This window comes from Nicotiana sylvestris, chromosome 12, assembly GCF_000393655.2.
Source record: "Nicotiana sylvestris chromosome 12, ASM39365v2, whole genome shotgun sequence".
Classification (NCBI taxonomy): domain Eukaryota; kingdom Viridiplantae; phylum Streptophyta; class Magnoliopsida; order Solanales; family Solanaceae; genus Nicotiana; species Nicotiana sylvestris.
The window spans coordinates 166,610,620-166,682,708 of NC_091068.1; the positions used below are offsets into that span (position 1 = coordinate 166,610,620).

General features: G+C 40.0%; 1 pseudogene; it reads right to left on the reverse strand.

Annotated features, from left to right (window-relative positions):
* Positions 1-24,352: 24,352 nt before the first annotated feature.
* LOC104240778 (replication factor C subunit 3-like) lies at positions 24,353-50,083 on the reverse strand (annotated as a pseudogene).
* Positions 50,084-72,089: the final 22,006 nt, after the last annotated feature.

The following is a 72,089-nucleotide window of genomic DNA, read 5'->3' on the forward strand; positions in this document are numbered from 1 at the left end:
GAGGCTCAACACAGGGGTTGAGTCTGTCTAGGACAGGTGTACCAAAACGACAAAAGACCATCCTGATGCATCCAACTTGCTACCTGTGCATTTGTTTACTTCGGACTTGCATGCTGACCGGCTTTTGAATACTTTGAGGAAAGAGATATAGAGGTAGTTAATCACCTGTTTTGAAAAAAAATCAATGTCCAAATAGCGTCGAAATTCTGTCGAATTTTTGAGAAAATGAAAAAAAAGGTTTTGTTTATGAAAAATGGTTTTATTTGCCATTGAAAAGAGTCTTGTTTTCAAAAGAAGTTTGTTTTATCTACCCGAACTACGCCGGTTTGATTCTCACAGGGTGCGGGATACGTAGGCAACCCTCATCGGGTCCAACCTCCCCTTTACAAAAATGTCAAAATTTTAATTTTCGTCATAAATAAGTCGGGTGACGCCATTTTTGTCAAAATAGCCGAATGTTCCCAAAAGAGACGCCGGAAGGCTGACTTTGCATAAACGGCCACTTGTAGTCATTTTTTGGATTTTTGACCGGTTGACTCACCCAGCATCAAAATTTTCGTTCCCGAAGTGCTGAAAGGTCGTGTTCGGAACCAGATCTTTCTTTTAATCTGTGAAAAATTAAAAATAGCCAATTGGTTGAGTCAAATAAATTTTATTTTTTGCTTAATCACCTTAATAAATGTGCAGGATGAGCACGATGCAAAATGAACCTTTTTCAATAATGACTAAAATCCCTTTCAAGTTGCGGCTATGGTGGGATGATTTAGGTGGTGAAGGGCAAGATGAGGTCAAGAAATATCTAAAAGGTCTTACGAGTTTATTGGAAATCCAGCCTCGGGGGGATATTATAAGAGCTTTGGTCACCTGCTGGGACCCGACACATAATGTCTTCCACTTCTCCGATTTTGAACTCACCCCGACTTTGGAGGAAAAATCGGGTACATCGGAAATGCTGAAGTTCCGTTGAGGCAAAAATACCTGGTTGCTCCAAGAGCTGTCACTGTGCATCGGTTTTTAGATTCGTTAGAGATACCCAGGACGGTCCATAACCCAAATTGGCCGCAGGTTTTTGTAAACCGCGCTTCATATACGACAGATACGGTCATGTCGGAGGATTCAACAACCCGGGTAACAAGTTATGCAGCAAAAGTAACCGTCAGAAATGGGACGAGCATAGACGAGTGGCTTTTGTGATAACCTTTTTGGGCCTTTTGGTATTTCCAAGGAAAGACAGAAACATTGATCTGAAAATAGTCGGGGTCGTCAATACCTTGCTCACTCAAGATGAAAGCATTCTTGCGCCTATGATAGTATCTGATATCTTCCGAACTCTCACAGCCTACAAAGCCAGAGGGAACTTTTTCGAGGGGTGTAACTTGTTGCTACAAATATGGATGACTGAGCATCTTTGCCACCGTTCCCAGCTCTTGAGTTATGGTTCCTCGAAGAAAACTTGTATAGAAGAGTTCTACATAAGAATCAAGGGGGTTAGTCTACCCAAGGGAGTTACGGCGTAGACATCATTCTTTCGGACCCTCACCGCCAGCCAAATACAGTGGACACTAGGATGGTTGCCCGTTGACGAGGTCATCCATATGTCGGCAGCTAGGACCCACTTTCTATTGATGGGGCTCAAGAGCATTCAGCCTTACGCGCCATATCAGGTTTTGAGACAACTCGGGAGATGCCAAACAGTGCCACAGGAGGAGGATCTTAGTGCTCAAGTAATTGAGATTAGACCTGACGGACAGTTCCCTGAAGCAAGAGTCCGTTAGATCTGGAGTGAATGCTAATATTTAAAAGCAGATACTTGCGTGCAGGATCAGGCCAAAGGCGAAGTGGCACCAGGATACCTTGCTTGGTACATGAGAGAACTTGAGCACGAAAGGCCGGCTAAAAGACCCCATCTCCAGGAATTCGTCAAGGCGTCGCAAGAACAGTGGGATTGGTTGGCTAAAGAGCACGAGTACAGGGTTACAATAGGAAAGTTGGAGAAGCAAGTTATAGATTTGAAATTTGAGAAAGATTTGCATATCGCTGCAGATGAGGGAGAAAAGAGAAAACTAGCTCAGGAAAACGAGGTCCTCGAAGCTCAAATCCAGGAAATGAAAATAGCTACCAGAAACCCGAAGAGAAGTCGGGCTGATGAAAGGCTCATAAACGGTCTAAACAAGAAAGTCCTCGAGTAGCAAGAAGACCTGGAAAAATCTAAAGCTGGTCTAGCAAGAATCCAGGTGAAATGGATAAAGAAGGCAGAAGAGCGAGCACGGTCTATGCAAAAAATGAAGAGGGACTACGAAAGGAACATCGCTATATTGAGAGAAACAATATCCACTCTCAAAGAGCGGATCTTCAGACAAGCCCAAGATGCCAGAGCAGATAGGAAGCGCTACTATGATATAATGGCCCGAATGGAGAAACAGATGAATGAGTTTCAGGATCAACTCCTTTACAACGCTCAAATGTTGGGGACGTGGAATCAACAAATAGAGTGATTGCTTATGGGAAGGGACAGAATCAAGGGAAGAATCGACGATATCGGGCACTACATCACCATAAAGTGCCTAGCTTGTGAGGATATGTCCAGTACCACCTTTTTTGCTTCAATAATGAATTATGTCCACCAGATCATGGAAGATTTGAAAGATCTGCAAAGGGGCCTTGCACCAAAGCCCGCGAAGAGGCCGAACGATGCCCCGCGGGCGCCAAAATTCAAAACTCTGAAACATTCATAGGTTGAGTCTGTATTTTCCTTGTCTTCAGAGTCTGTTGTCCGTCGGAGTTTGTATTTCCCTTTTTGGCATAAAGTCTGTAGTCTGTATCAAGTCTGTCAATTTTCTTTCAAAAATGTTTTGCCTTGTAATAAAACGTTTTGCTAGTAAAGGTTGAAAAATCCAAAAATGGTGTCTTTATTTTCCGCACTTGTGGCAGAACTACGCGCGGTCTGATTCATGCGGGGACATGATACGTAGGCAATCCACATAAGATTTGACCACCACTAAAAAGAAAAAGGAAAAAGGCAAAAGGAATAAAAGAAAGGAAAAGAAAGAAATAAAAAGAGAGATAAAGAAAGTTTCAGAAACACTTAAACGAGGCACAAACAAAGTAAGCCGAAATGACGCATGCGGTCGAAGCAAAGACATGTTAGAAATGGTTAAACTGCCTAGGAACATTGCATCCCCCAACGTGAAATTGCAATATGTGTTAAACTCTAATGCTAACAAGTTTGTTGTCCTTCTTCCAGAGATTTCGAACCAGTTAGTTTGTTAGAACGTTCTGGCAGATTACCATTACCAAACAAGATCCAAAGGGCCCATACTAAAAAGCATGACTAGTTCAGACCAAAGTGTCGAGGATGAAAGGACGGAGAATCAAATGCTGAAGGAGGAAATGGATAAGATGAGACAGGAGATGAAAGAAATGCAGTTGGCCTTAGCTAGGGTACAAAAAGTGTCTGACCCTCCCGTTACTCCCACTCTCCCACCAGGACACACGCCGGAATACCCTCCCCCGGCCCTTCGACAAGCTTCCCCAGTCACCAATACTATCAGGGAAGAAATGCCTATGATCCCCAAGCTTCACAACCCAATCAGAACCCTCCTCCACCAAATGTTCCTATTTTTGTGGCACCCCCACCAGCCACGCTGCAAAGATCATCCAACGAGCTGTTGTTTCAGGCTCACGATAACCAATATTACCCCCCAAAACCAACCTTCAAAGCACCCTAGCCTCATACTTATAATACTCACTTCGAGATCCCGGTAGAGACTGAAAAGCCGGCTAAGAGCCCAGAGCAAGACGAAGTGCTTCGAAAGTTTAAAAGCCTGGAGCAGTCCTTCAGGAATATCCATGGGTTAGGCAACCAAGTCAGTGTGGCCTACAAAGATCTGTGCCTATTCCCCGACATTCAATTGCCGGTAAGGTTCAATATGCCAAAGTTTGATCTATACGAGGGGCACGATGATCCAATGGCATATCTGCGAGATTTTTGCAGTAAGATGAGCGGGGCCGGGGGAAAAGACGAGTTGTTGATAGCTCATTTTGGTCAAAGTCTAAGCGGGTCTGCACTGGAATGGTACACAAGACAGGATCCTCGCAGGTGGTACACCTGAGACGATCTGGCACAAGACTTTGCAGGCCACTTCCAGTACAACCTTGAGATCGTCCCTGACTGTCTCACATTGCTAAAACTTGAGAAGAAGCCCGGGGAAAGCTTCCGAGAATTTGGGTTCCGCTGGAGAGAGCAGGCAGCAAGAGTTGATCCTCCGATGAGAGAGGGGGAAATGGTGGACTACTTTCTGCAGACTCTAGAGCCAACTTACTTCGGTCACATGGTGACGTCAGTTGGCAAATCTTTCAACGAAGTAGTAAAAATGGGTGGTATGATTGAAAAGGGACTTAAGTCCAACAAAATCCTAAGTTATTCGGCGATTATAGCAACCACTCAGGCCATCCAGAGCGGCACGGGAGGTGCGCTCGGAAAGAAGAAAAGGGAAGATGTCGCAACAGTCGAGGCAGGTACTTGATCCGGATTCAGAGGTCCCCCCTCACTACCAACCTAGACCCCATCACTCAAATTACCCACACATTCCACACGGCCCTCCACAGCCCTACTACCCACCACAAGAGCCATATTTCTCTGTCCATCATGCCCAAACTTACACCCAGCCTCCGGCTCGCCCGTAATGGCATGCGCTGGCTCCCCAGAATACATATCCACCTCCACAAAATACATATCCACTACCAAGGGCCTACAGGAATCCTTCGGGACCAGGTTTCCGTGGGAATCAGACTTTCAGGAATGAAAGGGTGCAGAGGCAGAGAACATTCACTCTGCTGGGAGAAACCTATACTACTCTATTCCACAAATTGAGGCAGTTAGGCCTATTGAGTCTTGTGGAGCCCAAATTGCCAAATCCCCTTCCCAAAAATCTGGACCACTCGGTAAGCTGTGAATATTGTTCGGGGGCTCCCGGGCATGACACTGAGAAGTGTTGGAAGTTGAAGACTGCCGTACAAGATCTTATTGACACAAATAGGATCGAGGTCCAGGAGCCAGAGGCACCTAACATCAATCAGAACCCGTTGCCGGCACACCATGAAGCCCACATGATCGAACTAGTGCACGAAGGAGGGAAGCTAAAAAAGCCCTCACAAACGGTAATGATGATCCGTGCCAGTCTGAAAGAAAAGTCGATCAGTGGAAAAGCGGTAGTACAGTCGGAAAGAGTAGAAGGCAAGCCAGTGGTGGTGATGGGGAAGAGTTCGTCTGATGTTGCCAAGAATCTAGAGCCGGTCAAAGTAATGGTGCAAGGGAAATCAAGCAAGCCAGTAGCCGTGAAGGGGGCATGCATAAGACTAGTTGTTATCAGGCCAGTAATGCAGTTGCCGATAATCAGCAAGAAAGCTGTGCCATGGAGCTACAATCAAGTAATGGTAATGCATAAGGGAAAGGAAGTTGTGGAGAAAATATGTAAGGCACAGGGGTTAACTCGTTCGGGAAGGTGTTTTGCTCCCACAGAGTTAAGAAGGGCCAATCCAGTAGTGACAAAGAATCCAGTTACCGAGGAAGAGGCGGAAGAATTTTTAAAGAAAATGAAGGCGCAAGATTACTCCATTGTGGAGCAGTTGAGAAAGACCCCGACAGAGATCTCATTGTTATCGTTGTTGATCCATTCAGACGAGCACCACCGGGTATTGATGAAAATTCTGAACGAAGCCCATATTCCGGATAAGATGTCTGTGAACCATCTGGAGAAAATAGCAAACAAGATTTTCGAGGTCAACAGGGTCACTTTTTCAGACGACGAGTTGCCCGTGGAGGGTACAGAACATAATAGAGCCCTTTATTTGACCGTGAAGTGCGAAGACTCGGTAGTCACTCGAGTACTGATTGATAATGGGTCCAGTGCCAATATCTGTCCTTTGACCATATTGAACACACTGAAGGTCGATGGTGACAGGATTCACAAGAACATCATCTATGTTCGAGGGTTTGATGGTGGTGGTACAAACACAGTGGGTGACATCATACTTTAATTAACAATTGGTCCAGTCGAGTTCACCATGGAGTTTCAACTGTTAGACGTGGCAGTGTCATATAATCTTCTGTTGGGGCGACCCTGGATCCACGCTGCCAAAGCAGTGCCTTCTACATTACATCAGATGGTCAAATTCGAGTAGGATAGGCAAGAGATCGTAGTACATAGGGAAGACAATGCAAGCGCCGTAAGTGATGCCATCGTACACTTCATAGAGATTGATGATGATAAGGGACCGCAGGTTTACCAGGTTTTCGATACGGTTTTAGTGGACAAAGTTCCCGAAGGTGAAAGTATCCCACTTCCCAAAATAGCAGCTGCAACTGTCATGGTAGCCTCAGAGATATTGAAGAACGGGTTTGTGCCAGGCAAAGGTTTAGGGGTTGATCTTCAGGGTATTGTTCAGCCGGTTTCTTTGCCCAAAAATCTGGATACCTTTGGGTTGGGGTTCAAGCCTACAACGACGGATGTGAGACGGGCCTGCAAGTTGAAGAAAAGAGTCTGGGTCTTTCCCAAGCCAATCTCGCGCCTATCCAGATCATTTGTCAGAGCAGGTATCAGAAAGTTGTCGGTCCCGAAAGTTCTCGGACCACTAATTGGGCCAGATGGAGATTTGAATGAGGGCTTTGAAAGGCTGTTCGCCGATGTCAACATGATAGAAGCTGGAGAAGGGTCCAGTAGGTTAGATGTACAGTTTGTGGGGCCTAGGGCAAATATCAACAATTGGATGGCTACTCCCCTTCCTACCCGGAGGGAGTCTTGGTAGTGGGCTCTGATTTTTCTTTCTTGTCTTTTTGGATTATTCCAGAGTTGTAATCCAGTTTTGTTTTGTATTCGGCAAAGTGTGAAACTCTGTTATCCTGTATTTTAATAAAGTGAAAGCTTTTCTCTTCTTATTTTGTTTTAATTTTGTTTTCTTCTTTTCTCTTTCTGAACAGTTCTCTTTATATTGGTTCTAATGACATGGCATGCACAACGGATCTTCAACCTAGTCTAAAAAATCAATCTGATTCCGAACTAATTGTACAAGAGGTCGACTATGATGATGAATCGGAATACAATGAGGATGAAGCCTTCGAAGAGATAAACAGAGAGTTAAGCCAGTTTGAAGAGAAATCCAAGCCCAACTTAAATGACACAGAAGCCATCAATTTAGGGGATGCAGATGATATCAGGGAAACTAAAATAAGCATCCACATTGCACCGAATATCAGGGAAGAACTAATCAAAGCACTTATTGAGTTCAAAGACGTTTTTGTATGGTCGTATGATGACATGCCGGGGTTAAGCACGGATTTAGTGGTTCATAAATTGCCCATTAACCCGGCATGCCCTCCCGTCATGCAGAAATTGAGGAAGTTCAAACCAGACATGAGTGTGAAGATTAAAGAGGAAGTAACCAAGCAGCTGCAAGCAAAGGTTATTCGGGTCACTCGATATCCTGATTGGTTGGCTAATGTGGTGCCAGTGCCGAAGAAAGATGGGAAGATCAGGGTGTGTGTCGATTACCGCAATCTGAACAGGGAAAGCCCAAATGATAACTTTCCATTACCCAACATCCATATCTTGATCGATAATTATGCCGGACGTGAGATCGGGTCTTTTGTGGATTGCTATGCTGGGTATCATCAGATTCTGATGGATGAAGAAAATGCGGAAAAGACGGCTTTCATTACGCCGTGTGGGACTTATTGCTACCGGGTAATTCTATTTGGTTTGAAGAATGTTGGGGCAACGTACATGAGAGCAATGACTATTGTGTTTCATAACATGATACACAAAGAGATTGAGGTATACGTGGACGATGTGATCATAAAATCCAAGCATCAGGAAGACCACGTAGCAGACCTAAGGAAGTTTTTCCAAAGACTTCGAAGGTAAGATATTAAGCTCAACCCGACCAAATGTGCATTTGGTGTTCCATATGGAAAGCTGTTGGGATTCATCGTCAGTCGGCGAGGCATTGAGTTGGACCCGTCAAAGACCAAATCCATCCAAGATTTGCCACCGCCGAAGAACAAGACAGAAGTAATGAGTCTGTTGGGAAGGTTGAATTATATCAGCAGGTTTATTGCTCAACTCACAGCAACTTGTGAACCCATTTTTCGGCTACTGAAGAAAGATGTTGCGGTAGAATGGACGGCAGAATGTCAGGAAGCATTTGACCAAATCAAAGGATATTTATCAAATCCACCTATGTTGGTTCCACCTGAGCCGAGAAGACCGTTAATTCTTTATCTAATGGTCCTGGAGAATTCGTTTGGCTGCGTACTAGGGCAACACGACATTACAGGAAGGAAGGAGCAAGCCATCTATTATCTCAGCAAGAAGTTTACAGGTTATAAGGTTAAGTACACTCAACTCGAGAAGACATGTTGTGCCCTAACTTGGGTGGCCCAGAAATTGAAGCATTATCTGTCATCATATACTACTTATCTCATTTCACGCTTGGATCCACTGAAGTATATTTTCCAGAAGCCTATGCCCACAGGGAGATTGGCGAAATGGCAGATATTACTCACAGAATTCGACATCGTCTATGTGACAAGGATGGCCATGAAAGGCCAAGCATTGGCTGATCACTTGGCTGAGAATCCTGTTGATGAAGAATACGAGCCCTTGAGGACGTATTTTCCTGATGAAGAAGTGATGCATATGGATGATTTGGAAATGACCAAGGAACTAGGATGGAAGCTTTTTTTCGATGGAGCCGCAAATGCGAAGGGAGTTGGAATAGGAGCGGTACTTATTTCTGAAACATGACATGATTATCCTGTTACGGCTCAGCTGCGTTTCTATTGTACCAACAACATGGCTGGGTATGAGGCATGCATTTTGGGTCTATGGCTAGCTGCAGACATGAATGTCCAGGACGTCTTGGTCTTGGGAGACTCGGACCTCCTGGTGCATCAGATTCAGGGTGAATGGGAAACAAGGGATTTGAAGCTCATGCCATATCGACAATATTTGCACGATCTGAGCAAGCGATTTCGATCAGTGGAGTTCAGACACATCCCAAGAGTTCATAATGAGATTGCCGATGCTTTGGCCACTTTAGCGTCACTGTTGCACCACCCAGACAAAATTCATGTTGACCCGTTGCATATTCAGGTTCGTGATCAACATGCTTATTGCAACATGTTAGAGGAAGAACTGGATGGCGAACCATGGTTCTATGATGTCAAGGAATACCTCAGGATGGGGATATACCCGGGGCAGGCCACCGGAGATCAAAAGAGAGCCATTCGGCGACTGGCAAATGGATTTTTCCTTGGTGGTGGAGTGTTGTACAAAAGAACACCAGATTTGGGATTGCTGAGATGTATAGATGCTAGTCAAGCCACGATAGTTATGACAGAGGTACATGCTGGAGTTTGTGGGCCACATATGAGCGAATATGTATTGGCGAAGAAGATTCTTCGAGCAGGGTACTATTGGCTCACTATGAAGCGTGATTGTATCAGTTTCGTGCGGAAATGCCATCAGTGTCAGATACACGGAGATCAGATTCATTCTCCGCCGACAGAGTTACATACAATGTCAGCACCATGGCCATTTGTTGCATGGGGCATGGATGTCATTGGACCTATTGAGTCGGCAGCTATCAATGGTCATAGATTCATTCTGGTGACCATCGATTATTTCACCAAGTGGGTTGAAGCTAAAACTTTCAAGTCGGTAACCAAGAAGGCAGTGGTAGATTTTGTTCATTCCCATATCATCTGTAGATTTGAGATCCCAAAAGTGATCATCACGGACAATGGTGCTAATCTTAACAGCGGTTTGATGAAAGAAGTATGTCAACAGTTCAAGATTATACACCGTAATTCCACACCATATCATCCCAAGGCAAATGGAGCGGTCGAGGTGGCCAACAAGAACATAAAGAAGATACTGAGGAAGATGGTAGAAGGGTCCAGACAATGGTATGAGAAGTTACCATTGGCATTGTTGGGTTATCGCACTACTGTTCGTACTTCAGTAGGTGCAACTCCTTATTTGTTGGTATACGGAACTGAAGTAGTGATACCGGCAGAAGTTGAAATTCCATCCCTTCGGATTGTCGCTGAGGATAAGATTGATGATGACGAGTGGATCAAAACCCGTTTGGAGCAGTTGAACTTGATTGATGAAAAGAGATTGGCAGTTGTGTGTTATGGCCAGTTATATCAAAAGAAAATGGCAAGAGCATACAACAAAAAGGTGCGTCCCTGGAAGTTTGAAGTGGGCCAGCAAGTGCTGAAATGCATCCTCCCACATCAGGCTGAGGCAGAGGGCAAGGTCGCCCCGAATTGGCAAGGGTCATTCATTGTAACCAGAGTGTTGTCCAATGGCGCTTTATGTTTAACAGATATCGAAGGGAAATGCGTCGACATGACTATCAATTCTGACGCAGTTAAGAGATATTATGTATGATTTCTTTTAATTGTAATTGTTATTTGTTTGAATTTGGCATGGTATCGGAGAATGAAATGACGGAGGCAATTTGTTCTTCCATCCAAACACTTCAACCTTTGCTTCCCCTTTGAGCCTTATTTATTCTTTCATACCCCCTTTTGGAATCAGTAATGAAAATGAAAGAAAAAGAGAAGAGAAAAATAATGATAATAAAGACAAAAGAAAAGTCACAAGAAAAACAAAGGAATTGGGAACTACGTTTGACCTGATTCCTCAAAAAGGATACGTAGGCGCCTCACGGCTCGGTCATAGTGTAACAAAAATAAAAATCCCCAAGCAAGAAACTGGGGCAGAAGTTGTGTTTGTAATTTTGGGAAGGAAGTTTGATTCCAAGAGTTGTAATGTTTTACCCATCAAAATTATTTTGAACCTTTTGATACCCCTTTTCTTTTAGCCATACACAAAAACCCATATTGATGTCAAAAAAAGACCTCCCGATCAGTATCCGAGAAGTGCCAAGTCATGCAAATGGAAGTCCGGAATAACACTCTGATCCCCAGCAGAGAAAAGGATTATAAGTTGGAAATGAATTGATAGTCGAAAGAATCCCCAGCAGAGAGAGTCATATCGGTAACACTCCAATCCCTAGCTAAAAAAATAAAATAAAATGAGAGAGTCTTATCGGTGAAAACCTCCACAGGCACCATAAGGCGACGGAAGTTGAGAGAAATAAAACGAGAGAGTCTTATCGGTGAAAACCTTCACAGGCACCATAAGGCGACGGGAGTTGAGGGAAATGAGAGAGTCTTGTTAGTGAAAACCCCTCGAAGGGCACTATGAGGAGACAAGGGGTCAAAAGAGGCAAACAAGATAAGATTGACGGAAAGGATCCGTCGATGCATCAAGCAGTGCAAAGATGTTGAGTCGACAAAAGAATTGGGCGCTTACATATCCCCAACAAAGTAAGGCCATCAGAAAGATTGATTGATATAAATAGACTGGGTTGGTTAATCCAAAATGCACGACGTGATCATTGGGATCGGTTGTACCATTCAGATAAGTTCTTTTCCTTTTCTTTTCTTTCTCCCCAACATTTTTCAGAAAACTATTCTTCTCTTATTTTCTTGAATTCATCATTTTTTATTTTTAAAGACTTTATCTCCCCAGCAGTTTGTTTTTGAAAAGGATTTTTAGAGCTTATTACCAGTTGCCAAGATGGTGCGAAAACACAATGTGGATAGGACGGGCCAAAGATAATGCAATGGAACGAGAAAGACGTTCGTTGCAAGACCAAATAATGGATTGGTCTAGGATTTCGGGAAGAGTATGGAGAAAAGTGGGAAGCAACAATTGGTGAATAAAGAATCGTCAAGAAACAAGAGCATCCCTGACAGATTATCGACCAAGTTCCAAGAGGGTCGGACAACACGGAGCAGGGAAAGAAGAGGGGGAAAACCATCCCCAGCAGGAATATGATCACCAGCAGGAATATCATCCCCAACAAATAATCTCATCCCCAGCAAGCTTTGGGACAGGAAATGTTATAGATGATGAAAAGACATCATGATACAAGAAAGATTGTCAAACTGGGGCAGAAAATTTTCTTTCATTTTGAAAATTTTCTGGAAGTTCGGTACCCACTTGGGGAAGAAGCAAGATAACACAAGTTTGGGGAAAAATGGTATCCCCAACAGTTTTCGAAAGAAGGCCAAACAAGTTTTAAAGGAAGCAATTTCGGAAGGAAGATAACACAAGTCTTAAGAGAAGTAGTTCCAGTGGAAGAAAAGCACCAGCTTTAAGAGAAGTAGTCTTTGAAGGAGGAAAATAACATATTTTTGAATAAAACACCGGTGTTATCCCCAGCAGTTTTCAGAGGAATGAAACACCAGCTTTGAGGGAAGCAGTTCTGAAAGAAGATAATTTCAAGTTAGAAGGAAAATGGTTCAGGAGGCAGGAAGGAACAACAACAATAAAACGCATTTCTTAGAAGTCATTGAAGGCAGGAGCCCGCCTGGAGAATGGAGGTGCTATATTTTTAAGAAGTAGGTGAAGTCAGGAGCCCGCCTGGAGAATGGAGGTATTATGTTTTGGGAAGTAGTGAAGTCAGGAGCCCGTCTGGAGAATGGAGGTATTACATTTTGAGTTGTAGCTGAAGTCAGGAGCTCGCTTGGAAAATGGAGGTTGTTGTCATTTCAAGTTGAAGTCAAGATCCCTCCTGGAGAATGGAGGTTGTTGTCATTTCAAGTGGAGTTGAAGTTAGGAACCCGCCTGGAGAATGGAGGTATTATATTTTGAGTTGTAGTCGAAGTCAGGAGTCCGCCTGGAGAATGGAGGTGTTATATTTTTGAGTTGTAATCGAAGTCAGGAGCCAGCCTGAAAAATGGAGGTGTTGTATTTTTTAAGTTGTAGTCGAAGTCAGGAGCCCGCCTGGAGAATAGAGGTGTTATATTTTTAAGAAGTTGTTGAAGTCAGGAGCCCGCTTGGAGAATGGAGGTGTTATGTTTTTAAGAAATTGTTGAGGTCAGGAACCCGCTTGGAGAATGGAGGTGTTATATTTTTGAATTGTAGTCGAAGTCAGGAGCCCACCTGAAAAATGGAGGTGTTATATTTTTTGAGTTGTAGTCGAAGTCAGGAGCCCGCCTGGAGAATAGAGGTGTTATATTTTTAGGAAGTTGTTGAAGTCAGGAGCCCGCCTGGAGAATGAAGGTGTTATATTTTTAAGAAGTTGTTGAAGTCAGGAGCCCGCCTGGAGAATGGAGGTGTTATGTTTTTAAGAAATTGTTGAGGTCAGGAGCCCGCCCGGAGAATGAAAGTGTTATATTCTGGAGAAATAGTTGCTGTTGAAGTCAGAAGCCCGCCTGGAGAATGGAGGCTGCATTATCTTTAAATTGTTGTTGAAGTCAGGAGCCCGCCTGGAGAATGGAGGCCGTATTATCTTTTAAAGTCAAGTTGGAGTCAGGAGCCCGCCTATAGAACAGAGGAGTACATTTCAAAACGAAGTCAGGAGCCCGCCTGTAGAACAGAGGAATAAATTTCAAGTTTGAAGTCAGGAGCCCGCCTGTAGCACAGAGGACTACACTCAATTTCAAGTCAAGAGTCAGTAAAGCGTAGGGTTACAACAAAATATCCCTAGCATAAATTCCGCTGCAGAAATTAGAAAGAAGGCTACAAGAGCAAGTTTGAAGATAGATAAGATGTTGTAATCCCTAATTTAGTCTAGTTTCTTGTCTTCTTTTAGCACGGTGTAATAAGGAGGTCGAAAAGCAGTAGTAACAGCAGTAGTAACAGTAAAATTACAGCTTCATGGTAGTCCCAGCTACCGAAACTTCCCGAACTACATTGACCTGATTCCCCTTTAGCCAGGGATATGTAGGAAACCTTTGAAGCAGAGGTTCGGTCAAATCTTTCAAAAATGTTTCACACGGAGTAGCCGAACGGGCAAAAAAATCGCTCGTATATGCTCGCTTTATCTTTGCACGAAAACTCTTCGTGTTTCCGGACAAAGAGGGGCAGCTGTGAGCACGTGATTTTTGCCCTACGAGAACTACTCCCAAAAATTCAAAATAAAATAGTTTTGTGTTGTTTGTGATTTATTTGTATTTTTGTCTGTGCGAGTTTATTTCTACTTTAATTAAGAAAGATACAAAAATAGGCGTTGCATGTGCATTTAGGATTTAATTTTACAATCAAGAATTAATGAAAATCACAAAAATGTGTATTTTTTGCATTTTTAGCATTTAATGTCCGATTATGTGATTGTGTTTTAATTAGTGTTTGATTTATATTTTACTTATTATTAAGAGTCGATTAGTATTTTTTTTAGCTAATTTTGGTTTTTGATTTAATCTAGGATTTTGTTTGTAAAATAGGAATTAAAAAGGAAAATAAAATAAAAGGAAGAAATGAAGAATAAAGAATAAATTCGGAACTGGGCCGACTTTTTAAAATCAAAATCAGGCCCAAACAGATGCCCAGACCGGTCCAAATCTCACAAACGTTCGAACGACGTTGTTTCAACGGCAATCAATCACAGCTGTTGATCCTGCATGATCCAACGGCTCAAAAGCCGTCTCCCTTACCCATTCCCTGGCCCGACCCGTTACCCGGTTCAAACCGACCCCTACTTAAACCAAACGACGATGTATTGGTTAATCTCCTTGATCCTAGCCGTTGATCTTAATTGATCTAACGACCGAGATTAAATTCCCCATATGGTATATATTCCTAAATTCTACCCCGCCCCCTAAACCAAACCCCCCCTCGCCCCATCGTCTCTCTCAGACCTCTCAGAGACGACCCCTCGAATTCCTAGAGCCACCACCCCGCCCCTTCACGGTAAACCCGGCGGCGCCGGCTCCGATGGCCATGAAAATAACACCCCTTGACCACCTGACCCTCCCCTCCACAAATCCACAATCGGCTTGCTTCAAATCATCCTCGAGTTTCTCGAATCTTCAATCGAAGAATCAGCCTAAAACCCCACCTCCTCCGATGACTACCAAATTCACACCCCTAAACCTTCTAACCACCCTCAACACAAATTCCTACCCCTTTAACCTCGAATCATCCCGGTTCGTTTCGAATCTTCAGTCGAAGATTCGAGCAAAACCCTAAAACTACCCAACCAGCCCCAAGTTCACACCCTAGCTCCACCTGACCTCTTTCGTTCCCAAACAACCCCTACCGTGGCTCGAATCTTACTAGAACTGGTCGGATTTTAAATCAATTGAAGACCCCTAGGAGGATCAAACCTGGAGTCGGTCCGAGTGAAGGGGAAATTTGAGGTTCCTAATCGACTTCAATCGAGTGTTTTCAGTCGAGAACACTAAATGGACCTCAAAAATTCGAGTCGAAGTGAAAGAGGAACTGTTTGGAGTTTCAGCCTGTAATTTTGAGGTATTTGTCTTCTTTTTCTTTTCCATTTTTGTTGTTTATCTGTTTGAGCCTCGTTGTATTTCATCATCCTTTTAATTTATTTCTCTCCTCTTTCGGACCTTTTTTTTCGGTCCAGTTTTCTTCTGATTGATTAACATACGTTATAAATAGTTTCGTCGATTAATCCGTTCATGTTTGTAGTTTAGTAGTTCTCGTCAATTTGTTTTGTTGTTGACTCGTTAATTTCAGTCACTTATTGAAGTTAGTCAGTTTGTCGATTTGTTTTTAAACATTTTCGATTTTCGCAATCGTTAAAATTAAGTTTGTCTGGTCGCTAAAATTAATGATTAGTTCATCACAATGTTTGAATCGCTTAGTCGTTCGTCACATTGTTTTGAATTGCTTGGTCATTTGAAATGTTTTGAATTGCTTGGTCAGTTGAACTGCTTCGTCACAACTGTTGTTTTGGTTGTCACCTGAACCTACTGTGTCATGCCCTGTAAGGGTGTTCTGAGTCATTAAAAGCCTTGGCCTTTATTTTGTTGCTATTTGATTTATTCAAGCCTAAGCAATTGATGAATCGAATCCTACTGTTTAGGGTCTAAAATGAATCTGACATTGGTTTGAATTCAGTGTTGGTATGACAATGTCAACTAGATAGTAGTGAGTCATAAGGTTGCATTCAGAACTTAGGAGAATTGGTTATAGCTGCAACTTCAGGGACTCTAGGAGGGTATTTTGGGATTTAAAAGGTTTGAGAATGGCCTAAATTTAGTGGTCTGACAGTAGGGTACTAAAGTACCAATAAACTAATGAATTGTTTAGTAATAGTGGGGAACAAGGCTTAATGACATGTGAAGTTGATTAAATAAGTTAAGTCACCCATAACCTTGGATTAAAAAAAAAGAGAAAAACATGTAGTAGTGGCTGTCAGGGAATATCATGGGCAGAAACACTCTCTTAATGAGCTGAATGCTCCTAAGAGCTAAAGGGTTAAAAAAGTTTGGATATAAAGGAGAGGAGCTGGACACAGTTAAAAAGGAGAACCTTCTGGAAATCTTAAGGGTGTTGAACATTCTGAAAAACTGGAAGAGAGTTTTAAGAGTTAGTCTAGTTCAACTAGTGCTATCCCATTGAAACTGAAAAGAGCTTCAGCTTTAACTGTGGAGTTGTATTTTCGAGTTTTTCTTGATTACTGAATTCTAGGGATGTTTCTGCTTGTGTTTTGATTGATATTTGGTTGCTATCAAGCTGTTTTGGGGTCAGTTACTGGGTGTTTGTGTTGCTGTTGGTATTGCTGGGAATTTTAACTGGTTTCCTGAGTCGCTGCTGGTTATCTTTTATTGCATTGCTGTTGCAACTGATGTTTGCTACTGCTGCTGCTGACCTTTCTCTCTTCTTCTTCCATTGTATTCCTTCCAGGTACACATTTGTACACTCTTGGCTTGAAGCGAAATGAAGTGTTGACTAGGCTTTGTTCCTGTTGAATTCCTCCTGTTTAGATTTGTGCTCGAATAGAGTTTTCCTTTCTTTGTCTAAATATGTAGTTGACTGATTAATGAGTCATAGGGTTGCATATGTATAATGTTTAGTTTTCTGTAATAAGACTGGTTCGTGTAAATGTACCTAACTGGACTGTATCTAGACCATGTGAGCTACCGTTTTTCCAAGTTTTTTTGATTCAAATGAATTGAAGGTATCATCATATAGGTTCAAAGCTAACGAAATGGTTACTTGAATAATGTTAGCCTAACGTCAATTTTCAAATACTGAGGTATTTTCGACAGTTGTAAAAAGAGTTCGAAAATGGCTTGGTATTACATTTGGTTCTTCTAATAACCCATTCATCTAATAATGTTAGTTTAAATTAATCAAATAATAGTTAGTTTGTTTTGATATTACTGTGTGTTAATCTCGTGTTCAATTCATAATCTCAACTTTAGTATTATTAACTAATAGAACAAGGAACGATACAATCTCCCTTTGAGCAAGCTCGGTTGCAATTTTCCGTTTGCATTTGTCTTAATCTAATAACTAATAAGAGGCACGAGCTTATAAACATGTACCTAATTAGGACTTCTTCTCTTTTATTTTAGAGACGAACTTAATAGAAAAATGTAGTCACTTTAGGATTGTCCTTTTAAAATAAATGAGATGAGCCTCGCCTAGTAAAATGCATAGATTGCGGGGCCCTCACAAATGTGTGTACTAATTACTTAGAACTCGGGATCGGTCGCTTAGCGAACTTCACTGTCTTTTCCCAAAATAACCACGCGTTAATCTCTTTAGGCGCGTACTTTAAATAACATTACCTTCTCAAATTCGGGTGCACATTTATGTGACCGAAATCCAAATCCCAATGGAGTCGAAATGTGTCGACAACCACGGGTACATTGATGTGACATGGTTCGAGATACGTCTTCACAACGTTGCAATTCTCTGTTAAAATAATAATGATAATAATAAAAGCAGTAAAGAGTTAAAACTTGCATATAAGCTCATAATTGTTAAAGTCAGATAAATAAGCCGAATGTGACAGTTGAACGACCGTTCTAGAACCACGGAACTCGGGAATGCCTAACACCTTCTCCCGGGTTAACAAAATTCCTTGTCCGGATTACTGGTTCGCGGACTGTAATACAGAGTTAATCTTTTCCTCGATTCGGGATTCAACCGGTGACTTGGGACACCATAAATCTCCCAAGTGGTGACTCTGAATTAAATAATAAATCCTGTTTCGATTGTCCTTTAATTGGAAAAACTCCCTTGACGCCCCTTTGCGGGGTGTAGGTAAAAAGGAGGTGTGATAATACATTACCTCGTCCTATCGGGAGGAGTCCGACGATGTCCATTCCACACTTGATGAAAGGCCATGGCGAAGTGATTGAATGAAGGTGTTCGACCACTTGGTGAATCATGGGGGCGTATCTTTGGCATTGCTCGCACCTTTTGATGAAATCAGCGACTTCCTTTTTCATCGTGGGCCAATAGTAGCCCGCCCGTATGAGGCATTTGATGAGGGCTCAGTTACCGATGTGAGCTCCGTAGTGGCCCTTGTGTACTTCCTCGAGGATGCGCCGTGCTTGATTTGGTCCTAAGCACTTTTCTAAGGGGCCGCCAAATGTTCTTTTGTACAAGTCGATATTGACGATGTTGTACCTAACCGCTTGCATTCGAAACTTCTTGGCTTCTTTTTTATCGGGCGGGAGCACTCTGTCCTGCAGGTATGAGATAATACGATTGTGCCAGTCCCAAGTCAAGTTTATAAAACGTACCTCGATTTGGTCTAGCGATGAATGAAGGAGAGTGACTACGTTTCCCTCTCCAGTTATGCTTTTGGTGGTCGCTGCCAATTTGGCGAGGCCATCTGCTTCGATGTTCTGCGCTCGAGGTATTTGATTAAGCTGGTATTCGTCGAACTCGGGTAATAGTTTACAAATATCGGTCTGATATTTCTGTAACAATTGCTCCTTAATTTGGAAAGTCCCTGTGACCTGATTGACGACGAGTTGCGAATCGCATCGAAGGATGACTCGCCGTGCTCTGTATTTGAATGCTAGTTTCAACCCTGCAATCACGGCCTCATACTCGACCTCATTGTTAGTCATATCAGGGCATCGTATGGATTGGCAAACCACTTCGCCTATTGGGACCTCAAGCACGAGTCCCAGTCCAGATCCAGATGCGTTAGAAGCGCCATCTGTGTACAGGACCCACAGGTCGCGTACTTCGGTGGAAGTAATGGTTGTTTCCTTATCGACTTCGAACATTATCTTCGCACTAAAGTCGACGACGAAGTCGGCAAGAACTTGCGACTTTATCACTGTTCGCGTCTGATAGGTTATATTGTACTCGCAGCTCTATGGCCCACTTGGCCAATCTACCCGACAATTCGGGTTTGTGTAAGATACTCCTTAGAGGAACGGTCATGACCACCGAGATGGGGTGGCAGTAGAAATAAGGTTTAAGCTTTCCTGAAGCTACGACCAGGGCCAGAGCTAACTTCTCGAGGTGGAGGTACCTCGTTTCAGCGTCGAACAAAGTTTTGCTAATGTAATAGATTGGAAATTGCGTACCTTTATTTTCTCGTACCAGAACTGCACTTACTGTGACATCGGACACGACCAGGTAGACAAGAAGGCGTTCTCTAGGTTTTGCCTTAGCGTGCAACAATGGCGAAGACAGATAGGCCTTTAGTTCTTTCAAGGTGTTGATACATTCAACGTTCCATTGGAGTCCATTGTCCTTTTTGAGTGCGCCAAAAAATTTGTGGCACCTATCGGAGGACCGCGATATGAATCTTGACAAGGCAGTTATTCGGCCGGTCAGTTTTTGCACTTGTTTTTTGCTGGTTAGATTTTCTAGGATTCCTTCTATGGCCTTGATTTGGTCGGGTTTGACCTCGATGCCTCGTTGTGATACCAAGAAGCCGAGGAACTTCCTAGACGTCATGCCAAAAGCACACTTCTCGGGGTTTAATTTCATGCCGTACTTTCTAAGTATGTTGAAGGCCTCCCTCAAGTGGTCGATATGGTCTTCCTTTCTTTTTTACTTGACTAACATGTCGTTAATATATAATTCCATGGTTTTGCCGAGCTGTTCTTTGAATATTTTGGTCACCAGCCTGGTATGTTGCCCCCGCATTTTTTAACCCGAACGGCGTTACTCTGTAGTAGTACGTCCTTTGGTGGGTGTGAAGGTGGTTTTTTTCCTGGTCCTCCTCTATAAGGATTTGGTTGTAGCCTGAGTAGGCATCCAGGAAACTCAGAAGTTCGTGTCTGGTTGTGGCATCGATGAGTTGGTCGATATGAGGTAGCGGGAATGAGTCTTTTGGACAGGCTTTGTTCAGGTCTGTGAAGTCCACGCACATTCTCCATTTACCGTTCTTCTTTTTCACCATGACCACGTTGGCGACCCACTCAGGGTACTTCGATTCTCTGATAGAACCGTTTACTAGTAATTTCTTGACCTCTTCTCGAACTGCGTCATTTATTGCTGAGTTAAACTTTCGTCAGATCTGTCTTACTCGGGGGAGGGGGTAAAATGGGTCGACGTTCAACTTGTGAGTTGCTATTTCCTTTAGGATACCTGGCATGTCTGCATGGGAAAAAGTGAACAGGTCCACGTTATTCTTTAAGAATTGATGAAATTTACCTAGATTTTGAAGTTTATGGCCCATGAAAGCTTTCTTGCTAGGGTTGTCGTTGTCTAGTTGGACGGGGTCGAGGTCCTCTACGGTTGATCCCGTGGCTTCTATGATTTCGGGATAGCGGATAACATCTTTCATTTCCTCGCCATCCAACCCTGTCTTCGTTAATTGCTATGCTTCCTCGGCTTTTCCTTTCAATTGTTGGGTGTGTGTGCAATTCTGGCGATGTAATAACATTGTCGGGCTATGCATTGCTCTCCTCGAATGCTGAATACTCCCCAGGGAGTGGGAAATTTAATGACTTGGTACAGACTGGAGGGGACGACTTTCATGGCGTGTATCCATAGTCGGCCTACGATGGTGTTGTACGTCGTATCCTGGTCCATGATGTGGAACATGGTCTCCAAAGTGACACTGCCGACCAGGACGGGCATCATGATTTCTCTAGATGTTCGCTCAACTGCATTGTTAAAACCTATTAGCGTGATGCAACATGGCACTATCTTGTCCTCGAGCTTCATTTGGCTAAGAACTCAAGGATGGATGATGCACGCGCCGCTTCTATAATCGACTATGATACGTCTTACATCAGTATCAAAAACACGTAAAGTAATGACAAGGGTATCATAGTAAGGGAAAACCAAACTGTGGGTATCCGATTTATCGAAGATGATACTTTCTTCGAGTTCGCCATACCGTTCGTGGGTGATCGACTGCTTGAGCTTGTGAGTGGTGGTGAATTTCACGCAGTTGATAGATGCATCGTCGCCTCCCCCGATGATCATTTTAATGGTTCAAACTAGGGAAGGTGGTTTGGGCGGCCCCTGATGTTGTTCCCGCACTCGTGCGAAGTTGGCCCTTCCTCGATCGTTCATCAACTCTTGGTGAAGCATGTTCACGAACTCTTATCTAAGGGCGATACAGTCCTCGGTCTTGTGACCTCGTTCCTGATGGAATTCACAAAAGTGTGTTTGATTTTCTGGTGCTCGGGTTGGGCTTTATTTTCTGTGGCCATTTTACCTTTGGGTCGAGTTCTCAAATGCACAGACTATTTTTGAGGGGGAAACACAAAAATTGTGAGATGATAACAAGGGGGCATACCTCTTTCATTTCGGTGGGTTCCTGTTCGCGGTCTGGATGAACCTTCGTCGTGATGTGAAGGTGGCATGAGGGATCCTCTAACGTAAGGCTGATGTCTTTCTCGATTAGGTCGTGACCTTGGTAGATCTCTTATATTGTCGTTTCTTCGGTCTTTCCTAGACTCCATTAAGACCGAGGTCAGGCATTGAATAGGCCCGTTGAGATCATCCTTGTCGGCTCTTACCTCGACACAATAGGCATTATGTATCTTATCCCAAGTGGTTGGAGGGTATTTCATGAGTCGGCTCAGCAATTCTTTGGTCGCCCTCGACCTATTTCTGCTTAGCCCATTCTGAAATGCGGCCACCGCCATCCCTTCAGATACATTCGAAAGGGTCATTCTTACATGGTTGAATCGGGCGAGGAAGTCCCTGAGTCCTTGGCCAAGAGATTGCTTGATGGCGAATATGTTGTTCACCCTTGCGTCCGCTTTCTTGGCCCCGACATGGGCGGTGACGAACTTGTCATCCATTTCTTCGAACGTTTCTATTGAGCGCGCAGGTAACTGCGAGTACCAAGTTAAGGCCCCGTCGGTTAGGGTCTCTCCAAACTTCTTCAGCAATATGGATGGTACTTGTTCTTTTGCAAGGTCGTTGCCTTTCACTGTAGTGACATAGTGGGTCATATGATCCTCCAGATCCATCGTGCCATCATATACTTTCAAATATGGCGGCATTTTGAAAGTTTTTGGAATAGCATGTGGCGCGGCCTAGTTGCTATATGGTTGTTCCACGAACCGGCCGGCGTCCCATTTCGGTAGGAGTTTTTGGGGCGCCTGGTATCTTATCTACCCTTTCTTGTTTCTCCCTCATTTGGTCGCGGGGCGCCTTGTTCTCGTTCTCCATCTCTTCCATTTTCTAAAAATAGCAGTGAGGGCATTGTTACCTCCATCATTAACAGGGTGAGTAGTACTTGTCATGAGAGGTTGGGTGTGCTGCTCATTGGTTGTTGTGGCGATGTCGACTCGCACATTCCCTCTGCTCGCCCTCCAGGGGGTTTATCTAGCATACTGTTCAGTGTATTCGTTAGCCATGCTTCTAGTAGCTTCTTTACTACTGGTGATGCTTCTTCCACAGTGGACATAGAGGCTAATTTTCCATGAGAAGCGGCAACGCTGCCATGGGGGTGGGGGTGGGGCTGAATCGCTTCGCCTGGGTGAGGCACTTGGTGTCATGTTCTCCTCGTCCTCTCAGTGAGCTTCGTTGATAGTGTTTAGGAGATTAGTGGTGAGATCGGTTATCGCCTTTCTCTTTTCTTCCCCATTGCCTGCCATGTCAGATCTGTGCAAACAACGAGAAACAGGATTGTGCAGAGTTTTTTGTGTGTTTTTTTTAGATCCAGAAAAAACTAAAACTTTTAACTAGAAAATCCCCACAGACGGCGCCAAATTATTTGACCAAAAAGTCTTAAACCTTTTTGTTAAACTAATTAAGTGAATGATGATGGGTAAATGCTAGTTAGATATAATAAGTTCTAGATTCGAGATTAGAATTCAAGTGAGGTCGTTTATCAAATGGTTATACCCGTATATTCAATCATTAAATACACACTTTTAGGGAGTAAATGAAGAGTGAATAATGAGCAATGAATGTGAAAAATGGCAATAAATGTAAATAGGAAGAACATTTCATCCAAATATCAAATGATGTGAAAGATTCTTCCTTCTGACAACAAGATATGGCAGTGAACAAGAATATAAGTAATGCTTTCTTGGATCATGTGAGTGAAAAGGAAGAATAATTGATGAAATCAATCACTATGGAAAGGTAAACTTTGTATATTCTCTCAATGGTCAACTTCTTACAATAGTGTTCTCAGATTCAATCTCACGTATCCCTTTTCTTCTCTCCCTTTCTATTTATATGGGATGTTCTTTCAAAACCCTAAAAAGTACAACAAAGGGAATATCCAGGAGAATATTCCTGTCACTAGTCCCAAGACTACACTAACCGTTATTCCTATCTTTTGCTATTCGGCCTCGACCTCTACGACTCGCTCTGTGACTGCTCGTTATTAGGCTTTGGTCGACCTCGTCTCATCTGCCCAACTTGGGACACAGTCTTTCACTTTACATTCTTTCCATGCCCAACTTCCTCAGCAAGATTTTGACTCATACACTAAAATAGTTTATTCGAGAAATTTCTCCATATGATTCAAATTGCAATAGAGGTTTGGTTTTCTTATTCGCGATTTACATATCTGGCTTTTACTGGATAAAGCAGTTGTTACTAGCATGAATAGCGTATTGAGGATATGTTTCCATTTCACCATGATGTTAGACCTTTTTCTGAGAAATATGCGACCAAATAATGACGTTTATCGAGTAAGCCACGAAGTTTAATCTTTTTGGTGCTCATTTCCTCTTTCAGATTTTACCTCTTAAATTGTCATCTGGTCATGAAGCAAGTAAGGAGATTGGATATGAATCGAACACGAGAACTGAGTTAGATGGGCTTCAGCTTGTAGAATTAGTATTGTATTTAAAAAGGAAGGTGGAATAGGGAGGAAAAAGATTAATGAAATTAAGCAAAAGGAATGCAGACGCAATGAATAATTGAGCATGTAAAAATGGCTTAAAAGAGTTTTTTTCTTCTTTTCCCTGGGATGCATAAGGAGGTAGAAGTATTTGACACTACTTGAGGAGCAAAATATGGAAGGACCAAGGCCGAACAAGCTTCAGGCCAACCTTCACTATATATGCTAGCACGACCATTTTCTGTTGTACCCGACCAAGACATGATGGACACCCTTTTGCCTTACACTTCCAACTTCAAAGGTAGAAGCTGTGAAGCCCTCTTCTGATAGAATATCAAGGTAAAGAGAAATAAGATACTTGATCAAATTGGCATATGATTCAGGTACAATAATACCTAATCACGACTACACGCTCCAAGAAAATTAAAACACAAAGGAGATTGGTACAATGGAACAAAAAAAGTTCTTCCTCCTGCCGAATAGTTCCATAGTACTTCACACCTATTCTAGCCAAATGTTGAAATGAGAAAACTCTTGTAGATGCTCATGAATTTGGCCACAAATGCTGCAAAACAAATCAAAGATGAAGGTACCAAAATGAGCTCGTAATATGTCTTGATCTATATTTCAGATGTCAAACTACAGCTCAAGGTTCACTGAAAGAACATCTATACATAACACTCTCAATCCTAACATTGAAAAAGCTATTTAACTCGCACCAAGAATTCGTGGTTACCCACAGTATGTATGCAATGTAGCATAACTATAAACATCAATGACGCTTATCGAATTAGGTATGTTTGTCTCCGCCAAACAACAGAGAGTATACAGTCATAGACCTGAAGATAAATGCTGATGAATAGAGTTAAGCAATCCTCTTGCTTCCATTGATTATTTTCCCGATTGTAATGAAAGCACTACCATCGTTTATTGATAGTATTTTGCAGTATCACCTGGGGTGGGATCATCCCGTCACCATGGGTGGGAAGATGATAGAATCTAATTGATTTTGATGGCTCTTAATTGGGTTGTTTAATGGTGTAAAGTAAATATATTTCCAATTCATATTGAGCCCCTTCCCTCATCAGTAGTCAATTTGCGTTAAATCTAAGTTTCTCAGCTCCAAATAATGCTGCTCGGTGGGCCGGGCCTGAACCGGACCGGACCGGGCCCGCGGTCCTAACGGGCCTGGTGGGCCGGTCATGGGTGGGCCGGTCTTGGTGGGCCTCTGAGCCCGTCACGGGCTGGTCTCCATGGTTGAGCCCACGAGCCCGGGACCGTTTGGCCCGGGACCGGCAGGCGGGCCTGGCGGGCCCAACGGCTATTTTTCAAAAAAAAAAAAAAAAAAAAAATCAAACGGCCATATTTAAAATCTAGCCGTTTGGGCTGAAAATATGACCGTTTTTAAGTTAAAAAAATGGCCATTTGGCCCCAAACTTTATTTTAACCCCAAACTTTATATAATTACACTTTTCCCCATTTCTCAACTATAAATACCCCCTCATTCTTTCATTTTTATTCACCAATTCATCAATATCTCTCAATATCTCTCAATCTCTCTCAATCTCTCTACTACAATTACTTAATTTATTGTTGAAATTTCGTGAAAAATTGTGAAGTTGTTGAATTGAAGTTTTCAAGTGTTCAACGATTTTCAATTTTCAAGAAGTTGTTCGGCAATCCGGTAAACTCGTTTCAACTCTTACGTTTTTAGAATATATTTTTGTGTGGTTTAGTTTGCATAATTATAATTAATATGGCATTTACTTTGAAAAAAATGTTTGGTAAAGGAAAAGATAAAACCGGTGAAAGTAGTGGCCAACCAACTACCCTTCCCCCGGCTCCCCGACCTAGAAAAGATAAGCAAGTTGAAAGTAGTCGCCAACCTAGACGTCCTCCTCCTTCCGTAATTCTTGATAGTGATCACCCTTGTTTTCAATTTACCGATAGTGAATTTTATCATAATGTTGCACCAGGTGATAGATTAGATGATGAAATTATGAATGCTCTTTATCCTAATGAAACCATCTTAGAAAATAATGAGGAAAATGAGGATGATGATGAAACTCAAGCACCGGATTTAGATGATACACCTACTAGTCCTCTTAATAACCCAAGTGATGCACCGGTCGACCCACCTGTAGAAACTCCTACTTTTAATAGAGAACCTGCTAAACGCTTAGAAACATCATTAGTTTGGAATTTTTTTACTCAAGTAAGAGAAAAAAATAAGGCTAAGTGTAAAACTTGTGGGAAATTAATGTCGCATAAATATGTAGGAGACCGTAGCGGCACAGGTAGTTTGACTAGGCACATAAAAACACACCCTAGAGATAAGGCTAGATTTTTTCAAATGAAAGCGCATCTAGAGGGGACAAGTGTAGATTCTGCGATTAACCCTAGTACAGGTTCAAATCTAGTTCAACCAGGAATTAACACTGTCACTGGAGGTATTTTATATTACGATCCAAATAGAGATCGTGAAGAATTAGCAAAGATGATTACTGTTATGTGCTTACCTTATACTTTTGCTTCTAATCCTAATTGGGTTCATTATATTAGAAGAGTGTTTAATCCTACTTATAAAGGTTGGCCTCGCGCAACAGTTAAGAGTGATATTTATAAATTCAAACATGAATATGAACAATATTTGCGTTATTTATTTACTCATATACCTAATCGGATTTCTATTACTACTGATATTGGTAGAAGTGGTAATGATTGTGATTACCTAACTGTTACAAGTCATTGGATAGATGAAGAATGGATAATGCAAAAACGCATAATTGCATATAGAATAATTAATTCGCGTCACACAGGTAAATTTATAGCTAACACTGTTGCAGATATTTGTAGATATTTTTGCTTTAGCGATAAAATAATGGCAATTTCAATGGATAATGCTTCTAGTAACACCAGTGCTATAGGCATGCTTACAACAACACTAAATCCTGCATTTACTAATATTTTCCATGTTAGATGTATTTGTCATATTTATCATTTAATTGTCGGTGATGGTATGCGAATATTAAACATAGAAATTGAAAAGGTTAGAATGGCTCTTAATTGGCTTTTTTATTCAAACCGTAGAAGTAGACTTAGAGAGTATTTTAAAAAATGTGATGAATATGGCCTTAGAGAAAGAAAGGTTCCTAAACCTTGCCCGACTAGATGGAATTGTATGTACGAAAGTTTAGTAGTAGCATATGAATATAGAAACCCAATTAATGCAACGTTTAATTCTCGGGTAGGTGGTGAAGATGATGATGAAATGCTTACCACTCAAGATTGGACTAATGTTAAAATTCTTTTAGATTTTTTAGAACATTTTCAAATTGCAACAAATGCATTTTCTGGGCAATATTATCCTACTATTTCAAACTGTTTAGTTTATATTGCAGCACTATCTGATTTGTTTGTTGAATTTAGTGAGGGTGGGGATATTTATGAACTTGCTATAAATGAAATGAAACAAAAGTTTAAAAAATATTTTTTTCCTATCCCTCCTATTTATGGTCTTGCTGCAATGCTAAATCCTACAATGAAATTGGGAGGTCCTCATTTTTGGTATTCAAATATTTATAAGGCTTTAGATCTTTCAAATGAGGAAATTGCGACACTTGCAGATGCAAAAGCTTCAATTAAGATTAACGCTCAAACAGTTTATAATGCTTATCAACTTGCCTTAGAGCATGCTAGGCCAACTATTCCAACCCCTACTTCGTCTAGCTCACAATCCTCTAAAAGAGTTGCGGGCTTAAAAGCTCTTAAATCTTGGACGGAGTTCAGGGGGTCTCAAGGTGAAAATTATGATGAAACTTCACATCTAAATGAGCTTCAAGTTTATTTGTCTCAGGGACTTGAAAAGGAGAATCCAGACGGCTCTTTTGATCTTTTGGAATGGTGGAAGGCAAGGGAAAAACATTTTCCTGTTCTTGCAAGGATGGCTCGGGATATTTTATCAATTCAAGCTTCAACTGTTGCATCAGAGAGCGCTTTCAGTCAAGCAAGACTGCAAATAGGTGATCATAGAGCGTCTATGAGGGATAGCTTGGAAAAATCAGTATTGTTTAGAGATTGGATCCGCTCGGAAAGAAGAAACTTTGGAATTGCAGAAGCACAACCGGCGATAGATGAAGCTTATGAAGAAATGATAGCGGAACTTACGGAGGATTCGGCTTCGCCCGGAAGTGGTGATGAACAAGCTTCTTTTCCACCACCACCAACGCAACCTCCTCCGAACCTTGAAGGATTTATGAGATTTGTTAGAGATAATACATAGAATAATATGTAACTTGTATTTTGGCACATCTTCCTTAGTTTTTTTCCTTCTAATGGTGGTATTAGTACCTTGTTGTGCTCATTCCATTGGGGGAAGGATGACTAAGAAAGATATGTCATTTTTTGGTAATAAAATTTATTGCTTCTACCCATGAGCTTCTTTTCGCAATATTTCTTTGTCTATACTTAGAATTATTTATATGCTACAATATATACATAATATACAATATATATACTACAAGAAAATATATTTATAAGCTACAATATATACATAAGATACAATATATATACTACAAGAAAATATATAAGAGAATATATATACATAAGATACAATATAATATACTACAAGAAAATATATTATGCTACAATATATACATAATATACAATATATATACTACAAGAAAATATATTTATAAGCTACAATATATACATAAGATACAATATATATACTACAAGAAAATATATAAGAGAATATATATACATAAGATACAATATAATATACTACAAGCAAATATATAAGAGAATATATATACATAAGATACAATATAATATACTACAAGCAAATATATTATGCTACAATATATACATAATATACAATATATATACTACAAGAAAATATATTTATAAGCTACAATATATACATAAGATACAATATATATACTACAAGAAAATATATAAGAGAATATATATACATAAGATACAATATAATATACTACAAGAAAATATATTATGCTACAATATATACATAAGATACAATATATATACTACAAGAAAATATATTATGCGAATATATATACATAAGATACAATATATATACTACAAGAAAATATATAAGAGAATATATATACATAAGATACAATATAATATACTACAAGAAAATATATTATGCTACAATATATACATAATATACAATATATATACTACAAGAAAATATATTATTATGCGAATATATATACATAAGATACAATACATATACTAAAAGAAAATATATAAGAGAATATATATACATAAGATACAATATAATATACTTCAAGAAGTGATATTTATGCATGACAATTTAGTGTTTTACTATTGTTTTGTTATTTTCTTTTTCGTCAAGCACTTTAATAATTAGATATACATATATACTACATATTAATATAGCCATGATACTACAAGAAATTGTCTTAAAAAAAAAAAGCCCGCTAGGCCCGCGAAGCCCACGAGCCCGGCCCGTTAAGCACAGGACCATGTGGGCTTAGGCCCGTCACGGGCCGGTTCCACCCATTAGGCCCACGAAGACCGGGACCGCCAGGCCCGGGACCGCCAGAGCCCGGGACCACGAAGCCCGGGACCGCGAGGCCCGGCCCGTTAGGCCCACTAAGGCCCGGGCCCGGGACAAAATACAGCATTAGCTCCAAGTTACCAATATCAAACTAAAAGTAGGAAGACTAATTAGGAAAACAAAAAAAGCTAATGTTCTTATTTCCTACTGTTCAAAAACTTATTTCCTACGAAACAGGCACCCCATAACAATTGAAGTATTACTCCTTAGCTTCAATCATTCTACTCAAGTTGTCCATCAACACTCTTCACACACTATCATGCACTCATAGTCACTTATAAATAATGAAGGAAAAATGACGCTCTCAAAATAATAGCCTATATATATAATTGGATGATTATGGAAAATAAAGTTTTAGCTTGAGGCGTGTCAAGGACACTGTCCTTAAGGATATTTCGCCCACATCGTAATGAATAAAATTAGGCGTATCCCCTAGTTCAATAAGCTCTTCTAGTATAACTAAGAGCAGAAACAACAAAGATTAATCAAAGACAACCCAACATAATAAAAAGAAATTGAGAAGAAAAGTATTTTCTTTTTTCACTCTTTCACACACTTTTTTATAATGAACACGATATACATATATATAGTCCAAAAAAATTGACATCAGATTGTTACCATTGTAAAGGCCAAAAACGTTAAACAATTAAAGGCCATTTAAGGCTTTGAAAGAAAACGTTAGCCATTAAGGCTATTCAAGAATAATTTTAATTTTCAGTTACAAAATCATTATTATATTTAAAAATACATTCAAATTTATTAGTATAATAAATACCCACCATTAACATAATATTAAAAGAATGAATCTAAACATCAATTTGAATATTTCTTTTTGAGTTATTAAAATTATTTTTCTAAAAATACATACACATTTTTGCATGTTATATACAAAAAATTATTTTATACACTTTTGCGGCTATCAGATGTAAATAGTTTCGATCGCGGGCTAAAGTGATCTTTGCCCAATAATAATGAATTATGTCTATATCCTAACCCTTTGTCGATATGCTCGCTATGATGCTGGACAGGGATTTAAGTATATTAGACACACAGTTGATGGAATTATGTATTCAACTATATGGACAATGTTGTCGAGTCAATCCAACAAGCAGACAGCCAAAAAATTCCTTCCTACTACCATAGCTTCTAGTATTGTCTGTTATTGACAAATCCCAGGTATCCATGTCTTGTTGTATTAATAAGGCATTTCTGAGCAAACAATAAACAAAAATCTTGAGAATATAATATTTGAGGAGAAGAGATAAAGCACTCGGGCAGCAAGGTGGTAATCGGCCGGAACGTCAGAATGCTGAAATGTTACTTCTAACAATATAATGGGTGAGCCAATCAAGTACTAAACTTTTTGACGTCTTTTCTACAACAAAAGAACAGGTTGGTACACGGGAAATCCATGTACAGTGAAAATTAAAGGCAGCTCAGGTAATTTATGTTACATTCTGAGTAGTGATTAGATGTCCCTGACATTAGCTTATCAGGAAGCTTGCATCTCATAAAGAAACCTGAAAGTAAGTGTGCATCTCATAGAAGTGCTTATTCTCTCAATTTAACTCGGGTTTATTTCATTTCTACGAGTCCTTCATGTATCCTTTTCTCAGGTCAATGTATATTCTATTTCAGAGGTCCGACGTTAAGCTATATCTAGCCCTATTATTTATTTATTCATCTAATATATTTTTTGTAACTGCTAAATCCCTCAGGGTCTGTGGCACACAGTTTGATACTCTGTGGATAATGGGCACCCCCTCTACCCCACTCCACTTAATACCCAGGCTTTGACTATGGCAAGGTTCGAAACTGTGACGTGCTTAACTCAAACATCATGCTGCTTTCTTACAAATAGAAAGCCCCAGGCAGCTATATCTAGCCATATCTAATTAATTAATTTTTCCACATCATATCAACCTTTTTTCTTAAAATTGATTTCTAGTGCGTAACATTCAGCTGTGACCTATGAGATACACCTAAAACACCTGGCATTCATGTATATGAGGACCTCATTTATCCTATATAGTTTGATTCGAGATGAAAACTAGAGAGATTTAATAGACTGAGGAATTCTAATAGACTATCTACATCATAATACTTGAAAAAGATTCAGCAATTTTAAACTTCCAATATAGTTCAATTCAAGATGAAAACTAGAGAGAAATGCTGGCATATTGGGATGGTTCAATAGAAGAGAATAGGATGGAAGCAAAAGCCTCTCATAATGTCCCTTTTTCCTATTTGGCAAGCAAAACAGAAAGTGAAGGAAAGTTTTCCTTATCTAGAGGTGACAAGTTTACACTGCTCTGAATGGAAAGTGCTTTAGATTTTCTGTTTTTTCTATAGGTAACAAGTTTCCACCTCAACACAGCCAGTCCAAGCCATTTTCACATTATGCTCAAAGTACTTTTGATTGAAAGGTTATACAATACCTTCAAGATGAAATATAGCCTTCTGTCCCAGGCGCATCCTATGCTCCTGAAAGACAGTGAGAAATTTTCTAAATTATGGAATATTTTAATTTTCTTTTTATTAATCTGCATAATTCATCCACGCACAGGAAAAATTCCAGAAGAATCTATAAAGCAGAAGAGCAATCCCACACACACACAACAACAGAAGGAAACACAGCTGACTCTGTAGCTACTATCGCTTAAAGAAACAATTAATCCTTTCTAGTTACGTATTGCTTCAATATTTGCGCTTACCTGGATATTAAGTAATTTTCTTCTGCATATCATAGTAGTGATGTTGGTCTTCTTTTAGATAAAAACCAACTCAAATCAAACCACAAACACCCTTACCTTCCAGCATGTTTAACCAATTCTAAGAGGGTGTTTGGATTGGCTTATTTTAAGTGCTTATTGAATTTTAAGCACATCTTTAGTTTTTGTGGTGTTTGGCAATGATAAAAAGTGCTTAAAAGCACTTACTTTTAGGCCTGAAAAGTACAAAAATAAGTCAAAAGCAAAAACTTGGGTGTTACTAATTTATGACTTTTGGCTTTTAACTTATAAACTATTTTTTAAAAGCCAATCCAAACCCCCTCTAAGTTCACACGTGGACCTGAATCCAACTTACAAGTTTGAGAATAACTTACTAAAGGTTGATTCTAGTACTACACGAATGAATTTGGTCATCCAATCCAAACCCGTAAGGCAATGGTTGGGGTAGTCAAGACATCTATAAGTTCCTTTGATTCCCTTAAATATCCAACGTGCTACATTATGTAGCTCAACAACTTACGTAATAAGCAGCCCAGTGGGACACCTCATGCTTCAACTCTGAATCCAATTTCTTCAATAGTTCGAAAAGCAGCCTCTGCAGTCAAAGGCAGAATCAATAAAAAAAACAAAGGATTTCTAACACCTTATAAGAGAGGAAGGTGAAGCACCTTGGGAAAGACCTTACCTTCAAAATAATTTCAGGTGGAATACAATTTGTTAGTAGCTCATATAACTTTCCCCTAACCTCAAACAACCTGAAACAAATGCATTGCAGTTTAGATAAAGAGGCAAATGTATTACAGTTTTGAGGTGCTGTCATTAGTACAAAAAGGAGACAAGTTATGTTGTCCATGCTCTAGACGTTCAGCCCTAGTGTACCGGGGGTTTTAAGTGTCCCATGTTCGTTGAGAGAATTGATTGTTGTCTCCTTATATGGTCTTAAGCAATCGTTCACCCCATGAGCTACCTTTTGAGTTTGAGTTAAGCCTAAGGTCTAGTTTCTCAGCAATAACATACTCTTCTCTTTGCACTCAAAAGCCTAGACTCCTCCACTATACAGTTTCCCTTTTCTCAAAGTTAAACCTTCAGTTGCCTTGTATCTCTAGTGTCAACCTCTAGTTCCAAAGTTAGACAATTAAAACACAGTTATCCAGAGCACATTGACATAATACTTCAGAGCTGAAAAAGAAAACAAGGCATCTTTGTCATCATAAAGCATAAGCTTCTGAAATCACTTGCTGAACATTAAATGCCCTATTTAGATGGACTGCAGCTGTACCTTTTAGGGCTCTGCTCTTTCATTATGTCTGATGCAATTTCTGAAAGATATTGCTCCCAGTCCATTGGAGGTATAACTTGGTTGTTTGTGAAGGGATACCTTAGGCAAATAGTACAAGGGGTCAACACATGCATAAGGAAACTCTGGTGCAAATAGTTCAAATAATATGTGAAAAGCTTGGATTTAGCAGCTCAAGCTAGCAAGAAGCTAAGACAAATCAGTCCAGCCAAGGTGTTACGAGCTCAACTGTTGAACACGACAAGTCTCAAACGTCAAGACTGCCCTCCTCAGATTCCTATTTGACTTTTCCGCAATGCGAGTAGCAAATCCTTGTGGAAGTTGAAGTCCTTCCTTTTTGGCAATAAAATCCAAAACATTAACAATCTGCCAAACAAGAGATATTGTAAGAGAATTTCAGGAATGCACCAAATAATCAAAGAACATGTCAACAACATTTGCTACATGACTAACCAGGCTGTATATATACTCCGATTTAGAAAGTTTAAATGATTTACAAGACTCAGAGAACTTCCTGACGGACACACACCAACGTAAATTACGCATTAGGTCAACTAGAGTTACAAGGTCCTCAAAACCACATGTTGTATAGCCCTTCAGTTGAGGTGATTTCTAAAGTCAAATATTAATCTTAGACACGTCTTTTCCTGGACACTACAACATGTGAGTGGAATATCACTGAATCATGCCTATCCATGATTAAACAAAAACTGAAATAGGATCAAGAAAATGATCAATTTTTCTTAAACTTTATCCAAATATAACGAAAGAGTTCAAAATGTAGAAAAAATTAAATAAACTCATGTGACGATAAGTTTCAAAAGTATGCTACACTTATATCCTACTACTATAGGTAATGTTCTCCTTAATGAGCTTACATCTATTATCTAAGGCACAAATTGGTATATAAGAGTAAAGACTGCTCAAACTATTTCAACGATGAACAAACAGCCTTTCCTCAAAAAGAGCACTTTCTGTGTCACAAAATTAACCAACACAATTGAATATGAGCATTTATAGTCCACCTCGTCTAAACAAGTGCAGCAGGCCACTTCACTTGGAACCCATTTTTGTGAGTCAATGTATGTCATTACTGAAAAACTCTCCACCATTATATGGGTCCTGGAGGAAAGACCAGACAAACACACTAGTCTAAAGCAAGCCTGAGCCTAGAAGATGCAGGCAATTGTTATAAAGAACACACTTCCGCTCCTCACTTTGTAGTAAGAATGCAGGAAAAAAAAGGGAAAAGAGAAGAAGACATAGTAGTCATATCAATTGTGGGACAACTGAATTTCACTGACCTCTTCCTCCATTGGCGCATTTATTCTCACATTAAGGCATCATGAGCGGACTGCTTCTGTAACCTTTGAAGAACTGTTGGAGCATAGAATTAGGCGGCACGACGCACTGTACTTCTCCATTGTTCTTCGAAGTGAATGTTGTGCTTCTCTTGAGAGCTTGTCAACTTCATTTAGCACTAATACTAACATTTACCAAAATGAAATATTATCAGCTAGGTAGCTTATATAAGTAATCCACAAATTACAAGTAATATGGCTTATCTATATAATGGTGCTGGTAAACAACTCAAACTCGAGAAAATAATATCTCACAGTTGATAAAACATTTCAGTATCTTTTTTAATTCCCCAACTATTATTTCTTACCTAAACTAATTTCTAGAGAAAATCACCTTGGATTATCAGTCTTCTTGCCCTGTTTCAGCTTTGTCATGCTATCTCACATGAATATTTTTTTTCCCCTTCTGACAAGCAACTTATAACAGATGACATGTAGTTCCCTTATTAAAAAAATGACATGTATTTCAGTTACAGTTCAAATTTGCTATACGAGAACTACTTTGGCCCACATTAAGCATCAACATATATATGTTTTTTGTAAGTTAACTGAAATTTTGTCAGGGTACTTAATAATATTTAACATAATAGTAATGAGATATTATAATGGTTCGCCACTTTGTAGATGATTGCACTGCAGATTGCAGCAGATGCTATTTGTGTGCATCTCCTCTCAATAATTTGATAATAGTCAACTTTAAATGTCCATTGCTAGAATTCAGGGGAAATAATTCTTCAGAAGAAATTTGTACACAATTTTTTTTTTAAAAAGAGGCAGAGAAACGAAATATTGGCCTAAAAGGTGGAGAGAGTAAAACAGCTAGTGACCAAAATGGTCCCTTCATTATTGCATTAAACTAAATAACATGTTTCTGAAGCTGGCTATGTACAACCAAGCATAATTTATTAGAAACTAGCATAGTAAACGAAAACATGAGCAAAGTCATACTTGAAACTATTAAAACTTTTACAGCTCCCACAGAAGATACGTGCATGCAAGGCGAGGAAGACGGAGATAGGGGGACAAGCTCAGATAAGAGAAATCCAATCCACAAAATATGGACAACATTGTTGTGGTAAAGGTCGTAACGCCAGAGGAATCATTACCACAAGGCATAGAGTGGGAGGTCATAAGCGTCTATATCGTAAAATTGATTTTCAACGGAATGAAAAAGACATATATGGTAGAATCATAACCACAGAATACGATCCTAATCGAAATGCATACATTTGCCTCATACACTATGGGGATGGTGAGAGGAAATATATTTTACATCCCAGAGAGGGGCTATAATTGAAGATACCATTGTTCTGGTATAGAAGTTCCTATAAAAATGGGAAATGCCCTATGTTTGAGTGTGGTTTGAACTATCAATTTATGTAATTCGAAATAAACAATTAGGGTTATGACGAAACCTAGAAAAATTTGAATGGCTATTGTCCACAGTTGCATATTAAGGACCAAAATAAACGTATAGCTATTATTAGGAACTATTTTGGTTCTTTCTTCCAATCAAGAAATTGAGATTTAGTTCATCAAGTGACAAAAAACACCGAGTCTGACAATATAAATGGGATCCATGGTAACAGCACATTCAAGAAAGAGGCAATCTGCTCAGACGGAGGCAAACAGACAAATATTTAGCAAAACTACACCTCAACATCTAAGTGCCACTTGACATAAGAAACAAAGGTAAAGGTTAAATCATAGGCTGAGGTAGAGTATGACATCTTTCAACATACTCTTAAAACAAACTAACTTTTTTTAAGGAAATAAAAAAAAATTAATCCCTCCCCAAGAACTCCCAAATTTGCTCCCTTGGTGACTCAAACCCGCAACCTTTGGGCTGGAGGTGAATGGTGCTTACTACTTGAGCAACCCTCTCTTGTCCACTTAAAACAAACTGAAGTTGAAGACACTATATCACCAAGTACAACCAAAGTCCAAGGTGTAGCTTTATCATCATCCCTTCAAGAGGTCCAAAGTAGAAGGCTTTGAGTGCTGCCTAAAAAAACCCAAGTTCAGTAAAGAGATTATATCCATTTAGTTTATCTTCACAATGATAAACTTGGGTTTCAGAAGAATTGGCTTTACTAGTGATCAAGACACTCTTCTATCAATTAATTCCTTACTTGGGCAAATAAGAAAATCATTACATATCTTAAACCTTTTCCCATTACTCTTTCCTTTCCTGGGTTGGCCTCTATTTAGTCTCAAAATGCAGCAGACAGTAGTGCTGTCAGCCTTTTTCATTGCATCCTTGACATGGTAAGGTCTTAGGACCCTACTCCATATAAAACCACGTGAACAAAAAACAACACGCCTCAATCCCAAACAAGTTGGGTAAGCTATATGAATGCTAGCTGACCGTGTTACTCCATTTAGGCTAATCACATGCCAATATTATGTAAATACAAATGAAAAGTATTAGGAGTTTGCAAAATAAAACCACGAGAACACAGATGAAAATAAAACACAAAAGGTGAGAACTCAGAACTTCTACAATTTCTCCCTGGATTAGAATCAAAAGATAAAGTTGTTGAATCACCTTTAAACCCCTTCTTTCCTTTAGTGTCAATTGGTCTATTCTTGGCAATTTCTTTGATTATCTCTTGAACAACGTATCTATCCTGAAATCCAGCATTACTTGGACTCAATTCCATATGGTGGGTGCTTGATAATGTTGTGAGCTCCACATCAATTGTCCTCGTACCAGCCTGAGAAGAAAAGCATAAATCAAATTAACATCGGCGAATCACCATGCTTGTTTTCAATTCCCAGAAAACGGGTATGGATGAATCCCAGCCAATGCAAGAAGTAATGCTCCTCGTTATTTCCTTTTCTAACTAATGTTTTCCTCTCTAGCCAAATGTCTCTTACCTCAAAGATCCATTTCCATCTGCTCTTGAATATCAAATTTCTTAGTGTTGACAAATAGGTTAGAGGCATACTTGCACAAAAAGAGGGATCTGTTTTCTCAAACAACACCACCCTCAATCCCAAGCAAGTTGGGTCGGCTATATGTATTTACAGTTCCTGACTATCCATGTCACTCCATTTAAGGTCATCACAGTCCAATATGTTTTCTCAAATGCAACAAATAATTAAATGTTATTAATATGTAAAGAATGTATCAAAGTAAGTTTATGAATAAGTACCTTTTTTTACAAGAATTTCTATAAATAAATACTTGAATTAATCAGTTCCAGATATCAACTGGATCAAAGTAGCTTTCGTAACTGATAACACATTTCATTTTATTTTGTGGTTGCCTAAATTTTCTGCCTCTTTAAATGGAAAAAGCATTATGAGGAATCAAAAGGATTATCATGATTTTGACACTTCTGTTTATTTTGATTTAACTAGCAATACTTCTCCTGAAGTTAAAATTTATGGAACCTGTGCATTCACATGTTGCCTAACCTTTATATTCTTCAAACTTGAAATCCACATACTATGTTACTAAAACAAAGAGAAAAAATACACACACATGGGTAAAGTAAAACTAAAACTTCTAAAAGAATTAAAGAATATAGAAAAAAAGAAGGATATCAGTTGCAATTGATCCCTAACCATGGAAGTCACTGGTTGTTGTCACTATTACCAAAAGTAGATCTCTACTGATTGCACCCTAAGTTTTGTTAAAAAAAATATAAAACCAATTATACTTGACTTTTTTCATCCATACAAATTGTGTGAATACATCCTTTCTCTCTAGCATCAATGTCTAATGAGTCATGTATTTTATATTTAAAGCAAAAACACATTAAAAAGGAATCTCTACAATTACATGTGCATCATTCAAGCTGACACAATATCAATCATGAATTCTTGCCAACAAAAACTACAGCAAAGGAATGGGATTTTCTATCCAAGCTACTGACCCCCTTTCTTTTCTTTTACAAATCAAAAGAATTTATTAAAAGTACATCAAGATCATGATAACTTCACAAAAGAAGTTCAGCTGCACTGTACATTAAATCTCCCAAAACTCTAACCAACTATCTATAAGTAGGTCGGCCGCTGTGCACCAAAAGTATAAGAGGATCAAAATAGAACTTTTCACTCTTCAGACAAGGCTCTCAAAACGCTTCAAAAATTCCCGATTCCTTCTTCTTCAACTTCACCAAAAAAAATGCAAAAACACAGAATGTAAAAACTAAAGCTGTTGCTCATTAAAGACAACTTATTTTCTGTTCAACGCCCTCCACTTTCTGAACAATGTAGGAATGACAACTACAAGTCAAACACGAGGGCAGAAAATATTAAACTCTAGAAATGCAAGAAGAGAAAGAGATAGACGAGAACAGGGCTGGTGCTCACAACATAGCAGGAATGATTAAGGGAAATAGATGAAATCAGTCAGCTGTTAGCTTTTTTAGAAGCCTTCAAACTGGAGAGTTCAAAGAATGACTCACTGGTGTGGCTGACGAACAATGAAGGAATTTTTACAGAAAGTAGCTGCTATAATATGTTTCAAGAATATTTGAATAATTGGAAGGAGGCATGGCCTTGGAAGATGATATGGAAGACTATAGCACCATCAAAAGTGGCATGTTTTGGTTGGGTTGCTACTAGAAATGCCTGTGTAACTCAAGATCTGCTCCAGAGGAGAGGATTTATAATGTGTAGAAGGTGCTATCTATGTGAGAAGGAAGTAGTATCAAGAAATCACATACTGATTCACTGTGTTTTTGCCTGGCAAACTCTGTTGTGTTATGATTATTTGGAGTGCACTGGGTGATGCCTAGAGATGTGCAGAGTTTGTCAAGCTGGAAAGCACAGAAGATTGGAGGAAACAGAAAGAAAATTTGGAGAACAACTCCTCTATACATCTTATGGAGTATATGGTTAGAAAGGAATAGGAGGTGTTCCGATAAAGACAAGAAAAAGATAGCACTTGTAAATTATAATTGTTTAGAAAATCTGTTGCATTGGTGTAAGGAGATGTTTTATACTTTTTGGATTCACTAAGATGAGTGTGCTTAATTGCTATATAGTGACCTCTGTACTAATGTAGTTTTGTATTTTGCAGTACCATCTTGGTACTTGCCTTAATAATCTTTACTTATCTTACAAAAAAAGATTAAGGTCATTCTTAAATCCCATTTTCCTCTTGCCTCTTTTAGCTAGACTAAAGTATCTTTTTTTTTTATGAGTATAGCTAGACTAAAGTATCTGTATGGCCACTAAAAAACAATAACATACCCAGTGTACTCCACAAGTGGGGTCTGGGAGAGTAGCGTTGTTATAGGGCCAATTTTAGCACAATTGACACTGCACTGCAGTAGCCAAACTCTCAGCCACTCAACCTTACTTTTTTCGCACACAATTTAGGACTTAGATTATTTCAGACTTAGCAAAACGTAGCAACACACAGTACTACGTGTAAGACCCAACCTTTATTCAATTCTCGCAGAATTTACAAAGAAACTCGTTTGGAAGGCTCACATATGCTACTTGCCCTTGAACCAACGAAATTACAACATATAAAAGGGGTTGCCTATGGCAGATTACAAAGGGGCAGTTACACTGGGGCAGTTATACAATGTGCCTTGCACATGACCAGCCTAAAAACAACAATAACTACTTAGTTATATTTTGAATTCAAACTTTCCCATGAAATTGAATCCCTCTTCAGTATTTTGGCAAACTACAATATGTGCATTGCACATGGACAAACTTTCATAGCACATGCACAACACACTTCTTCAGTCATATGACTTGCACACTTGTTCTACAGCTTTTGCCCACACTTAGCCTTCTTGCCTTGCCTTGTCTTTGGACCATGCCTTGCTCATAAGCTCATGACCATGTCTTGTCACAAACTTAGCCGTCCTACTGATTCGCACGCATGCCTTAGTCAAGTGTCATGTGCCTTCATCTGCCATAGTCGTTGCCCACTATCAAGACGGCCTTGTCATCACCCAAGGCACCTTGTCTAGATAACTTGTCTAAGTCCATGCACTAACTTAGACACATCTTCAGCTTCGCACATTGCTTGCCAACACCTGCACAAGCCTATGCCAAGGGGCAACGTACAAACCCTTAACATAGATTCTGCCCGACATCCGTCATGTCTCAATATTAGGGGCTAACAAACCACCCCCACTAGTTGAACTTGACGTTCTCGTCGAGGTTGATTTCAAGTAGTCCTCTATTTGTTGTTCATATTGCCACAATGAATCACCCTTTTCCCAAGTCATATCTGTCTCGGGCTTTCCTTTTTACTGAATCAGAAATTTTGTCCGTCTGCTTTTCTTATGCATCCCAAGAAGCCGGTGTCAAAAATCTTCTCAATTTCTTCCTCAAGCTGAGTGCGCACCTCAGGAGGAGCTCTCTTTGTTTTGTGCATGTACGGATCTTCAGGATCTTCAACATAAGGCCTTAGATAACTCACATGGAAAGTCGGATGAATCTTCATTCTTTCAGGCAGCTTCAGTCGGTAAGCAACTTCACCAACCTTTTGAACGACTTCAAAGGGACCATCATACCTTGAAACAAAAGCTTTATATTTAACCTGGCTGTCAATCTTCTTCCAAATCTGCGGAGTAAGTTTTTACATCACTTTGTCACCTACTTTGAACTCCAATGGACGCCTGTTCCGATTAGCATATTTCTTTATACGTTTTTGTGTCATTTTCAAGCTATCTGTTACTTCTTCCATCATAGCTTGTCTATCCCAACCATAGCGGTAGGAAGCTAGACATTTACCCCTAGTTTTCTGTTGTACAATCTTCATTGGTAGTTTAGGCTGCTTCCCCGAAACAATCTCGAATGGACTCTTCTCCGTTGCTGAAGACTAGTTCAAATTATAAGAGAATTGTGCACAGTCTAATAAATCTATCCAGTTTCGTTGACTAACAGTCACGAAATGCCTAAAGTATTATTCCAGCAAATGATTGATTCTTTTGGTTTGGCCATCAGCTTGGGGATGATTTGCCATCGAAAACTTCAAGTTTGTACCCATCAGATTGAACAAATAGTCCAGAACTGGCCTGTAAACTGTGTATCCCTGTCACTAATCACATCCTTTAGCATTCCAAAATACTTAAACATGTTCTTGAAGAATAACTCAGCAGCAACCTTTGAGGGACATTCAGTTAGGAAGCAATAAAAACAACATACTTTGACAACCTGTCAACCACAACCATAATCGAAGACAACCCATTAACTTTAGGGAACCCGCTGATAAAATCCATAGAAACAGATTTTCATGTTTCTTCTGGAATCGGCAGAGGTTGCAGCAAACCCACCTCTTTCTTCCACTCAGTTTTGTCAAGCTGACACACAAGGCAACTCTTCATGTGCGTTTCCACATCATGCTCCATCTTGGGCCAAAAGTAGTATCGGGACAACAACGCCATCATCCTTTCAATTCCTGGATGACCAGCCCATAAAGTATCATGCGTCTCTTTCAACAGTTCATGACGCAACCCATCACCAAGTGGTACCACGATTCTCCCCCCTTTAAAATAGAGGAGATCGTCCTCGGTCCATTACCGCCTTACTGTCCCTTCCCTCACATGATTCATTATCTTGATGTACAATGGATCATTAGCCGCACACGACTTGATCTTATCATGAAAATCAGATTCAAGTCGAGTAATAGAATAAACAACAACAAATACCTCTTTCCGACTTAGTGCATCAACAACCTGGTTGTGTTTTCTAAGCTTGTGCTCCCAAATAAAATCATATTCTGCCAAGAATTCTTGCCAACGAGCCTGCTTCGAACTTAGCTTTTTTTTTGTCTTGAAAAATGTATTAGCCACATTATCCGTCCTCACGACAAATTTTGTTCCCAACAAATAGACACGCCAAATCTGCAAGCAAAGGATAACAACAACCATTTCTTTCTCATGGGCCGAATACCTTTGCTTCGCTTTATTCAATTTTCTGCTTTCAAATGCCACTGGGTGGCCTTCTTGAACCAACACACCTCCAACAGCCTTGTCGGAAGCATTAGTACAAACTTCGAAGGGCAGTTCAAAATCAGGAAGCCGCAAGATAGGTTCTGAGGCAATAGCTTCTTTCTGCATATCAAACGCACCACTGCATTTTTCAGACCACGCCCACCTAACATTCTTCTTCAACAAATCAGTCAAAGGAGCAGCTTTTTTTGAATAGCCAGCAATGAATTTATGATAATAGTTAGCTATCCCGAGGAAAGATCTTAACTCTTTCACAGAATTAGGCGCCTGCCATTCCATAATGACCTGCACCTTTTTTGAGTCCATCCGCACCTGATTTTGGCTCACCAAGTGACCAAGAAATTTGATCTCCTGTCTAGCAAACTCACACTTTTCCATCTTCACATAAAGTTGGTACTCCCTCAAATGAGACAACACCTTAATCAGGTGTGACATATGTTCATCCAAGGTCCGACTATAGATAATAATGTTGTCTAGCCGAGGTCTTGGCGCAGGTAAGACATGCTTGGAAAAGGCTTGACAAGGCAGTGTGGGCAATGTTGGGGCTGCATGGCATGCGCGCCAAAGTCAGTGGCACGGGCACTTCGGGTTGTGGCAGCAAAAAGTATGGGCTAAGCTAAAATGTGGCAGTGCGAGATGATGGCAAAGGCTTTCAATAGCTAAGACAAGGCTATGTGGAGGAAAATACAAGCAATGGCCCGGGTAAAATAAGGGTTGACATAGGCAAGGCAGAAACTCGGCCAAGGCATGTGCGGGCGGCAGTAACGTCGGGCGTGTGAGGCAAAATCACGGGCGGAAGATTGCGGGCAAGGTATTGGTGCGGAGCAATGCCAAAATGAGCCAAGGCTGGGTGCAATGCCAGCCTTGGGCGTGAATCAGCTAACCAAGTCAAAGTGCACATGCAGTGCACATGCCAAAGCAGTTGGCGGTTACCTTTTCATAACCACTCCCTGTCCCGAAAATGATTTCCTACCCTTAGGAATACACTTAGATAAAATTGGCTAACACTTGCCACAAACTCCATTTTTCTGCCTCTTTGGGACAACTTATGCACATATTTATAGTGTTGCTACCCAATTACACTTGGCAGGATTTAAACAATCAGTTAACAAGCCCAAACTGATGGGCAAACATGATAAGACAAATACAAAAACGTGCCCACACTTTTAGCCCATGATCAGCCATGTTTTGAATGTGGTTGTAACCGCCAACTGCCTCCCATGTGCCTTGCACACGTTTTGTAATTGCTGCATGTGCATTGCATGTGCATATTTTGCCCAAGGCTAGCAGTGCGCCTAGCCTTGCCTTTTGACACTACTCCGCACCAATGTCATGGCCATAACTTGCCACCCACTGACTTAGCAGCACACGCTCATTGCCACAACTACCCACTTATGTCAAGCTGCCCTCAACTTAATCAAATATGCCCGCATCAATTGTCATTGCTTGTCCCGTATTGCCTTGCCTTGTCTTGCCATGTCTTGGCCCCTGCTTTGACATGGTTTTGCCTTGCCATTGTTATTCCAACTTGCACGTCCAAGTGAAATGCGCTTTGCCTCCGTTCAAGGTGCGTTTGTTAACCCCGCATAGTCCGTCATGCCAAGTGTTAGACCCTTATCAATGGTGATCGGCAAATGGCGCGGTAGTGGCAAGGATTTGGCATGATTTCCTTGCCATTGACCTATGTGCGGGGGAAATCAACATGCAAGACAATGCGGGCGTTGTCAATGGCAACAAACTGTTGCAAGGGCAAGTGTGACGGACTACACTACTATTGGAAGGCTAAGGTGTGACGGACTACACTAAAGCACGAGTGGGCTATGTGCGAGCAAGGCCAAGGTCTTGAAGGAACAAGGCGGGCTAAGCGGAAGCTTGACAAGGCAAAGCGGGAAAGACCTAGGCGCTAAGACAAGGCAGCTTAGTACCAAGGCAGTGGCATTGGCAACTTGGTGTTGCCTTGGCTTAGGTGAGCGGATTGGCACTGGAGGAATTTGTGGGTGAACGACTTAGCAAGGGAAATGTCATCATGTCATGGTGACTTGATTCTAATATCAGCTTGGCATTGGCAAAGGGCAGATTTGATCAAGTAGGGGCATTGTGCACATGCTGTGCAGTTGGGCGGTTACAACTGCCTTGTCCAAAGAGTTGCTGATAACGGGGCTAAGTGTATGCACGTTTTTAGGCATGTTAGAGCATGGCATGCACGTTTTTTTATCATGGGTGGTCATGGCCTATCAATTGGGGGTGTCAACTGAAATAGGAAAACTGAAATGGGCTAACTACACTATAAATATGTGTGTTAGCAACCCTAAAAACGAGCTAAATACCTAGGGAGAGAAAATAGTAAAGATGTAGGCATAGGGTTGTCTATGTCCAGGCTTGAGCATGGCAAATTATGTGTCATTTCCTTGCCAAAAGAGTGAGTAGCATGAAATGCCTTAGGCAGGGGCTTTTATAGGGCAGTTTGTGCAAGAGTCGGCAATTTTGTGAGTTGGTGTCTGCCAAAGATGGCAGCACCTTGCCAGACTCGAGATTTTTCCTTTGTAATTTATTTATTATAAAAGGTTGGGAAAGGGTTCCCGTAATTCTGCTTGTGCATTTACTTATTTTATGTTCCCTTGAAATTATTTTAAGTGCTAAATCTCGAAAGTGAAAGAAATTGGGTGAAGGTTGAGCCAAGTTGGGACTTGCCTATCGCAAAGGTTGTGACAAGACATTATCATGAGCTTATGGGTGAGGCATGGTCCAAAGACAAGGCAAGGCAGGAAGGCAAAGCTTGGGCAAAAGCTGTAAAACAAGTGTGCAAGTCATGTGACTGAAGAAGCTGTTGAAAGAGACACATGATACTCTATGGGCTGGTCATCCAGGAATTAAAAGGATGATAGTTCTGTTGTCGCGATACTACTTTTGGCCCAAGATGGAGCATGCTGTGGAAGCTTACATGAAGAGTTACCTTGTGTGTCAGCTTGACAAAACTGAGCGGAAGAAAGAGGCGGGTTTGCTGCAACCTCTGCCTATTCCAGAAGAAACATGGCAATCTATTTCTGTGGATTTTTTCAGCGGATTCCATAAGGTTAATGAGTTGTCTTCAATCATGGTTATGGTTGACAGGTTTTCAAAGTATGCTGTTTTTATTGCTGCACCAACTGAATGTCCCTCAAAGGTTGCTGCTGAGTTATTCTTCAAGAACGTGGTTATGTATTTCGGAATGCTATAAGATGTGATTAGTGACAGGAATGCACAGTTTACAGGCCGGTTCTGGACTTATTTGTTATATCTTATGGGTACAAACTTGAAGTTTTCGACGGCAAATCATCCCCAAACTGATGGCCAAACCGAAAGAATCAATCATTTGCTAGAAGAACAGTCGAGGCATTTTGTGACTGCTAGTCAACGAAACTGGACAGATTTATTAGACTGTGCACAATTCTCTTATAATTTGCACAAGTCTTCAGCAACAGAGAAGAGTCCATTCGAGATTGTTTTGGGGAAGCAGCCTAAACTATCAACGAAGATTGCACAACAGAAAATTGGGGGTAAATGTCCAACTGCATACCGCTATGGTTGGGATAGACAAGCTATGATGGAAAAAGCAACAGATAGCTTGAAAGTGGCACAGAAACGTATGAAGAAGTATGTTGATCAGAACATGCGTCCATTAGAGTTCAAAGTAGGTGACAAAATGCTGTTAAAACTTACTCCGCAGATTTGGAAAAGATTGATAGCCGGGTTAGACATAGAGCTTTGGTTTCAAGGTATGATGGTCCCTTTGAAGTTGCTCAAAAGGTTGATGAAGTTGCTTACTGACTGAAGCTATTTGAAAGAACAAAGATTCATCTGACTTTCCATGTGAGTTATCTAAGGCCTTATGTTGAAGATCCTGAAGATCCGGATAGGCACAAAATAAAGAGAGCTCCTAAGGTGCGCACTCAGCTTGAGGAAGAAATTGAGAAGATTCTTGACCACCAGGTTCTTGGGATGCATAAGAAGAATAGGCGGACAGAATTTTTGATTCAATGGAAGGGAAAGCCCAAGGCAGATGCGACTTGGGAAAATGGTGCTTCATTGTGGCAATATGAACAACAAATTGAGGACTACTTGAAATCAGCCTCGACGAGGGCGTCGAGTTTAACTAGTGGGGGTGGTTTTGTTAGCCCCTAATATAGAGACATGACGGATGTTGGGCAGAATCTATGTCAAGGGCTTGTACATTGCCCCTTGGCATAGGTTTGTGCGGGTGTTGGCAAGCAAATGTGCGGAGCTGGAACTGTGTCTAAGTTAGTGCATGGACTTAGGCAAGTTAGCTAAGCAAGGTGTCTTGGGTGTTGGCAGGGCAACCTTGATTATGGACGAAGGCTATGGCAAACGAAGGCACATGGCACTTGGCTAAGGCATGCGTACGGATCAGTGGGACGACAAAGGTTGTGACAAGACATTGTCATGTGCTTATGGGCGAGGCATGGTCCAAAGCCAAGGCAAGGCAGGAAGGCAAAGTGTGGGCAAAAGCTGTAGAACAAGTGTGCAAGTCATGTGACTGAAGAAGTGTGATGTGCATGTGCCGTGGAAGTTTAGCCATGTGCAATGCACATGTTGTAGTTGGCCAAAATGCGGAAGAGAGATTCAATTTCGTGGGAAAGTTTGAATTCAAAATATAACTAAGTAGTTATTCTCGTTTTTAGGCTGGTCATGTGCAAGGCACATTTTATAACTGCCCCCAGTGTAACTGTCTCTTTCTAATCTGCTATTGGCAGCCCCCTTTTATATGTTGTATTTCGTTGGCTAAGGCAAGTAGCATATGTGAACCTTCCAACGGAATTCCTTTGTACATTTCTGCGAGAATTGAATAAAGGTTGGGTTTTACTCGTACAACTGTGTTGCTACATTTTACAAGTTTGAAATAATCCTAAGTGTCAAACTGTGTTCGAAAAAGAAAGGTTGAGTGGCTGAGAGTTTGGCTACTGCCGTGCAGTGTCAATTGTGCTAAAATTGGCATTGTAACAACTGGTATCAGAGCCAGGTTTGTGAATTGGGACCATGTGGAGGTAAAGATGTTGTTTTCGATAGACCTCTGGCTCAAGAAAAGCATTTCTAAGCAGGATTGAAAAAGAAGCAGCCACTAAAAAACATAAAGAACAGAATGCTAACTCAATGGTCTATTCATTGTGTCATCTAAATATTCCATGTTTATGCAATATGAAGAACAATTATTGGATGGAATAGATCTTCCAACTTTACTTCCCTCAACAGCAAACACCCCGAAGACCAGATTTCAACTAGGGTTGGAAGTTTGCAAGATATTTCCCAAGTTGGATTGGGAGGACGATGGATTTCATTTTTCTACTTTAGTTTGTATTATGGTTATGCTCTGATTACGGTAGTGTTTGTAATGCATGAGACAAACTTCCTGACTATTCGTTAAGGCACCAGATTGAGTAGTAATTATTAAGTAACTTTGTCAATTGTTGGATTCTTCAGTTATTTTTTCCATGTCTTACTTTTAAATAAAAAGGCATTGAAATATTCTCTAGACACTTCAAGTACCAAGATTTCTTCTTAATGTTTTTCCTTATATTGTTGACCTTGGACAGCTCCTTGCCCGAAAAAAATAAGAACCTATTGATCTAAATATTTAGATATATGTACAGAACTAAGAATAATACAGCTATACAAAGAATTCATGTTAACATACTTGCACCTTGCAAAAAGAAATTCAAGGAAAAGCTTACATCAACTTTCCAAATCTTGTTCTCAACCTTAACCTGCATTAGTTTTTCAACCAATGGAAACCATAATACTTTAGAGATAAATTAAGCAGCAAATTTCAAATTTTAGCGAAGAAAACACATAAAAAGAAATCAATTGAAAAGAGACGGAGTTACCTTATCGGCACTTGGACCAAAAATCTGCCTCAGAAGTGCTATAATCAGAGTTTTCTTCCCTGACCCGGAAGGGCCATAAAAGAGAAGATGAGGACAATCTCCCCCTGACACCTAATAGTAAGCATAAAGAAAAGGGTCACAAACAGTGAATAATTCGAGAATTCACAAAGGTGTATACTATAAATAAAAGAAGTTTTACCAGCTTTTGAAGATTTTGAGCAACATCCTCGTGGACAATAACTTTGTCTTGGGTTTTGGGGAGGTACTTGTCAACCCACAACATCTTCAAATTTGAGCCAAACTACTCTAAGAGAATGTGGAAAACAGGAGCCTGAGAGTAGATATTAGGCGACAAATTTTATAATTCTTATGCTAGACAAAAATGGAAAGTACTGTAATTTTTGAAGTTTAATTTTCCAATTACATATTAAATAATCCCCAAGCAAAACTACCGAGTTTTTACAAGTTATCTTGTTAATGAAGGAAATGAGAACATTCAAGTCATAAAGTTCTTCATAGCACAGAGAAAGAAACCATCCACATCTTTATAAAATAAATAAATTAGATGTTAAAACATTATGGAATAAAAAGCTAGACCAACTATATAAGTCTGAGTGAAACCACTAATAAAGTAGTATGCAGAATTTCACTGTCAAGAAACTCAAAAAAATTAAAATAGCATAAAATAAAGAGTAAATAGAAAGATCATGAAGTAAGCAGCTATTATTTGAGGCAAAGAAAGGCTCAGGTGAGGGGTAAAGTAGTATAAAACCAAGCATTTCATAGTAAATACTTCCGTAAAAAAAACGAGAAATGCTCTACGCACAATGGGCATGCATATAGTCAGTCAAGTTGTATGCAAAATTACTTCTTCGAAGAAAAATAAGCACAAAATAACACAGGCCTTAGGTACATTTTCGACCAAAGAGATGCTTACAAGCTACTTCTTCAATTTAATTTAAAGTTGAGGGTTTACAATGGTTCGCAAATCCAACTCTAGAAATCTTCAATTTTTATTTTTTCCAATGAAATTCATCAGTTTTTTGTGACTTTCGAAATTCGAAAACAAAGAAAAGTGAAGAAATTTGACCTGATTCGCGACCAATTTTCCTTGGGGTGTTTGGAAGGCTGTCAGTGAATGAGCAGACTAAAAAGAGGCAATTGCAGCAAAATGTGTAAAAGATCAATTCCCGCCAAATGTGAACGATGTCACTTTCGCCCTAACATGGATGTTGTGCTAGCATGGGCTACTTACTAGGGTTGGGCCTATACCAGCTATAAAGCGGCAAAAATGGCATTAACCTGACCGAGCTTCTTTTTTGCCAAAAGCATATTTGGCCAAGCTTTTGAAAGTAAAAAAGTGTTTTTGAGGAGAAGTAGAAAGAGTTTTGGAAAAGCAGAAAAAATTAGCTTCTCTCCAAAAGTATTTTTTTAGAAGCAATTTTTTAAAGCTTGGTCAAACACTAATTGCTGTTCAAAAGTGCTTTTCAAACTAATTAGTCAAACACAAACTGTTTCTCACCAAAAGTACTTTTGAAAAAAGCATTTTTGAAAAAAAAACACTTCTCAAAATAAACTAATTTTTGCAGCTTGGTCAAACGGGCTAATCCACTTTGAGCACCCCTATTTAAAATGTATCCAGTTTTTAACGTTTAAACAACTTTAAGCATTTAAGTCCGTCCGCAACTTAACGTAGCATATTTGTATCATTGATTTTATAATTATTTACAATAAAAACACCGCTTATTAATTAATACGATGCATGTGTGAGTATTGTGCTGAATGAACAGATTGTTTTTCTGTAGGATATGAATACTATTGGATCGAGGTATAAATTGGTAAAATAATTAGAAAAATAAGCAGATTGATCAATGACTTATGTTGTTACCGGAGGGCTTTCATATGATTCTATCTTGTCTCCCTTTTCGTCTTTTTGAGTCGAGGGTCTATCGGAAACAGTCTCTTTATCCTCTCGGGATAGAGGTAAGTGATGTGTGGCTATAATTTCATAGTTTCGTACATTATGTGCCTTGCATTTTACATGCATTAATGACAAATTACACTTTATTTGCGCGTAATGGAGCCTATTTTATGTGTAGGTGAATTGGAGATGAAAGTAGAGCAAAAGAGATACTTAAACATTGAAAATGTGCACGAGAACAGTGAAAAGGAGAGGCCAGGCAAAAGCCAGCTCAACCAGGCTTTAGCCTGGCGAGGCTAGCCTAAGGCCAGGTCCATTCCGAGTTTTGAAGACCTTATTCGGCTCCTGGTTTGACTAGGACTTGGCTTACACGTTTAGGTCTTTTCCTACACATATGAATAGACCTAAAAATGCCACTTTAGACAGACCGAGAGGGGAGATCGAGTTTGGACATACTTTAGACCTAGGAAAAATACGGAGCCATTGTGGAGACCGGAGATTCGACCCAAGGATGCAAGAACACACTAAGAGCAAGGCGGAGAATTCCTCTACAAGTTTTTCACTTCCTTCTTCTTATTTTCATTATTGGTTATGAATTATAGTATTGTAGTTATGCATACTATCATGAATAGCTAACTTGTTATCTAGGGTTTTGATGGAACCTATTGGAGGATGATTTTCCTGTTACGTTAATATAGATTTGTTATAGTTTTTTCTCTATTTGTTCAATTACGTTTATATTGTGGTTGGTTGAAGAGCTCACAATCGACTGTGCCTATTTAGTATGTATTACACGGGAGAGAGTGCATATTTAGGTAGTTGTTGAAAAACATCACTCCTAACATATATGAGGAATCAATATGGAGGGTTTAAAGGTGGGATTAGGAATAACGAAACCTTGGGTGCAATCCGAGTGAGTCGTACTTAATGCCAGCTAGCGTGATTCGGGAGAATATGTCTAGTAAATTATGGTAATTACTCGGGAGAGAGTTACGACAGTCCGAGCGTTCATGATCGGTAGAGAATACTTAGGCAAATTTATAAAAAAACGTAGCAGAAATGATTCCGACAATAGGAGAACTCATAACTATAGACCTCCTAAATCTTTTCTCCAACCTGTAGTATCTTTAGTTGTTAATATACTAATTTAATTTGTTAGTTAATTAGATACAAGAATCTTAATATTTATAACTTAGGAATTTTTCGAGCTTGTCTTCTTAGTAATAGGCAACAACTGTAGCTAAGTCTTAGTTCTCTGTGGGATTCGACTCCGGACTTGTAAACTGAATTTTATTTGCAACGATCACTTAGTCCTTTTATAAGGCTTAGTTTGGCGTGATCAAATTTTAGCGCGTTGCTAGGGAACTAACGGTGTAGCTGTATGTGTACATATTTCTAGGTTACAAGGTTGAACTTTTATTTTTGTTTTCGTGTATTTGATTATTTATTTTAATGTTTTTTTATTTTTGATCTGAGAGGCATGGCATCTTGGAATTATGAGAGTTTTGATATTGGTAATTCTACTTTTGATCCTCCTTATGCATTTAGTGGAGGAAACTACCCAGGGCAAAATTATCAAAATATTTTCGAGAGCGAGTTATGTGTACCAACTCAATCTTATGTATGGAATGTGTGTGATATGTGTGGTGGTCAAGATGGTCACTTTCATGGTTGTGCTTATATTTCTTATCTTCCCCCAACCCCTTAGTTTGATGGTTCTTCTTTTTCTTGTGAAGTTAGTAGGAACAAAGAACCCAGGGATGATGACCTAAAAAAGATCGAGTATATGCTAAAGTGCCTTGTGGAACAATATGATGAGATACAACTGTGGGTACAAAGGCAAGATGCAACTATTCGCAACTTGGAGGCTCAAGTGAGTCAACTAGTTGAAGCTTTTAATGCTCAATATGCCAATATTATGGATAGTAGCCAGGAGCAGTATGCATTAGAGATGGAAATTGAGGTGCCAATGGAGGGGTCCAAAGTAGAACCCCAACACTCTAACCAGCTAGAATTTGAGGATACCGATGTTGAAGAAGTAATACTAAAGTCAACCAGGGACATTGAAGATACTAATTTAGTTAACACTAATGTGATTGGTGCTGAGGAGGTTAATAATCATGAAGTTCATGTATTTGAGCGTGTTGGACCTCATTCCAAACACTTCTCTACATTATGTTCAGATGGTGAAATGGAAACTGAGCCGTATGAGCCAATGCAAGAGTCAAAAGAAGAGGTGGATGAGCCCTATATTCTGAAATTTTCAAGGCCGTCTAAGCAAAGTGACATTCCTTGGTTGAAAGCCAAAATGTTCATAAAGTATCATTTAATTTTTGGCTCACAACAATTTGTATCGCCCCAGGAGCATGATCATAGAGCAGAATCAAAACTTGGGGATCCAATTCATAAGTTTGAAGTGGAAGCAGAAAGTGATTCGTGTCGTGCCGCGACGTTAAATTAAGCGCTTGTTAGGAGGCAACCCAGCTGTACTGCTTTCTTTTTATTTATTTATTTTAATTGTTTTTTTAAGTATATTATTTTGGTAGTGTCAATTTTTAATTTTCTAGGAGCATGGAAAGCAAAGCTATTGGAAGGATGCAACAACAAACCAGATTGTTGGAACTAAGTGTGAGGTACCCGCACGAATGACCAAGCCTGGGAGAAGTCTTAGTATCCCATGAATTGCTATTGCTTCGTCCTTTGGCCTACCATGGAGTTTCTTTTAACCTCTTATTAGTATGGTGTACATTGGGGACAACACACAATTTTAAGTGTGGGCCTGTGGGGTGAGGAGATTGTCTGGGTGACTTCTATGTTATTTTAGTTGTGTTAGTTTAATTGATAATTTTATTTTATTTTTAAAAATGGACTTTTCCCGACGATGTATCTATTAGACAATTTTCTTGAGGGATTTAAGTCTAAAGAAAAAGGACATAAAGATTTTCGTTGTAGGTAGTTTAATAATTCCACCTTGGTTTTTCTTTGTACCGCGGTTCTTTTTCAAGGGCTTTGTTTGAACCAGGTGTAGTTAGTTTTAATTTTTTTAGGAGTAGGAGCTAGTGTGAGATGAACCGAATTGTAGTGATATCTCTTAATTTTGTTATGTCTTGAGAATAGTTAGTACTTTGATTGTGATGCTTAGGCTCAATTTTTTACTCTTATATAAGTACCTTAATTCGTATGATCTTAAATTTGCTTAACTGTTTTGACTAGAGTGTCTTGATAAAAACCAATCCTGAATGAGTTATATGACATGTGTGTGTAAGGTTTTGTGTTATTCCTTGCGTGCATTTGATGTCTAGAACTTGCCCCGTGTGTTTGCAAAGTGAAATGGTAGTTTTGTTCAGTCTTGGAAGTGATATATGCGTTTATTTGTTGAACCAGATATGTATATTTTACCCGCCTAATTGTTATGTAACGTAGTTAACCCCTTTGAGCCTGTAATTATGTTTCTTTGGCAACCATATTACAAGCCTACATTTTTGTTTGAATTAACCATCTATTTGAACCTTGTCATTATCACGCGCTGAACCTGGGGAGGTGTGGCCAGAACCCGATGTTGTACGCGGCCCGAGCGTACCACTCTGTAACTATGGACTCTTGAGAGGTAACCCTCATCTTAGGCCGATGAGGCCATATTTTGAATCGCCTAAAAATAACATCTCTTTCATCTGTGGGGTAAACATAACCAAAAACTCATATATATATATATATATATATATATATATATATATATATATATATATATATATCTGTGGAGGCTGACGAGGCTGCCATGAACATCTACTGATATACAAACTATACAGGATTGTCTACAAGCCTCTAGAGATAACTGAACTATACCACAGTTGGGACAGGGCCTCGACCTACCCATCAAACCTGTATATATACAATGGACTCCAAGGTCTAGACCTGGAAACTCCGAGGAAGTGGAGCTTACCAACTAAGCTGATGTTTGACTCTGTCTGCTGGGAGGGTCTGTCCAACTGTCAATGAGGACCTGCAAGCATGAAATACAGCATTCCCGACAAAAGGGACGTCAGTACGAAATAATGTACCGAGTATGTAAGGAAACAGAATAACTGAAAGCTAAAACTGAACTGATAATATAATAACTGAAAGTAACTGGAGTCAAAGATAATCTAAATATATGCTTACCTGCTGGTACTGACTCAACTCTCTCAATATATCAAGTAAAATAGTTGTCTGGCCTTATAAGGCTCGGTATATGTAACTGCTCTGCCATAGTAGGCTTGCTCATAGGCGCTCGGCCATACTAGGCTCTATATCTCGGCCATTCTAGGCTCGTTCATAGGCGCTCAGCCACAGTAGGCTCGGTATATAACTTACCATCTGATCAGAGGTTGCCCAATAGGGACCTGCCCGCCGATTATAGCTCGATGGTGGTGAAAATACTGTAGTGCTACCCAATAGGGGCCTACCCACCGATTATAGTTCGATGGTGGTGAAAATATTGCAATGCTCTCTTGGCTAATATAAGACAAAACTAAACTGAATATGAAGTCCCGATAAGGGAGAATACTGTAACTAGACTAGGATAGTGTATATAAATTCGGGAGTATGAACTTCTCTTTATGTCTCGTTGTCAAACACATGTAGTTACTGGATCATGCCAAATGAAATAAAGGTTTAGCCTTAACATACCTTATCACAATCTTTCAAATCACTAAGTTGAACTCGCCTCTTCGCACCTTAATCTACAACAATGACAATAATACTATCCTTAAGTTACGAAAGGTATATCGCACAACGAACGCCAAGTTTATTTTGTATAAAAACGGGCAGCATCTCCCCTATAATCCTTACTTCCTCCAAATTCAAGATAACACCAACGACACAAGAACACAACAATATCAACATATATACATTATTTTCCAACCTTATATACACCACAAAATACTACAAAATAGCCCAACACATTCCAATCTCTTCATACACAAAACGACCACCGTAGTAGTGTCAAACAACCCAAAAATGTTACAACGAATGACCAGCATTCCACCCTGCATATATGTGGTGTTTCTCCACACACTTCCTCCTCCAAAACTCCAAAAAGTAGTAGTAAAACACGCAGCCCAACATCAACACAAAACAATCCGCTATAAGTGAGTAACTCGAACTCACGGCTTCCGATCACCATCCCGTGAGTTCTTACAAATATAGAACGACTTACCATGAATTACAACAGAAAAAAATGGATAAAAGAGAGCAATAAACTCACCTTATTTGTTGGATAACTCAGCTCCTATCTTGATTCTTCAAACTCTAGGGTTTACCTCCAATTAGAACTTGAAAGGGAGAGAAAATCAATTAGGGTTTGTAGGAAATTTTTGGGAGGATTTTTGCAGAGCTTATGTCTGGTTTATATGACCTATTTTCAGTCTAATATATGAAGAAAATAGGACTTTAAAATGCCTCTTTGGACGACCTTAAATGGCCTGTTTTTGGGCTCTCATTTAAGCAAGTAGGTGACACACCTACTTGTCACCTAGCAGCCTGCAAAGTCTCGCAAAACCGCCCATATCTCTCTACTCTGATGTTGTATTGACAAACGGTTTAATGCGTTAGAAATTAGACTCATAGAGCTTCAATTTGATGGTGGAAAACCCCATAAATCTAAGTATATTGGGAGAAAATCGCAGTTACATTTGACACAAATTTTCAGTAAAACTTATGAACGTAACTTGTGATGACTTTCGTCGACTTTTGTTCCACAACTCGCTTGACTTCAAAACATAACACACGACTATCATACGACTAAGCTAATTCATAACATAACCTCCTTATCATGTTAAGCACTGATAACTAGGGATTCTAGTTCATTTTACACTCATTTTTACTTGAGTTTTGGAATAAAATGTATACAAATAGTCCCAAAGGCTTACATGTTGTACTTGTTTGCAGGGTTTTGTCAAAAAAGTGACAAGTAGTCAAAACCAACTGAAAAAGGAGTGAAACATGCACAAGAACCAAGAACAAGTCAAGGCACTACTGCAACATAAAATACACTGCAGCCACAACAGACCCACCGTGGCCACAAACCATTTAGTGCGGTCCGCGGTGGATAAGTTCATAAAGGTGCAAGTTTGAAGGCTCAGGCATTGCGATCCGCAGAGGATTTCTCGCGGATGCAGTAGCCTCTTCGCAGCCGTAATCCATTTTATGCGGTCCGCGGAGAGGGGATTCAGAGAGTTGGAGTTTTGAAGATTGGAAGTCATTGCGGTCCGCGGTTCATTTTGTGCAGACCACAATGAAGCCACCGCGGCCACAGTGCATTTTATACGGCCCGCGGTGGCTAGATTCAGAGATAAAAAGTCAAGTCAAAAAGCCTCATATTCCGCGGTCCGCAATACCTCTGCCAGGGGTATTTTTGTCCAGAAAATTTGGCCTATTATAAATACTTTCTTTTCATATTTTAGGGTATCTGTTAGAATCTAGAGCACGTGAACGGTGATTTTGTTCCATTTTGCGTAATTTGTAGCTAGTTTAACACTAAATCTTCAATTTCTTAGTTTGTAATCAAATTATATGGGTTATTCTTCATCTATTTTTATGATTTCTTCCATTATTATGAGTAGCTAGACCCATTAGCTAGGGTTGTGGCTCAACCTTAGTGTGAGTATTTGATGGGTATTTTGATTTAAGGCTTAAATGTTTATGGGTAGTTGATATTTAGACTGATTTGTGTTGTCCATGTTGAGTTAGTGGTTGCAAATACTAATTTGTGCCTTTTTGACTTGGGCTCTTCTTGAGAAAGAGAGTTTGAGTCTAGGAAAATTAGTCCAGCAAGAAATTGGGGTGTATTCAAGAGATTGATAGCCCAATTAAAGGGTTAAACATAGAGATAGTAATACCTGACTTGAGCCTATATTGCTTGCACAATTTTGACACCCAATTGGTCTTGAGAAAGTCAATTAGGGAAAAGTCACTCAAGCTACCGAGAGGTATAGAGTGAGTAGTTCCGTGCATTGGCTATATCGCAATCCCCAACATAACAACTTTGCCTTAGGCCTTAGATCCCATCAAGTATTCACCTAGGAGAAAGTCACTTCACTAGTGCCTCTTTAATCATTTAGAAAATCTTACAAGCATTCACTCTTAGTTTAATTTAGCATCTTATTATTATAAAATTAGAAGTAACAAACAACAATTATGATTGGAAGAGTAATTAAGAGCACTACACACTACTAGTTTAGATAGGAATCCAATTACCAATCAATCTAGCTCCATGTGGATTCGATCCCTACCATCTCGGGTAAAAGCTGCATCGACCGCTCTTGCCACTTTGTAGTGGTGTAGGGTTGGACCCGATCACTTTTTAGCGCCGTTACCGGGGAGCTATCGGTTTTGGCTATCTATCTAAATAGTTTTGTGTATTGTTTTTCTTTCCTTCTGTGTTACTAATTTGTGTGTGTCGCAAACTCAGGTATAAAATGGCAGCAAACAATGCACTTCTTGGAGATCTTCCGCCGTGGGAGGAGGTAGATGACAATATTACAAAGGAGGGGCCGACATGCCAACAATAATGTCCCAGACCCTCCCCCGCCACCTCTAAGAGTGGCTCCTTGGGTGCTTCCAAATGAAGGATATGCTAGTGCAATAATCCTACCCCGGATCAGGGTGGGCAATTTCCAAATTACAAATGTGATGCTGACTTTGTTGGAGCAGCGAAGGTATTTCATGGGTGCTTCCCATCAAAATGCATATAAACATCTCAAGGATTTTGTGGATACGTGTTGGGGAAGCAAGAAAACAAATGTGTCAGAGGATGCATTGTGGTTGAGATTATTCCCTTTCTCACTTAGAGGAAAAGCTTTGGACTGGCTCGAGAGGCTTCCCAACCATTCTATCACTACATGGGATGAGTTGGTTGATAAGTTCATAGCTAATTTTTCTCACCAGGACATATGGCAGCATTGAGGGATGAAATTTTAGCATTCAAACAGGAACCAAATGAGCCTCTTCACGAAATCTGGGATCGATATAGAACTATGGTCAAGGAATGCCCCAACAATGATATGACTGAGGTAATGATTCAACAGACATTTTATCGGGGTATAAACACGACCAATCAGTGTGTGGTGAACCAGTTAGTATGAGGTAATTTCATGAAGCTACCTTATGTTGAGGCTTGTGACATTCTTGATGAGATGGCTGACATGCCCTCCGCTTGACAAAGTAGAGCCAATGTGCCATAGGGTGACCCCACGGTCATTCACTTGCACAAACAGCTCTATGATCATGGGCAGGCAATGGTAGAGCTGACAACAACAATGAACCAACTAGCAAAAGCACAATTATAGCAAGTTCAAAATCCACGACAGGTTAATGCTATGGATGATGTCAACATGTTAGTAAACAAAAGAAGACAAAGAGGTCAACAGAACCAAGGGAGTTCAGATCAATATGACAATGATAGTGGTGGATTTCAAGATGATGGTTATGATGAGTAGAATGAAGAAGTGCAATATGTGAACAATTATCATGGCCAAAGGGGCAATTCTTCCAACCAACAACAATGGAGACCCCAAGGCAATTGGGGAAATCAACAATAAGGGAATAGTAATTGGGGGAACAACAACCAAAATATAAATTAGGGCAACCAGAACAATAATCAGAGCAATCGGGGTAATTGGAATGGCAACAACAACAACTGGGGTGGAAACAACAATCAGGGTGGTTGGAACAATGGCAACCAAGGAAATCAGGGGCAAGGCTTTCAAAGGCCCCCAATGTATCAACAACCGAACAATCCACCCCCATTTCCATACCAAGGTCCTAGTTCTTCCAACAATTAAATAGGGAGAATTGAAATGATATTTGAACAGATGATGAAAAAGAATGCTGCATCCGATGCCCAATTAGCATCCCACAATACTTCAATCAGAAACTTGGAGGTTCAATTAGGCCAAATCTCGCAATCCTTGAATACTCGCCCTAAGGGGGCTCTACCTGGTAATACAGTAGTCAATCTGAAGGGTGGGAACAATTCCAGACATGTAATGAGGGTAACTACAAGAAGTGGACGAGGCGGTGATGTGAATGCCTCCAAACAAAAAGAAATTTTGAGTCATGAAGTTGAGTTGCAAGAAGATGAGATTCAAGTGGTGGTTGAGAATGTGATTGATGAGAACGTGAATGAGGAATTGGGTATTGATATCCATGATGCATAGGTGGAACTCAGAATGACGTAAACCCGTCTAGGGAACACGTAATAGCCATGCTGGAAACAGTTGTACCTAAAGCCAAGGCTCCTTTGCCAAGGACACCTCCACCTTATCCTCAAAGGCTCGCGAAGCAGAAAAATGAGAACTAGTTTAAGAAGTTTATTGACATGATGAAGAGCTTATCCATCAATGTGCCTTTGGTGGAGGCTCTAGAGCAAATGTCGGGTTATGCTAAATTCATGAAAGATTTGGTGACAAAGAAAAGATACATGGATTGTGAAACTATCAAGATGGCCCACCAAATTAGTGCAATAGTGCACTCGATGGCTCCGAAGCTAGAAGATCCTGGTGCTTTCACCATTCGGAGTACAGACTTTGCAAAAGCTCTATGTGATTTGGGGGAAAGTATCAACTTGATGCCCTACTCAGTTTTCAAGACTTTGGGTATTGGGCAACCGAGGCCAACTTCCATGAGATTGCAAATAGCGGATAGAACAATGAAGAGCCCATTGGGTATCATTGATGATGTTCTTGTCCGGGTGGACAAATTTATCTTGCCAGCTGATTTTGTGATCTTGGATTGTGAGGTAGATTATGAGGTTCCGATAATATTGGGAAGACCTTTCCTTGCTACTGGGAAGGCCTTAGTTGATGTGGAAGTAGGGGAACTCACTGTCCAGGTGGGTGATGAGAAAGTGGTCTTTCATGTGTGCAAGTCAATGAAACATCCCAACAGTTCTGAAGTGCGCTCTTTTATAGATCTTGTCACGGCAGTGATAGTTGATGATACTAGTGCAATGATCAATGTGGAGGACCCTCTAGAGGCGGTATTGTTGAATCTTGATGCAAATAAGGATGAAGGCCGAGCAGAGTGTGCCAATGCTTTGCACAGAATGGGCTCTTACTCTTATGAGCCTCAGAAACTCTCTTTGGATCTTGAAAATAGGAAGCCTCCACCAACAAAGCCCTCAATCAAGGAACCTCCGGTGTTGAAGTTGAAGTCGTTGCCTCCATACCTCAGGTATGAATTCTTAGGTCCTAGTTCAACTTTGTTAGTTATTCTTTCCTCTTATCTTACTAACATGCAGGTAGATGCCACATTGGTGGTTCTCTAAAATGGAAGAAGGCAATTAGATGGAACTTAGCTGATATTCGGGGGATAAGCCCCGCCTTTTGTATGCATAAGATTATTCTTGAAGATGATTCAAAGCCTTCCTTGGAACATCAAAGGAGGTTGAACGAGGCAGTGCAAGAATTTGTGAAAAAGGATGTGATTAAGTGGTTGGATGTCGGGGTTGTGTACCCCATCTCTGATAGCTCTTGAATTTTGCCGGTGCAATGTATGCTGAAGAAGGGTGGTATGACCATGGTCACCAATGCGCAAAATGAGTTGATTCCTACCAGGACTGTCACCGGATGGAGGGTGTGCATAGATTACCACAAGTTGAATATAGTGACCCGCAAGGATCACTTTTCATTGACTTTTCTTGATCAGATGCTAGAGAGACTTGTTGGGCATGACTTCTACTATTTCTTGGATGGGTATTCTGGGCACGACTAAATTTTGATTGCTCCGGAAGATCAGGAGAAGACCACCTTCACTTGTCCATATGGTACCTTTGCCTTTTCTAGGATGCCATTTGGGTTGTGTAATGTATCGACTACATTCCAGCGGTATATGATAACCATCTTTACCGACATAGTGGAGGACATTTTGGAGGTGTTTATGGACGACTTCAGTGTTGTGGGTGACTCTTTTGATGAATGTTTGAAAAATCTTGATAGAGTGTTGGCCTGCTGTGAAGAAACCAATCTTATGTTTAATTGGGAGAAATGCCACTTCATGGTTAAAGAGGGCATAGTCCTTGGCCATAAATTTTCAAAACATGGTATAGAGGTGGACAAAGCAAAAATTGAAATGATTTCAAGGCTCCCTCCCCTACTTCTGTCAAGGGAGTTAGAAGTTTTCTTGGGCATGCGGGGTTCTACCGGAGATTCATCAAGGACTTTTCGAAGGTAGTGAATCCCTTGTGCAAGTTATTCGAAAAAGATGCCAAGTTTGTGGTCAATGAGGGATGTATGCAAGATTTCGAACTTCTCAAGCACAAGTTGACCACCACTCCTATTATTACCGCACCCAATTGGAGCTTACCTTTTGAGCTTATGTGTGACGCGAATGATATTGCGGTTGGGGTGGTCTTGGGTCAAAGAGTGAACAAAATATTTCATCCGGTGTATTATACGAGCAAGACAATGAATGATGCTCAAATGAACTACACAGTGACTGAGAAAGAGCTTTTGGCTATTGTGGTCGCAGTGGAGAAATTTCGGCCGTATCTTATGGGTGACAAGGTCATAGTTCATACCGATCATACCGCACTCAGGTACTTGATGACGAAGAAGGATTCCAAAGCTAGGCTGATGCGATGGGTCTTGTTACTTCAAGAGTTTGATTTGGAGATTGTGGATCGGAAGGGTAGTGAAAACCAAGTGGCGGACACTTGTTCCGCTTGGAGGAGGATGAGAGGCCTCATAATGGCCTAGAGATCAATGATTCATTTCCCAATGAGCAACTCATTTCTGTGTCGGTGAATGGTATGCCATGGTTTGCGGATGTTGCTAATTTCCTTGTGACTGGCATAATCCCGTGTGAGCTCTCTTCTAACCAAAGGAAGAAGCTCAAACAGGATAGTTTGGACTTCTATTGGGATGGGCCATACTTGTTCAAGATCTGCATGGATGGTGTGATCCGAAGGTGTGTCCCGGAGGAGGAGCAACTAAGTATCTTAGAGGCTTGTCATTCCTCCCCCTATGGTGGTCATCACGGTGGAGCGAGGACCGCTTCAAAGGTTCTTAGTTATGGGTTTTACTGGCCAACTTTGTACGAAGATGCAAGTGAACTTGTGAAGAGATGCGATGAATGTCAAAGAGCGGGTACTAATAAGCTTTAACTGAATTCCATTTGTAGACAATGGTTAAATCACGAGGCGGAGGTGATAAACAGAAAGGCAAAGGAGAGTCCTCCTGGGGTAGGGGACGTGGAATGATCAAATTGACCCCCAAGTCCGGCAGGCAATTAAGGACACTAGAAAGTCAATAAAGGCTACAGATAGAGTTGCTTCCATTTAGAGAGAAGTGAGTATTTGCCCTCCCGGGAGGCATCTGACTCCGATTCAGTGGCAGAGTATGTTCCTGACTGGCCGGAGGGGCACAGATTGAGAGATACACCTCCGGGCACTCCTGCTGCTCAAGCTTCAGTTCCAATTTCTTCTGAGTCGTCCGAGGGCTCAGCTGAGGGCAGTGACAGTGCAGCATCTACTTCACCTACTAGTTCATCACCTGGAGAGGATCCCGTCGACGATGAGGTTCCGGATGAAGAGAGAGGGGGTGTGCCACAACCTGGGGGTGTGGAGAGAACTAGAAACCCTGAGGTGTGGAAAATAAGATTTGTTAGTGAGATTGCTTACCACAAATTCCGAGAGTGGTGGATCAAGAGGAAGTTGATACTTGAATGGAGATTCATTGACAAGGATCTTCTGCCTCACAACCCTAATGTGTAGAGGCAATTCAGAGAGAGACAGGGCTGTGACTATTTTACAGGCAACGTTGAGGAGGCAAATGAGCACCTAGTCAAGGAGCTCTATACTTATGTTGCCCACATCAAAAAGGGCACGAAAGTGACTAAGGTGCGAAATTTGACAATGAAGTTTGATGGGAAGACAATCAATGACTACCTGGGCTTTCCAGAGGAAGATGAAACATTATACTTAGAAAATGTAGCATTGGGTGAGGATGCTCGTCCGTGGTTAGTAGAGTACTTGGCACTCCCAGGTACCACCCCATCATGGTTGACAACAGGAGTCCAAATTTTAAGGAGAACCCTGAATTTCGAGTCAAAAGGGTGGGAGACCTTTGTTTGTAGTAAGCTGGACCCCACCACTCATGAGAACTCTCTTCCTATCTCCTAGACAATTTTGGTAGCTTCTATAATGGTTGGGTACCCGATAAACATCGGGAATGTTATGTCCAGGGTAATCACAATGGTGGTAGACGAAGGCGATAGATCCTACCCCTTTCCCGCATTTCCTGACAATGTACTTTGAGGACCAGAAGGTGGAGAAAAGGAAGTTTGATGCGAAGGTGAACCCAAAGACACCCTTTTCCTAGTACAGCCTCAAGGGTGATAAGAACCCCAAAGATCCTAAAGTCAAAGACACTGCTTCTACTAGCCAGTCTGAAGAGCCAGTAGTAGTAGTAGCTTCTTCTCAGCCTCAATCAGCTGCACCAGACATTGCCCCAAGACCCTCTACTGCCACTACTCCAGATATCCCTCATCCTCAGCTTACCCTTTGACTGCCCACCGTTTAAGCCAAACCCTTACCAGTATTAACAACTGGATGCAGACAGCTACTTCAAAGCTGTCTGTGCTTTCTAGCTCGGTGGAAGCCCAGTCCGTACCCCCACAGCCACAAGTTCCAGAGTCAGTGGAGGAGACTCTCAAAGAGCTTCTGGACAACCAGAAGAAGCTCCTAGAGAACCAACAGTTGATATTGGAGGCTGTAGGTACTCATGGAAAAGCACTGAAGGAGCTGATAAAGGAAATAAAGAAATTGAGAAAGACTAGAGCATCAAAGGAGTCTGTGAAGAAGTTGAGGGTCGAGGTGGAGAAAATGAAAGCCGCTAATCACTTGTCATTGGAGATGCTATTGCATGACCCGGCTCCAGCAGCCCAGCCTGAGCCGTAGCAGGAGATGGAGAGGCTAGAAAAGAGGAAGAGGGTGATCCCCCGAGCTGATGATGTAGTGATAGAGTTGGAGGACCCGCAGGGAGGTTCCTCTAGCCAGCCTCAGGCCCTAGAGTAGCCTCAGGTCCTAGTGCAGACATAGGATACCGGGATCCCAAACAGTTACAGGACCTAGGGACTCAGGCTCATGACCCCATGCAGACGAAGGGCCAATGGGAGTTTCTCTTTACTCTCTATCTTTTATTGAGCTATTTTTAATTAGTTAGCATTGAGGACAATGCTAGCTTTCATTTGAGGAGGTAGCCCTATTTTGATAATATTGGGTTGTAAATATGATATTATTTTATGCTTTCTTTTTACTTTTGGTATGCATATAATTTTACTAGTTTATTTCACTTTTCGTACTTTGCAACCTTAGTTTGTATATAAAGTTACTTTCTGATGTATATATTCATTCCCCCTTATGTATATTCGTCTTAATCCCCTATTGTACATATTTATTTTACCTTCCGCATTTCTCTTTCATAGCTTCTTACTTCATTTCATAGCTTCTTGTTTTGAGTTTTGCGTGCAATAAGCCTTTGGTTTTCTTAATGCCACGGTTCTTTCCAAAGGTGGAATTTGTGTGAATCGGGTGGCTCTTCCCGATGATGGATGGCATGACAACCTTCTTAAGGGTTTGAGTCTGTTTTCCTTTTGTTTTTGTGTAAGTAGTAGCTAATGAGTAATTGTGCCTCAAGCAAAGCTTCACTTGGGTCTAACACATTTGCCTTTGATCTTATGGTCAAAAACAAATTGTTGTGTATAAGATGGTGAAAGTTGTGACCTTGAGACTCTTGTGTTGGCCGATAATCATCAAGTGATTTTTCGGGACCATTCATGTTGCTCAAATCTTAGCTAAGGTTGTTGTGGGCCCCCGACTCTATCTCTTTAGCAATCCTATAGCTTATGTGGTGAGAATTTGAATTGCATGTCCAAGACCCGTGTCATTAGTCTAGAACTTGCCTTGAATGTTTGTCTAGGAGAAATTTTAAGTGTAGTTTAATTTGAGAGGTGATTATAGGCTCTCCCTGATCCAAATTATATCTTGAAAACTTCCATAGCCTATCAATGATAATATCCCTAGTCAACCCTTTTGAGCCATAGCCCTTTTTGTTCCAAAGACCATGATACAAGCCTTTACCCGTTCTAAAAAGACCCTCTCTTGGCACCCAATATTTTATTAGCACAAGGCAAAAACATAAGTTTGGGGGGGAGAGACGAGGAATGCAAAAAAGTGATAAAAGGTACAAAATAAAGAAAAGTAAAAGCAATGAAAAAGAAAGAAAATTAAAAAAGTCAAAAAGAATGAACATGTTACATCCCATATTTCGTACGTGAGAATACGTCGTAAGCCAATTGATGAAAGCTCGGAAATGAGATCGTTTTTGAAAGTACATAACGTAACTTCATCATTTTATCTTGTAGGTTACAAATCTTTAATATCATGAATAACAAGTACGAAAAGGGTTGGAAAGCTTAGACACTAAACGAATTGAAGAAAATAAGTTTCATCGAAAGTCGACAAGTTTGGAATGTTATAACATATACTTTTGGGGTGATTAACATGATAAGGAGGTTAAGTTATGAATTATTTCAGTCGTATGATAGTCGTGTGTTATGTTTCTAAGTCAAGCGAGTTATGGAACAAAAGTTGGCAAAGGTCATCACAAGTTGCATTCATAATGTGCTGAAATTTAGGTCAAATGTAGCTAAACTTTTCTCCAAATATACTTGAAATGAAGGGATGATATACATATAAAATTTAAGATATACGAGTCTAGTTTCTAACACATTAAACCATTTGTCGATACGATATTGGACTAGAGATATATGTGTATTTTTGCGAGACTGCACCAAGCAGCTCTCAATGGGCCCCACATAGGCGGTTTAAGACATATGGATATATATAGGATGCCTCAACCCCGTTTTAAGTCATTATTTTCAGTATATTCATAACTTAGAACCCTAGAAACATTCTCTCAAGGTTCTCTCGTGATCCAAGACCCAAACAAAGGGCAAACTACACAAATCAAGTGTCGGGAATCCTGTGGCGCTAGTAAGTTTCTTGTTCTTCTTGTTGTTGCTTATTTTTGGGTGGTTCCAGCTTGTGTGGGAGGTTGTTTTAAGTGGTTTATGTTTTGTAAAATACTCTCCCATGGTTTTCATATCAACCCTAGGTTATTTCAAGTCTTGCAAATGGATTACACCATATTTCAACATCAAAAGTGAAGAATAACACCTCTTTGAGGTTGTGTTGTCATTGAGGATAGTTGTGGGCTGTTTTGAGCTGAAATTTAAAGTTGTTGCTACTATCTAAGGTGAGTATAACAACCTACTAATTGTGCTTAAGCTTGCTTGTATGTTGGTTAAGTTGTTAGGATGATAAACTACAAGATAATACTTGGATTAGCTTAAGTCACTTATATGGTGTTGTATTGCCATTGAGGGTTGTTGTAAGCTAAATATAACTTGGATTTAGACTTGAAGATACTGTAGGAGGTATGTGTATTGTGTTCTTGCAGGTGCTTAAGGTTATCTTGATGTTGATTAAGTTAAATTGTTGGACTAGACATGAACTAGTGAATAAAGTTTCTAATTGAAGATAGTTGGAGTTGTGGATTGTTTCCTTTGTTATAAATATATGGTATAAGAGTGGAATCATTGATGAACTAATTCATTATCATGTTAATAATGCTGTTAAGCTAATGTAAGAAGTCTATAAGGTGTGATATGGTTTATACGGATTCCAATCGAAGCTTGCCGCTCGTCGTGAAGTAGTTTTGACTTGTTGTTATATGGTGTCTTGTTATTGATATTTATATGTTGATGGATTTCTCTGGTTGTTGTTGTTGGTACATGGTATTGTATGAGGTCCTTGTTACCGGGGAGATGCTGCCCGAATTTACGTAAATGAGCTACTAGCTTAAGTTACAAACTTAGCCTTTGCTCAGCACTGATTTTGAATCTCTTTATACTATGATAGATTGAGTTGACTTGTTTGAAGAGTTTATTGGAAGGGATTAAGGACTCAACGGGTTTAAGGTATGTTAAGACACTTCCTTCTTTCTTTTGGCATGATCTAAAGTGAAATGAATACGCTACTTCATAGCGGATCTACTTCTAGCAACTAAGGTTGTCCATGTTGTTCTTTCCTTATAAAATTATTCTAAGCAAGTGTGTATGATCCTTGAATCCTAGTAAGATTCATATTGAGAGTATGAATGTCCATAATGTTCTTAAGTCGCTCCAAAAGGTTTAGAAGGTGATTCCATGAGTCTAGCATGCATTATATATAGTATTTATTTTACTCTACCGAGCCGCACTATAGTCGGCCGGGTACGACACCTATTGTGCAACCATTGATCAATTGGGCTTACCGAGCTCTACGTGGCCGGGTACGATTCTACCAAGCCTTATGATGGCTGGGTATGTTTTTACCGAGACCTCTTTGAGGCCGGGTATGATATGATGATGATGATGCCCATAAAGGCGTATGTTTTTAAAAGTTTATGTATATATATGTATTATACATTTCATGTCAATAGCCCCCAGAGGCACTCAGATGTTACAGGTTGTATCTCCTCTATTTCTCTTTACATTACTGTTCTTGTTTATGCTTTCCTGCCTTACATACTCGGTACTTTATTTATACTGACATCCCTTTTGCCTGGGGATACTACGTTTCATGCTCGTAGGTCCTGATTGATATGTTGACAATACTCTAAGTAGGTTATTAACTTAGCAGAAGGTGTTGGTGCACTCCACTTGCTCCTGAGTTGCCTATTTAGTTAGTATGCTTTGGATATGTATTGATTGGTATGGCAGGGCCCTGTCCCGACCTTTATGATATTATATACTCTTAGAGGCTTGTAGACAGATGTCAGGTGTATGGATACTTTTATGGTCTTGTCGGCTTATGTTTTGAGTTTACAAATGGTCATGTCGGCCTTATAAGCCCGTATGTCACATGTATAAGTTTGCATATCATGTTAGGTCATCATATGTTGAGTATTCCCTTATGTTTCATTCTTGTTATTTCATGATGGGTTTTCTGGCTCATTTACCCGTGATAGTATGATAAGAAAGATATGTTACGTTAGTACTCGATTGAGTAAGGCACCGGGTGCCCGTCGTGGCCCCTTCAGTTTGGGTTGTGACAGAACAATGTAGAAGAAATGAAGGGATTCAATAAGAATAAAGAGAAGAAAGGTGTGGAAAGTTTAGAAAGAAAAAAAAAAGAAAAGGTTTGAAATGAACAAGAAAGAGTGATAGTGTGTCTCTCTAACCCCTAAGAAAGAAGTAAATGACTTGAAAAGTCAAGAGAATGTGTGCCAAAATGAATAAATGAAGTGCTTAAGGGAAGATGGAACCTACTTAGACCAAATATTTCCTACCCTGAACCAAAAAGCCTTCACTATATCTCCACAAAAGCCCTATATGATCTTGAGTTGAATGAAGCTTACATTAGTGGTGACTCACATAAGGGGCAAGCTTATGGTACTTAAAGCCGGAATTGTGACCTTTCTTTGAGAGAGATGAGTGTGTTTCCACAATCCTCGTTCTGGGTGCTACAATCGAAAGTGAGGTTTGCTTAGGAAGAGTTGAGGATGTATGAGTTTGGGTTCCACAATGACCAAAGTAGTAGAAAGAGTTTCCTTGATGGGTTGAGTCAACTCTTGATGCTCTTGTGTCGCACTAAAACCATGGTGCTTGAAAGGTTGAATGTTGTTAATGATTTATTTGATTTGAGGGCAATTGTTCGTCCCAATTGATGCTAGGTGAGGTCACTTTATGTCAGCTGAATTTTCTTGGTTTTACTCTTAAGGAGGTGAGACTTATTTTAGTTGCTTGAGGACAAGCAAAATCTTATGTTTGGGGGAGTTGATAACTAGGGATTCTAGTTCATTTTACACTCCTTTTTACTTGAGTTTTGGATTAAAAATGTATACAAATAGTCCCAAAGGCTTACATGTTGTACTTGTTTACAGGGTTTGGTAAAAAAAGTGACAAGTAGTCAAAACCAGCTCAAATAGGAGTGAAACATGCACAAGTACCAAGAACAAGTCAAGGCACTGCTGCAACATAAAATCCACTGCAGCCGCAACAAACCCACCGCGACCGTATACCATTTAATGCGGTTCGCAGTGGATAAGTTTAGAGAGGTGCAAGTTTGGAGGCTCAAGCATTGCGATCCGTGAAGGATTTCTAGCGGCCACAGTAGCCTCTTCGTGGCTGCAATCCATTTTATGCGGTCCGCGGAGAGGGGGTTCAGAGAGCTGGAGTTTTGAAGATTGGAAGTCATTGCGGTCTGCGGTCCCATTTTGTGCGGACCGCAGTGAAGCCACCGCGGTCGTGGTGCATTTTATGTGGCCCGCGGTGGCCATATTCAGAGAATAAAAAGTTAAGCCAAAAAGCTTCATCGCGGTCGCGGTGCATTTTTCGCGGTCCGCAATACCTTCATCAGGGGTATTTTTGTCCAGAAAATTCGGCCTAGTATAAATACTTTCTTTTCACATTTTTAGGGTATTTGTTAGAATCTAGAGCACGTGAACGACGATTTTGTTCCATTTTACATAATTTGTAGCTAGTTTACATAACACTGAATCTTCAATTTCTTAGTTTGTAATCAAATTATATGGGTTATTCTTCATTTATTTTTATGATTTCTTCCATTATTATGAGTAGCTATACCTATTAGCTAGGGTTGTGGCTCAACCTTAGTGTGGGTATTTGATGGGTCTTTTGATTTAAGGCTTAGATGTTTATAGGTAGTTGATATTTGGACTGATTTATGTTTTCCATGTTGAGTTAGTGGTTGCAAACACTAATTTGTGCCTTTTTGCTTGGGCTCTTCTTGAGAAAGAGAGTTTGAGTCTAGGAAAATTAGTCCAACAAGGAATTGGGGTGTATTAAAGAGATTGATAGCCCCAATTAAAGGGTTAAACTTACAGATAGTTATACCCGACTTGAGCCTATATTGCTTGCACAATTTTGACACCCAATTGGTCTTGAGAAAGTCAATTAGGGAAAAGTCACTCAAGCTATCGAGAGGTATAGAGTGAGTAGTTCCGTTCATTGGCTATATTGCAATCCCCAACATAACAACTTTGCCTTAGGCCTTAGATCCCGTCAAGTATTCACCTAGGAGAAAGTCACTTCCCTAGTGCCTCTTTAATCATTTAGAAAACCTTACAAGCATTCACTCTTAGTTTAATTTAGCATCTCATTAGTATAAAATTAGAAGTAACAAATAACAATTATGATTGGAAGAGTAATTAAGAGCACTACGCACTACTAGTTTAGATAGGAATCCAATTCCCAATCAATCTAGCTCCTTGTGGATTCGATCCCGACCATCTCGGGTAAAAGCTGCATCGACCGCTCTTGCCACTTTGTAGTGGTGTATGGTTGGACCCGATCAAGCACCCTATTCTCACCCCAAAAGTACATGTTATAACATTCCCAACTTGTTAACTTTCGACGAAACATTATTTTCTTCAATTCATTTAGCTTCTGAACCTTCCAACCCTCTTTGTAGTTGTTATTCATAATCTCCAATATTTGTAACCTCCACGTTAATATTATAACTACTTTGTAAACTTTTCATAGATGATTTCATTTCTGATCTTACATCAATTAACTTACGACGTATTCTTACGTACGAAAATATGGGGTGTAATAGTCGCCTCTCATGAGCACTTGAATTGTTATGAACCGTGTGAAAGTTAAAGAGTGGGTGTTGGTTTGAACTTTGAGTGGAACTAATGAAATAAGAAGAAAGGTACACTGTGTTGAAAAAAATAAAAGCCACTTGAATTGAAAAAGAAAAAAAATAGTTGTATTGTTGTGAATAAATTTCCTTGCTAAGTGGTGACTCTTGATGTAAGTGTGCGTAAAGAAGTATGAAGTTAATATTTATTTATATGAAGGTGGAGTTATGGTTTGATATAAGTATGAGCTTAAATGTTAAAGTATATGTATTAATGTGCTTAGGGAGGTGTAGTTACTCTTATATCTAAATGTATCCTACCCGTCACACAGCCTACATTATAACGAAATAAAGTCCCACTTGATCCTAGACTGAATGAGCTCGATTAGTAGAGTAGTGTTGATACCCAATTTTTTCCTCATATATTTTAAATATGCATATATATTTTCAAAATGATGCACATGCATTATTATTAGATTTACAAACATGCACAAGTATTTTTATAATTTTTCTATAATTTTAAAGGTTTTAAATCAATTTATTTCTGTATTTTTTTATTGTAAAAATATCCAATAATTATCCCTCATATTATTTTTAGG